Genomic DNA, 62658 nt, shown 5'->3' on the forward strand with positions numbered 1-62658 from the left:
TTCTCTAGTTGTTGCTATGTGTCCTAGTCTTAAGGAATAAAGATAATGTGTGAGTTGTTTCAGTAGTAGAGGTAGTGCCTAAAATGTTGGCATTCAATTATATTTTTTATGTATTTAAGTATGATCTAGAGATTAATAAATGTGATAGTATTCAGCTCAATATTTTCTGGTGCCTATAATCTGTTTATTAAAAGTTCACTCTATTTTTTACCTCTCTGTTTTTGTTATCACAGAGAGAAGCTTGTGAGAAACATATTCCCTTTGTTTTATCATTCTAGTACCATTCGAGACAAGTCTACTGCAAGTGCAAAGATCATGGGTTTTCAAGACCTCCTTAGCTGCCTCTGCAGAGGAGACGACAACTGAAGGTACAAAACCAAGTTTTATAAACATCACAGGGCCATGTTTCTTGGAGAGTTGGCATAGAGACTGATGAGGTAATGCCCTAAGTTGATGCAAGTTGCCTATGATTGGAAGCCCTGGAGGGCCTGGTGGAAGGTGCTTGCTCTGTCTCTTATCCTGAAATTTTCTCTTCAGGATAAAGAATAATGGGAAGAGCACAAGAAGAAGTGACCACATATCGACGGAAGGAAAAGCCATCGGGGTTTGCAAGTGTCGGCCAGTGGTGCTTGTAGCCAAGAGGCAATGGGCAAGCAGATGCCTAAATTTAAATATAGGTGCCTTCTCCCTTTACAGCTCCCTAAACTCAAAGGCATTGCCTCCAGTAGATGATATCCGTTGAATGCAATACTAATAAATCTTGGACGTTGATGTTAGAAAACGACAAATTTTTGGCGGTAAATTATACAATTCAATGGGAGAGAGGGAAAATTTTTACTTAAACTGATATCGTAAATTTAAGATATAAAATACGTTTATTCATATATTTATAATTAAATTATACTATTTTAAATTTATAATAAATCGAATTTGAGTAAGAAAAATTCAGGAGGAGGAGAGGAGCATATATTCTTTTATTCATATTATGAAAAGATTTATATTTTTGTAAATATAAACAACACTATTTTTTATATTATAAAAATTTCGGTTATTTCAGTTTGGTTCTATTTTGAAGAAAAAAATCAGTTAAACCGAATTGAATCGAACCAAATAGTAATTTTATATATTCAAATGGAACCAAATCGAATCGAATCGATTTTTGAATTGATTTGTTTTTATGGGGAATTTATGAATTATATTTAATTTTATATATAAATTGTTTAATTGCATTGATTAATGCTTATTAGGTTCAAACCAAAGTCAAAATTAGATCTAATAACTTAAAAATTAAGTCTAAATTAAAAAATAATCAAAAATCAAAACCGATCGGTTTGAACAGAACCGAACAGAAATAGAGGGGTTCGGTTCGATTGGATTTTTCATCCATTTCAGTTCAGTTCGATTTCTAAAATATGTAATTCGGTTTTTATAATTTAATTCAGTTCGATTCGGTTTGGTTCGGTTTGAACCGAATGCTCACCCCTACACTGAACCCAGTTATATATTTTAATTAATAATCAACATAAAAACATATATTTTTATGAATAATTTATATTTTAAAGTTAATTTTATAAAATATTTAAATTCTATTTATTTAAAATATAATATGCAAAATTTATAAATATAATTTAGGAGTGTATGGATGAGTAGATATGGTCACAGGATATAGAGATGTGAGGCTTTGGTTTCAGCTCAGGGTTTATCTAGGAACTAGAACTGAATTAAAATTTTGATATGGTTTTGATTTGATTCTTTATTATTTTAGTTCCAATTTGATTCAATACTGTTTTAGCTTAGTTTTCGATTCTTGAAACAATTTTATATAATTATTTTCATAAAAAATCATACTTGAATTAGTATTTAAACTTTAAAGTAGTTATCATATAATATATATATCTTTTAGTTATTTTTGAATTAAATAATTAATCTTTAAATGTAACATATATAATTTAGTATCAAGCATATTATATAATATAACTTTTATTAATTATGTAATCTTTAAGCATACGATGCAAGTATAATTATGAATTAAGCATATCTATAGCGTAATAGTATATTTATAATTAAGAATTATTTGGTGATTTAATATATTTATAGTTAAAATTATTAAGAAAAGGTAGAAAAATGAAAGATAATATTAAGTTGCATATAGTTCATATCTTAATTGCATGTAAAAAAACAATTCATGGATCAGTTTTGATACGATTTTTAATGAAAAATCGGAACCAAACAAAAGCATCAAAATAAATTTGATTCAATTCGATTTAATTTTTATCATTTCTGTATGGTTCTTGAGTTCTATTCGGGACCGTGAGAACTGTGCACAACCTAAAATCAGTAATCGAATTGATCAAAATTGGCATTTGATTTTGGGCCAAACACAATTTTTTTATAAAAAAATAAAAAATGAAAAAATTTCAACTATTGGATTTGATTAAAAAAAGAACCAAATCAAAATAAAACTAAAACTGAAATCAGTTTGAAATTGAAACCAAACCGGAATTGAGGGTAACTCTTAAGGGCCGATTTTGATCACAAGAACCTTGAACCGAAATTGCCAATTCAGACTTAGAATAAGACCAAAACTAGCTCCTGGCCAGATATGAGCTAGGTTGTATAATTCCATTATCTTTCAGATAAATAGTTAAAGCCTAAAATTCCCCATAACTTAAAATGATTTAATTGCATGATTAAAATATTTTTCCATTGAATGACAAAATTAAATAAAATTATTGAGAAATTCTTATTTATATTTGATAAAAGTGAATACCGGAATATTTCCAATAATGATATGAAAAAAAGAGATGTAATTCAAACAACCGTCAAAGGAAGAAACATGAGCATGACCCTATAACTCAGAAATAGGAAATTGTAATTTATGAATTTTATTGACACTAAAAGAACTACAAAGAGTAGGAACATAAATATTTACTAGAAACTAAAATTTTGTTACACTCATTTCATATTGGCATTTTATGATAGTTTTGCATCCATTTTGCCCTTATATTTAAGTATTTTTTTATGTTTTTAGCTTTGTTTTAGTTTATTTATTAATTTTAGTTACTTTACATTTGATTTTTGTATTTTGACATTTTTAATAGGTTTCGTGGTAAATTGAAGTCAATAAATGTATTTGGAGGTGATTTGAAGAAATTTGGAGCCCCTAAGTACGGAGAAGAGTTGAAGAAATCATCTTTGAAAAATTAAGTTCGCCAAAATTTGCATGAGAAGCAGCTTGAGATCCTGCTTAGGGTATGCAACAGTGCTTAAGGTATGGCTCGAGTCAAGCATAAGTGAAAAACTCATTGCTACACAAACCTGCTAAGATTTACTGAAGGTACTGCTTACCTTATGCATACAGGCCATGCAAAACCCGAAATTAGCTTAAGATGTTGCTTAGGGTAAGCAACATCACCAGCAAGTAACTCATAATGTGAAAAACTTTGCTGACCTGAAAATTTTGACACCTCATATCCTATCTATTCATTGGTTCTTATCCATTTTTAGACCTACTTTAGGGCAACTTTTGGGACCATACAAAAGTATCATTTTTCAATTTTTGCCCTAAGAAGAAGTAAGAAGGAAAGAAAATTACAAAAATAGAAAGGAGGAGAAACACCATTAATTCTGGACAGAGAAGCTGTTGTCACCATTTTTGCAAGCTCCAGGATTCAGAGATTATGGGTTCTTCTACCTCGGTTTTTCTGTTTTTAGTCCCTTATAATGTTTTTCTTTACTTTTTCATCATTTACTCTTGTAAATATCAACATGAGTAAGTAGAATCTTTAGATTTTAGAGTTGAAAAATATGTTTTAGATTAATTTGTGGATTTGGACTGGTTTATTTCATATTTTATATAACTATGACTTTTGATTCTTCTCATTGTGTGCCTATTTTACTTGCCCAATGTTGGTACCTATTAGGTATTGTCTTAATCTTTGATTGAAAGACCGAAAGGTGAAAATCTTTGATAGATAATCAATGATTAGAACTTAAAAACACTTAGATTTAGAAATAAACTAGGGATTTAAGAGAATTCATTGATTAGTTATAAAACTTAATGGGCTTTAAGTGAATCAAATACTGTATGAAAGTAGGTTTGGTTTTCTTAAAATACTCATTGGTTTGCTTGAAAAAAATATCAAAGGATTTTAGAATCAATCACCTTTAAACTCTATTTTCTCTTAAAATTGGATGAACTAAGATATATCCCAATTAATTTATGTATAAACCCAACTCTGGAATCATTTTTATCATTAATTAGCCTTTAATTTTAATTACCCATTATTAATTTAGTTTAATTGCATATAGATTAGGAATTTATTTATTTGCTCTTTACTTATTTTATTTACATTCACCAATTTCACCTAGTTTATTTACATTTGCACTTTACTTCCATTATCATTAGCCCAAATAGTCGCTTCATTCATAGTTTGGTAATCAAACGCAAATCATCATGAGAATGATACTTAACTTATCATTTTATTACTTGATACGGTCTGTATACTTGCAGATACCGCACATCAAGTTTCATCTATTGCTGATGCCTTCTTCATAGTCTTGATATGAGCATGCCATGTCATGTGATAAGTGATGCTAGATATATTTAAAGAAGATAAAAACATTGAGGAGTAAGAGACTATTTGTAACACCCTAGGCAAATCCCACATCGACAAAACACGGGAGAGATGCTGGGTTTATAAGTTGATGGTTCGTAACCCCTAGTGACGCGTTTTAAAACCGTGAGGGCTTCGGCCCAGAGCGGACAATATCACTAGTGGGCCGGGCCATTACATTTGTGGTATCGAGCCGCTCGCGTGCAACCTGAGCGATGGTGGAGCAAACCTCAGCGAGGACGCAGAGTCCCATAAGGGGGGTGGATTGTAACACCCTAGGCAAATCCCACATCGACAAAACACGGGAGAGATGCTGGGTTTATAAGTTGATGGTTCGTAACCCCTAGTGACGCGTTTTAAAATCGTGAGGGCTTCGGCCCAGAGCGGACAATATCACTAGTGGGCCGGGCCATTACATTTGTGGTATCAGAGCCGCTCCGCGTGCAACCTTGAGCGATGGTGGGGCAAACCTCAGCGAGGACGCTGAGTCCCATAAGGGGGGTGGATTGTAACACCCTAGGCAAATCCCACATCGACAAAACACGGGAGAGATGCTGGGTTTATAAGTTGATGGTTCGTAACCCCTAGTGACTCGTTTTAAAACCGTGAGGGCTTCGGCCCAGAGCGGACAATATCACTAGTGGGCCGGGCCATTACATCAATGTAATGTAATGTAATGTAAATGTACCATTACATCAATGTAATGTAATGTAATGTAAATGTAATGTAATGTGATGTAATGGCCCGGCCCACTAGTGATATTGTCCACTCTGGGCCGAAGCCCTCACGGTTTTAAAACGCGTCACTAGGGGTTACGAACCATCAACTTATAAACCCAGCATCTCTCCCGTGTTTTGTCGATGTGGGATTTGCCTAGGGTGTTACAATCCAGTCCCCTTATGGGACTCGGGCCCGCCGAGGTTTGCCCCACCATCGCCAAGGTTGCACGCGAGCGCCCGATACCACAAAATGTAATGGCCCGCCCACTAGTGATATTGTCCGCCTGGCCAAGCCCTCACGGCTTTAAATGCGTCATGGCCCGCCCACTAGTGATATTGTCCGCTCGGGCCAAGCCTCACGGTTTTAAAATGCGTCACTAGGGGTTACGAACCATCAACTTATAAACCCAAAGATCTCTCCCGTGTTTTGTCGATGTGGGATTTGCCTAGGTGTTACAATCCACCCCTTATGGGACTCGGCGTCGCCGAGGTTTGCCCCACCATCGCTCAAGGTTGCACGCGGAGCGGCTCTGATACCACAAATGTAATGGCCCGGCCCACTAGTGGTATTGTCCGCTCTGGGCCGAAGCCCTCATGGTTTTAAAACGCGTCACTAGGGGTTACAAACCATCAACTTATAAACCCAGCATCTCTCCCGTGTTTTGTCGATGTGGGATTTGCCTAGGGTGTTACACTATTGAATATCCTTAATTAAAAGAACAAAGAAGAAAAAAGAAAAAAAGAAAAAAAAAGAAAAGAAGTCAAGGAAAAAACTTGATAGAGACATTATTAGAACTTGTAAATGAACTTATAGACAAAAGGTTATTGGAATATAAAAAATATTTTGAAAATTGAATGTTATATGATTTGCAACAAAAAATATTAAGATTCTCCTACTCTAGAAATTGCTAATTTTGAATCATTACCTATGATGAGCTCTTCAGGCTTCTTGATATTAAAAGTGAAGATATTCAAGTTTTCCAAATCATTAGTTAAATGATGTGTTGTTCCCATTATTGATAGGCCTGTGCAGTTTTCAGTGTAAACCGAAAAATCAAACCGAACCGAGCTATTTCGGTTCAATCGGTTCGGTTTTTTAATTCAATCGATTCAGTTCGATTTGAAATTTTTAATATATTCAGTTTTTGGTTCGGTTCGATTTTTTATCGGTTAAAACTGATAAAACCGATTAAACCGAATAGTAAAATGGCCCAAATAATTTTTCAGCCCAAGATGCATAAGCCTCAAGGCCCAAGATGCATAAGCCTGACCCAAGATGCATAAGCCCAGCCCAAAGAATAAAAATTCTAATATTTTTGGTTTAATGCAACAGAACTGAACCGATATTTTTCGATTTGGTTCGGTTCGGTTATCCTTAGGTGATCGGTTCAGTTCGGTTTACATTTTTAAGCGATTCAGTTTTTTGGCTTTTTGGTATTCGGTTCGGTTCGGAACCAAACCGACCAAATGCTCTCCCCTAATTATTGATTACCCAAGGTTTAGTGGAGTTTGCATTGGTAAAGGCGATGTGGGAGCCTGGCTAAATGGCTGCTTGGTTATGGTATCCTTTTGTGAGTTTAGGTGAAGCACAAACTTTTGCGATATGGCTAATAACTTTGCAATTATGACAAAGTGGAAGTGATTCATATTTTCTTAGATTAATAATGGCCATTATTTAAAGGTTTTTTAGCTTTCAATTATTGTGACACATATTATTAAAGGCAAAAAAAATGCACTTATAATGACCATTACTGTAACGCCCTCACTTGAGGTAGTCCGTACATTCTACTGTTCTGATGACTAACGTCTGTTCGGACAGTCAGGATGTCTAGAACTAAAATTAAACTATAGTGAGGAGACATAAATTGATTGAATAAAGATCAAGTAAAATTAAGAAAAAAATAAAAGAAATAAAGTGCAAATAGGTTACAGGAGCCGAGCTTGTAACACCCTAGGCAAATCCCACATCGACAAAACACGGGAGAGATGCTGGGTTTATAAGTTGGTGGTTTGTAACCCCTAGTGACACGTGAGAGCTTGGCGAGCGGACAATATCACTAGGTCGGGCGTTACATTTGTGGTATCGAGCCGGTTGATACCACAAATGTAACGCCCTACCACTAGTGATATTGTCCGCTCTGGGCCGAAGCCCTCACGATTTTAAAACGCGTCACTAGGGATTACGAACCACCAACTTATAAACCCAGCATCTCTCCCGTGTTTTGTCGATGTGGGATTTGCCTAGGGTGTTACAGAGCTCCCGGTGATGGATAACCCTAACAGGAAGCGACTGTGAAGACAGTTGCTAACCCCAAACTCCTGGGGAACCCTGTGAAATAAATATTTGTGATTTAATTGAAGGATTTATGAGGATAAATGACAATAAAAATGTCAAAAAGATGCAAGAAAATTTAAGCCAATTGATAAAGGTAATTATAACTCGATGAACACAACGAAGGACATTTTGGTCATTTCACCCTCAGTGTTGAATCTTGACCTAAATGTCAATAAAAAAGAGTGAGAACAAAACATTTAAAATAAATTAAAATCATGAATTTATGTAATGGAAAAGGGAAAAGAAAAGAAAAGAAAGAAATAAAAATATAATGTTAATTATGACCAAAGCATGATGTTATGATGACATCATTAAAAATTTAAAACCCAATTAAATTAAGACATATATAGACATACATAAGACAAGTTACATAAATGCATTCTTATCAAATTTGGTCTTCTTCTCCCTTGTTCCTTCCATTTGGCTGAACCACCATGGGAGAAAACTTCTTCCATTTTCAAGCTTTTCAAGCTTGATTTCCTTTCCATTCTCACCCTAAAACCCCTAGTTCCCATCATTAAAATTAGTTATTTGACCTAAAGGAAGTGTTTGGCAGCCAAGAAATTGAAGGAAAAGTGAAGTTTAAAGCTTGGAAAAATCTCCTAGTAAGTCACAACTGTTTGTATAGGTGTCTGTTAATAAACAGACATATCTATTCTATATAAACAGTCACAACTATTTGTATAGATGTCTGTTAATAAATAGACATGTCTTTTACACAAACAGTTGTATCTATTATAGATAGATAGATGTGTCTATCTGGAAAAGGTGACATAACTTTTTATTCTTTATAAATATGGATGAGTTTTTCAATCCAGATATACATACTACTTCTACTTCTTCTTCTTTTCTTATAGTCTCTCTAAATTCAGTTCGTATAAAGAGTTATTAAAGGAAATCTTCAGGAGTTGCTGTCTGCAGATTTCAGGCTTTGTTGTATCCTAGAGGTATATTGCCATAACCTTGTAGCAATCTAGTGGGGGCAATTAATACCTTAAAGATAGTGATTCATCACGCCTCAAAGCCTATTCTACACCCAGTGCATCAACAATTTTAAGGTATTAATCGCAATAGAGTCTAAGGCTGTTTCAGTGATGAATCAAGAGTTCATGAAACTTGATCATTTTAAGGAACAAATTATGCTCATTGAGAAGGTGAAAGCAGATCAGAAAAAGAATATGAATTACCATACAGAGGTCATATTCTCAATAACTCATCAGATAGGCTATAAGATTTGTTTACCTAATCTGGAATTCATGAGAATTCGAATACAATGAAAAAAAAGGTATGGATAAATTTCTCATTATAAAATATTTTGAATTCTAAATACTTGATAATCTGCCTGTTATTGATAAGTCCATGAGTTGCGTATCTTTGTTTTAAAGTAAAAGAATTTGAAAGTGGTAGTTCCTAAATCACTGCAATTAGAGGAATAATAGCACATCATACTTCTAGTTTGAATGATTATAGGAAGAAATTACTGTATGCTACATACGACTTTTCTCTTAAACAGATTCAGAAATACTTACACATTAAAAAGTTTTTTATGTGATAATTTATCTTTATGTTGATGACATGCTTATAATTAAAAGAAATATAAGGTTATATTATGATGCTAAAACTCATGGTGAATGTGTTAAAGATGGTAATAAGATTTATGTGCATAAGTCAAAAAACACTTTTTGTATGTATAAATCCTAATTCATATTGATTGTGTCTATCACTAACTAGTTGGGGATATTGTTAAAAATATTAGTGATAGAAAAATTTGTCTCATTTTGAAAGAGTTATGTATGTTCATTAAAAGGCATCAAAATGAACTATTTATTACCGATAGTTGTATCTGTTCTAAAAGGTATAAGTGAACGGTTGTATATATTCTAATAGGTATAAGTGAACAAATATAATTGTTATAAGAGATACAAAGTGAACGGTTGTATCTATTGTAAAAAGTATAAGTGAACAAACATAATTATTCTAAGAGATACAAAGTGAATGATTATATATGTTCTAAGAGGTATAAGTGAATGGTTGTGTCTATTTTAAGAGGTATAAGTGAACGGTTGTATATGTTCTAAGAGGCATAAGTGAACATATGTAATTATTCTAAGAGATACAAAGTGAACGATTGTATCTGTTATAAAAGGTATAAGTGAACAGATGTAATTATTCTAAGAGATACAAAGTGAACGATTGTATTTATTCTAAAAGGTGTAAGTGAACAGATGTAATTATTCTAATAGATGCAAAGTGAACTATTGCATATGTTCGAAGAGATGCAAATACTTTATAAATAGCAGTTTGGAACAAAAATCTATTAACTTTTCTTTTTTGTCTCTTCTCTTCTTTTTTACCTACAATTAATATTACTATTCCTTAATTTATTCTTGGGAGAATTTTAAAATTGCTGTCTAGATTTATATTTTGGTTATTATCCTTGAGGGATCTGCCTAAAACTACCTAGCTGTAACATAGTGGAGGTTTTACTCTTTGTCAATTTCATTATATTGAGGGAAGCAAATACTCCATATAATATTTATTGCAAATTGACTAGAAATTTTGATAGAATAATTGCTCAAATTGTATATGCTAGTGCTATTGGTAGCTTAATGTATGCTATGCATTGCACTACTCTTGATATTGCTTTTTCAGTATGTAAATTGTCAGTATATACTAATAATCCTAGTGTGGAATATTGGAAAGAAATTTCAAGGGTTTTTGGATATTTAAAAAAAAAGAATTATAAACTATAGATTATTCTGTAATAAATTTTCAATTGTGCTAAAACCATATAAAGAGTTGTATCCATGCAAAGATTTGTGTCCTTTGGCCAAAAGATGTAACTAAATGAAAAGAAACAAATCTTCTTAATAGTTACATGTATGAAGAGATGAATTTATTGGCCAAAAGGTTGGTACATTTTGAGTAGTAAATATAAGAGCCTTACAAGTCATTTGTAAGGAGTGACAAGAGGACAAATGAGTGTGCATTTATGCGTGTGCAAGTTTGGTCTTGTTCTTTATTTTTGGAGGCTCTCATTTTAAACAAGGAGCCATTTATTTTTGCAAATAAGGTATATATCTAGACTGTAAATTATTTATGTAGTTTATATTATAAACATGTGATTATATGATAGACTAGTGAAACAAATATAGTGGAGATCCTAGGGTTATACAAATGTCAATTGGATAAGTAGTGCTAAGGATAATAAGTCAACCTTTGGTTGGGTGTCTACTTTAAGTGGAAGTTCTGTTTCTTGAGCATCAAAGAAACAAACTTGTATAACTCATTCTACGGTGGAATCTGAATTTATAACTTTGGCAAATGTTGGTAAAGAAGTTGAATGGCTAAAAAACTTGTTACCAGATATTAGGTTGTGACCACAACCTGTGCCATCTATTTCTTTATATTGTGATAGTCAATTCATGATGGCTAAAGCTTACAGTAAAATGTACAATTAAAAGTTTATACATATAAGCTTAAGACATGAAAATGTAAGACAATTAGTCTCTACTGGTGTTATTACCATGTTTATGTTAAATCCTATAAAAATCTAGCAAATCCTTTAACAAAAGGGCTCTCGAGAGTTATGATCATAAGTACATGTGCTGATTAGGATTTAGAATATTCCATTAAATTTACTACTGATGGGAACCCTACTTTATAGTATTATTACTAAATAAAGTTTAAAGGGTAACAACAAGTCATTAGTAAATGTTATAATTAAGTACTTAGTTTACTAAGTTAATGGAATGAGGATGAGTATTTATACTCTTAATGAAGTTTAATATTATTACAAAAGAAACTTTACCTAAATGAACATAGGAAGTGGTGCCGCTTCAACAAAAGTGAGAATAACTTTTGTAAATGTCCATGAAAACAGGAGGTAGCACAAGGCCATATTCGTGCTAAAATTTTGGTGAACTTTTTAAGTCAAACTAATTGATTCATGTGTGTAGTATTTCCAGTTCTATTTAATAGGAATCTAGGTTTAAGCTAAGGCCACAATAATTTCTTTAGAACTTTGAAATATTTACACTAAGGAAAAGTTTAAATCGAAAGATACTTTTTATTATTCATGAAACAATGGGATCTAACAATATAAACTAAGTGGAAGATTGTTATAAATAGATTGTATATTAGATAGTATAGAGAGAAAGAATTCCTATATTATTAATATATAAGAAAGTGAAGGAATGACAAGAGTGAAATGTGTATAAAATTATATATATAAATAAATATATATTATTCTATTATGGTACTTGACACGTATATGCGTAAAATAAAGTAATTATCTTATTGTAATTTTCGTAAATAAATTACGAACAAATGTGTTTATTAACAAATAGATATGTCTGTTAATAAACAGACATATCTATTCTATATAAACAGTCACAACTGTTTATATAGGTGTCTGTTAATAAACAAACATATCTATTCTATACAAATAGTCACAACTATTTGTATAGATGTCTGTTAATAAACAGACATGTCTTTTACACAAACAGTTGTATCTATTGCAGATAGATAGATGTGTCTATCTGGAAAAGGTGCCATAACTTTTCATTCTTTATAAATATGGATGAGTTTTTCAATCCAGATATACATACTACTTCTACTTCTTCTTCTTTTCTTATAGTCTCTCTAAATTCAGTTTGTATAAAGAGTTCTTAAAGGAAATCTTCAGGAGTTGTTTTCTGTAGATTTCAGGCTTTGTTGTATCCTAGAGGTATATTGCCATAACCTTACAGCAATCTAGTGGGGGCAATTAATACCTTAAAGATAGTAATTCATCACGCCTCAAAACCTATTCTACACCCACTGCATCAACAGTATCTTCCTCTGAATAGATTTAACACTGTGAAATTATTTTCACAAGAAAGCTCATATTCATGTTTTCCGCAATGGTTTGGATCAGTTTGTAATCGGAAAGGGTAACTAATGTTGTGGTTACTACCACATGAAGAAGGAGCGCACTGATTTGTTTTCGTAGCACTGCAAATCATTTAGGAGATAAACAGCAAAACAAAGATGAGCCTTTCTCCAATCATTGAATTCAAGTAGAGAGAGATCGATAGCGTTTCTCTGTGTTCATTCTTCATTTTCAATTCTTCTGGGCTCTGCCTATTGTATTATTGTTGCTTAATGGTTTTTTTTTTTTTTCAAAAGAGTGCAATTGAAAATTTTAAACACCAAATGAGGCTGAGTAGAGAAGTAATTACAGGATGGGGATGACTTCGTATAGGGTGGAGGAGAGGAAAAATTATACAATAAAATCGATGTATGTATAAAGATTTCATTGTAGTCATTGATTTTAGTGGGTTTTACATGAGTCTGATCATGATTATCGATTATAATCAAAACCGTTGCATGAATAATGGTTCCAATCTAAAAAGTTTTATATCATGTAAAACTTATCATAATTTTATTTGTTTATTTATTTATTTTGAGTTAGGGGATTGAGGAGTGGGAACTTAAATTTGAGACTGCTAAATGAATATATGTCTTCAGTTACTGGACTAAGCTAGACTAGACAAAACTTATAATAATTTTAGTAAATATTCTTGTTAGAAAACTAAATATTAAAAAAATATATAGAAATTATCATAATTTTAATTGATATAATATTTATAAATCGACTAGATGCGCACAACTAAAAAGTAAAAAAGCTCTTCTCCGCTCAACTTCAACAAGAATATCGCTTGAAACTTGCAGTCTCTCTGATCACTTGCAAGAAGTCATCAAACTCTTTACCATCACTGCTGTCTACATCCTAGCTACCTTCAAATTTATACGCAATCTCATTCCCATAGTCTGTGGGTTCTTTTTTTTTGTTTTTATGATGAGGATGCATTGTATGAAGTCTTGAAAGCTATGAGCCTATGAAGTCATTTTCAGTTTTTCCAAGAGGATAAGTTTCCCTAATAATTAATTCATTACTTGTTGCAATTATTTTTGTGATTCCCAAATTGACCCACAAGTTGAACCACCATGAATCATTAAGTTTTTCATGAGAAAAAGTGGGTTGATTCTGTTAAAAGTTAAAACAACTATATAACTAAAAGAATTTAATTGTATTTCTCAGATTTAATTGTAATATATGTCCACCACTGCTAATTGTGTTGATTTATTATTATTATTATTGTTGTTATTATTGTTATTATTATTCATAGAAACTTTGATGCATTAAATAATAATTAGTGGATTGTACAACAGCTAGTAGTCTTTTCCCTTGAACAACTCTCTTTATTAAAGTGATAAAATCACAAATTGGAAGGTAAATAAATTCGAACTCAAGGCCTCTTCATTTTTATAGCTTTTAAAGATAAATACACCTTTTAAAAATGAAAGATGACCAATCATCCTACCATTTATTAACAATTTGATAAACTTATTGATATATGAAAAAATTTTACAAATACATGAATAAACATTTAACAAAAACTGTGTTAGGGTTAATAGAGATGGCATCTTCGGCTCCTCCCCAGTGGAGTAACCCCACCTCTTTCCTCCACACACCCCCCCCCCCCCTCCTCCTCCTGCTGCACTGCTCCTCACCCTTAATGTGGAAACCTATATATATTTATTATTTATTATTATTTTATTTTAATTAGCTAACAATAATTTAATATATTTATAAAATATATATATATTTTATTAGATAGTCTGCTTATTTATTTTTAGATATATATATATATTATTTTTGAAATTAAATATATATCTGCAATCTGAACAACCCAGTTCAATAATAACTCTTATCCCATTCTACACCTAATAGAACTCTTGAAATATATATATATACCCTAATCATCTTTTCTGCTAAACTTTGCTCTCAAAACCTGTTTGTCACCTCCTCTTCCTACCAAATATTCTCAACAGGTATTTTCATAATCTTTTATTTATTGTTATACATATACATACATATATAAATTTACGATTTATAATCTGATGTGCGCAGATAATTCTTAAATTTTTATTTCTCAATTCATCACCTTTGATTATGTTTTCAAAGTAAAAATTCTCGTTCTTTGTTCAATAATAAGTGAATTTAATTTTATTTTCTCTCCTTAAATCGTTACAACTACTCTATAAATTTATTTTCCTTCTCTTTGACTATTGGTACTAAATTGGGTTGATCATAATTACTGTGAAACGATAACTTTGAATTTAGATTATATATATATATATATATATTTTGGAAGCAATTGGAAGCGTCCCTGTTGTCCACGTCCTTGAATCCCTTATTCGCCCACGTCCGTCCAAGGCTTATATATATATATATATATATAAACATTTGTTTCCCTGTTCGTATAAACCTTGTATCCGTCCACCCTTATATTAAAATTATTTTATTTTATTATTATTTAATTTTTTTTTTATATTTTGGGTATGTAGGAGATTCAAATATTCATTCTTTTAGCTGAAATTGTCTCTCTTTTATTGAATCTAGCTATTATTTTGGAGGTTCCAGGTGAGTGGTAATTATAGTACATGGCACCGTTTTAGTCCCTTTTAAAATTTCTTAGCATTAAGTTTATTATTAAATGAAATTTTAAATTAATATTTTAACAATTATTTTATATGTGATTTTCTAGAGTTTTATTTTATTATTGAATTTTAATTCAATTTTGATTAAATAATTGATTTTGTCAACTATCTCTGCATTAGACCTATTAAGATTCCGGGAACAGGCCTTTAATGTATTTATATTGATTGATATTTGACTATAAAATTTACCGATGTGTTACTGAATTTATTTGAGATTGATTTGATTTTATTGACTTTCTGAAACTATTGAAATACACTATTGAAATTGCACTATCAGTTATTATTTGCTATCTGAAATTTTTTATTGATTTTGATTGATTTGTACAAATTGATTTTCTATTTTGAATTGGTACCTGTGCCCAGTATCTGTTTCTGTTATCTGGCCCCGCCGTGTGGACTATCACGGTATTAGGTTGCATTGTCGAGTCATGCATCATTACAGTTTATGGTTTGCATTAGTATCATATGCATTGATATCTGTGAAGGAGGAGGAAGGTATCTAATATCTGATAGCGCGCTTACCATCTGGCCTTTGGTGATGTGGGGTATCATCACCACGATGCAATCGTACCATAAAATTTTTATTGAATGAATTTCTTTTATATATATGTTTTATGAAGTTATTTTATTAATGATTTTCGACAGCATGAGCATGATTTTATTGAATAGAAAATTTATTGTAAAATTAATTAAGCGTCTGCCTGTTCCTATTCCGTTGTGTGCTATAATTATCATTCACTGAGCATCTAGCTCAAACCACGTTTTCTCATGCATTATCTATTTCAGATCGAGTCTGCGGTGATCCAAATATTCAGTCTATTTTCTGGAGAGGGACAACCTTGATTTGTTCTCATGGTATGCCCGAATTCATATTTTCTCGGGCTAATAATTAGTTTAGTTTATTGAACAGTTTCAGTTTTTATTGAAATATGTAAAGACTCCGCAGTTTACCTATGGGATATTTATGATGTTTATTCAGCATTTTGTTTATTTGGATTTTGTCTATTTTTGGGATTAGTAAGTGACAATATATTCATTCAAGATACTCTGATAAGGCTTGCATGATTTAAGAATACTTAAATTATGCACTGATTCGTAATTTTGGGTCGTGACAAAGTTGGTATCAGAGCTCTGTTGAGGTCTAGTAAACTTGCGAAGCATAGGATCCTTAACGTCTTTTCAGTTTATCATTACTTTAGATATCTGCGTCCTTCGTACTTTTTCACCTGTCTTAATTTGGCTCACATTTTTAGATTTAATACTTGTTTATTAAAATGAATAGGTGCCTGAGTCTGTTAAATGTAAGAGGAGAGCTTGGGTTAAGGGTCTTAATGGTGCAAACCTTGATCCAACAAGGGAGGTACCACCTCAAACTATTAATTAGACATCTGAACAGATGCCTATGGCTAAGACTGGAGCACAACCATTCTTTTGTTTCTCCATAATTTTCCATGATATTTAGTACACCACCTACTTTGTTAGAGTATCCTTTATCTATATCAACACCTATGAGGAACGCAATAGACACTGATATGGTGTATAGGGGATGTATAGTTCACATTGGAGATAGGGAATTAGCTGCAGATCTTGTTTCTTTGGATATGTTTGAGTTTGATGTGATTTTAGGCATGGATTGGTTAGCCACTTATCACGTTTCATTGGATTGTCATAATAAAGTTGTACTCTTTAAAATTCCTGGGGAGGCAGAATTTCAATTTCAGGGAGATCGCAGCATAGCCTCTAGTAATCTTATCTCCGTAGTGAGTGCTAGACGATTATTGCGAAAGAGGTGTAAAGGGTATCTAGCTTATGTTAGAGATGTTCAGGTAGAAGTTGCAGGTTTGGAGAATGTTGTAGTGGTTAAGGAGTTTCCTGATGTGTTTCCAGAAGATTTATCAGGTTTACCCCCAGAGCGAGAGGTAGAGTTTGGTATAGACTTAGTTCCTAGAACTGAGCCCATATCTATGCCACCTTATCGTATGGCACCCGCAGAACTTAAGGAGTTGAAGGAGCAACTATAGGACCTACTAGATAAGGGGTTTATTCACCCTAGTGTTTCTCCATGGGGTGCTCCTGTGTTATTTGTGCGGAAGAAGGATGGGTCTTTGAGAATGTGCATTGATTATAGGCAATTGAATAAGGTAACTGTGCGTAATAAGTATCCTCTTCCACGCATTGATGACCTGTTTGACCAACTTCAAGGTGCAAAGTATTTTTTCCAAGATTGATCTTCGATCTGGGTATCATCAATTGAGCGTCAAGAAAGAAGACATACTCAAGACGGCCTTTAGGACTAGGTATGGACACTATGAATTTCTTGTAATGTCTTTTGGTCCTACCAATGCTCCGGCCGCTTTTATGGATCTCATGAATAGAGTTTTCAAGCCTTTCTTAGATCAATTTGTTATAGTAGTCATCAATGACATTCTAGTGCAATCAAAGAGTAAAGAGGAGCATGAACAGCATTTGAGAATTGTCCTTCAGACCTTACGAGAACACAAGCTATATGCCAAGTTCTCAAAATGTAAGTTTTGGTTAGATAGTGTGGCTTTCCTAGGCCATACAGTATCTAAGGATGGGGTGTCCGTTGATAAGAAGAAAGTTGAGGCAGTGCTTTATTGGCCTAGACCCACAACTGTGTCAGAGATTCGTAGTTTCTTGGGTTTAGCAGGGTATTATAGACGGTTTGTTCAAGACTTCTCTCATATTGCAGCACCTTTAACTAAGTTGACACAGAAGAATGTGAAATTTCAGTGGTCTGAGGCTTGTGAAAAAAGTTTTCAGGAGCTTAAGACTCGTTTAACTACAGCACCAGTGTTAGCCCTTCCATCTGGATCAGGGGCTTATGTAGTATATTGTGATGCTTCAAGGATTGGTTTAGGATGTGTTTTGATGCAGCATGGACGGGTTATTGCATATGCTTCTCGTCAGTTGAAAAGGCATGAGCAGAATTATCCAACTCATGATTTGGAAATGGCTGCAGTAATTTTTGCTTTGAAAATCTAGAGGCACTATCTGTATGGTGAGACTTGTGAAATCTTCACTGACCACAAAAGTCTCAAATACATATTTGACCAACGTGATCTTAATCTTAGGCAAAGGCGATGGGTAAAATTGCTGAAGGATTATGATTGCACCATACAGTATCATCCTGAAAAAGCTAATGTAGTGGCTGATGCTCTAAGCAGGAAGTCTTCTGGTAGTTTAGCCCATATATATACCAAGATGAGGCCTCTGATTGGTGAATTACATGGGTTGCTAGATCAGGGAGTAGAGTTTGAAATCATAGCTAGATCATTCTTAGCACATTTTCGAGTTAGGCCTATCTTGATTGATAGAATTAAGGCTGCTCAAAAGAGGGACTCCCAGCTATGTGTGATTATAAATAGTATTCATCAAGGCCAAGCTCAAGGGTTCATGTTAAATGATAATGGAGTTCTTCGTTATGGCACTAGACTTTGTGTCCCCAATGTTGATGAGTTGAGAAGAGAAATCATGGAGGAGGCACACCATTCTGCTTACACAGTACACCCAGGTTCAACTAAGATGTACCGTGATTTAAGGGAGCATTATTGGCGGGGTGGCATGAAGAGGGATGTTACAGACTTTGTTGCTAAATGTTTGACTTGTCAGCAGGTTAAGGCAGAACATTAGAGACCATCTGGGTTACTTCAGCCATTGCCTATTCTCGAGTGGAAGTGGAAGCATATTGCCATGGACTTTGTTGTGGGTTTAAATAGTACACGAGGTGGTTACAATGCAATCTGGGTGATAGTGGACAGATTGACAAAATCTGCTCATTTCCTTCCTGTGAAGACTACATATGACTTTGCTAAACTTGCACAGTTGTATATAAACAAGATTGTTAGTCTTCATGGAGTTCTAGTTTCCATTGTCTCTGATCGTGATACTCAGTTTACTTCTCGATTTTGGAAGAAATTCCAAGAAGCTTTAGGAACACGAGTATATTTTAGTACTGTTTTTCACCCTCAGACGGATGGACAGTCAGAAAGGACCATACAGACATTAGAAGACATTCTTCGTGCATGCGTTATGGATTTTGGTGGCTGTTGGGATCATCAATTGCCTTTAGTGGAGTTTGCTTATAATAACAGTTATCAGGCAAGTATAGAGATGGCTCCATATGTGGCATTATATGGTCGAAAGTGTAGGTCACCGGTTTGTTGGAATGAAGTTGGAGAAAGAAGGCTTACTAGACCAGAGTTGATACAATTAACTTTAGAGAAGGTTCGACTAATTCGTGATCGACTTTTGACTGCTCAAAGTTGATAGAGAAGTTATGCTGACCCTAAGCGTAAAGATGTAGAATTTATGATTGGTGATCATGTATTTCTGAAAGTTTCCCCTATGAAAGGAATCATGAGGTTTGGGAAGAAAGGGAAGCTTAGCCCTCGTTTTGTTGGTCCATTTGAAATTTTGGAGAGAATTGGAGCAGTTGCTTACCGTTTAGCCCTTCCACTTGGTTTTGCAAATGTACATCCAGTTTTCCATATTTCAATGCTTAGGAAGTATGTACCAGATCCATCTCATGTTTTACAACCTCAAACCATGCAATTTAGGGATGATATGTCATATGAGGAGCAACCAGTAAAGATTTTAGATCGACAAATTAGGAAACTCCGGTCTAAGGAAGTGGCTTTGATCAAAGTCTTGTGGCATAATCACTCAAGTAGTGAGGCCACATATGAGGCAGAATCTGAAATGCGAGCCAAATATCCTCACTTATTTGATTCTTCATGTTAGAATTTTGTCTATTCAAATTCGGGGACCCAATTTTTTTTAAGGGGGGAAGTATGTGGAAACCCATATATATTTATTATTTATTATTATTTTATTTTAATTAGCTAACAATAATTTAATATATTTATAAAAAATATATATATTTTATTAGATAGTCTGCTTATTTATTTTTAGATATATATATATTATTTTTGAAATTAAATATATATCTGCAATCTGAACAATCCAGTTCAATAATAACTCTTATCCCATTCTACACCTAATAGAACTCTTGAAATATATATATACCCTAATCATCTTTTCTGCTAAACTTTGCTCTCAAAACCTGTTTGTCACCTCCTCTTCCTACCAAATACTCTCAACAGGTATTTTCATAATCTTTTATTTATTGTTATACATATACATACATATATAAATTTACGATTTATAATCTGATGTGCGCAGATAATTCTTAAATTTTTATTTCTCAATTCATCACATTTGATTATGTTTTCAAAGTAAAAATTCTCGTTCTTTGTTCAATAATAGGTGAATTTGATTTTATTTTCTCTCCTTAAACCGTTACAACTACTCTATAAATTTATTTTTTCTTCTCTTTGACTATTGATACTGAATTGGATTGATCATAATTACTGTGAAACGATAACTTTGAATTTAGATTATATATATATATATATATATTGGAAGCAATTGGAAGCGTCCCTGTTGTCCACTTCCTCGAATCCCTTGTTCGCCCACGTCCGTCCAAGGCTTATATATATATATATATATATATAAACATTTGTTTCCCTGTTCGTATAAACCTTGTATCCGTCCACCCTTATATTAAAATTATTTTATTTTATTATTATTTAATATTTTTTTTTTTATATTTTGGGTATGTAGGAGATTCAAATATTCATTCTTTCAGCTGAAATTGTCTCTCTTTTATTGAATCTAGCTATTATTTTGGAGGTTCCAGGTGAGTGGTAATTATAGTACATGGCACCGTTTTAGTCCCTTTTAAAATTTCTTAGCATTAAGTTTGTTATTAAATGAAATTTTAAATTAATATTTTAACAATTATTTTATATGTGATTTTCTAGAGTTTTATTTTTTTATTGAATTTTAATTCGATTTTGATTAAATAATTGATTTTGTCAACTATCTCTGCATTAGACCTATTAGGATTTCGGGAACAGGCATTTAATGTATTTATATTGATTGATATTTGACTATAAAATTTACCGATGTGTTACTGAATTAATTTGAGATTGATTTGATTTTATTGACTCTCTGAAACTATTGAAATACACTATTGGAATTGCACTATCAGTTATTATTTGCTATCCGAAATTTTTTATTGATTTTGATTGATTTGTACAAATTGATTTTCAATTTGAATTGGTACCAGTGCCCAGTATCTGTTTCTGTTATCTGGTCCCGCCGTGTGGACTATCACGGTATTAGGTTGCATTGTCGAGTCATGCATCATTACAGTTTATGGTTTGCATTAGTTTCATATGCATTGATATCTGTGAAGGAGGAGGAAGGTATCTGATATCTGGTAGCGCGCTTACCATCTGGCCTTTGGTGATGTGAGGTATCATCACCCTGGTGCACTGTACCATAAAATTTTTATTGAATGAATTTCTTTTATATACATGTTTTATAAAATTATTTTATTAATGATTTTGACAGCATGAGCATGATTTTATTGAATAGAAAATTTATTGTGAAATTGATCAAGCGTCTACCTGTTCCTATTCCGTTGTATGCTATAATTATCATTCACTGAGCATCTAGCTCAAACCACGTTTTCTCATATCGCATTTGCATCAGTCACGATCCAAATATTCAGTCTATTTTCTGGAGAGGGACAACCTTGATTTGTTCTCATGGTATGCCCGAATTCATGTTTTCTCGGGCTAATAATTAGTTTAGTTTATTGAACAGTTTCAGTTTTTATTGAAATATGTAAAGACTCCGCAGTTTACCTATGGATATTTATGATGTTTATTCAGCATTTTGTTTATTTGGATTTTGTCTATTTTTGGGATTAGTAAGTGACAATATATTCATTCAAGATACTCTGATAAGGCTTGCATGATTTAAGAATACTTAAATTATGCGCCGGTCACGATTCAGAATTTTGGGTCGTGACACTTAACAACCATCCAAACTATCTAATCTTAATTCTAATCCCCAAAAAAGAACCTCCCCAACCATATACTTGGAAAGCTTTTCAAAGGAATTGTCGGGTCACGTGACGTGAGGTAAAAGATCATGTACTAGGATCGCATAAAATGCATCAGGTAATACCCAAAAAAAATGGTAGAGTCATATCGGTCTCACTTAAGTACCACTTCTTTAGACAATATTTTCTAGACATGTAATTTATATAATTTTAATAGAATCAAGTCCACTAGTAAGTATTGACTTCCCATAACACTGCCACGGTACTAAAGATTTATACCACAAAGGCATAGATAGACAAGAATCGCCACTCGGGTAATAACTGAGACATATTCATTATTTATTCCAAGGAACATTTGATTGAGATATCAATTTTTGAAGGACATATATTATAAAAACAATTAATTATTACTAATAACTACTACTACAGATAAATTACTAACAAAAAGTTCATTTGTGCAAAAATTTCTATTTTATGACTAACAAAAAAGTTAAATTAAAAAAAATAAGAAAGAAAAAGATAATGAAGAAGAAAAAAGACGTGAAAGAAAAAGATGATAAAAAAATAAATAAAAAAGAAAAAGATAATGAAGAAGAAAATAAAGGAGAAACAAAATTGATTAATGGAAAACAAGAAAAGATGAAAAAAAATAGATAAGGAAGAAATGATAGAAATAAGAAGAAAGAGAGAAATGAGAGAAAAAGAAATGAAAATAAGGCGATGAAAGAAAATAAGTAATAGTTTATATAAGCGAATTAGCAACTGATTTTAATAATCGATTCAGTCGATTGCTATTTTTTCAAAAACTGGCGGGAATTTTCCCTATCTTAATTAGTAACTGATTTTAGTAAGTTACAAAAATTAGTTACTAAATTGTGGAGTCAGTTAGAAAGGGCTCTACAATTCAGCAACCGTTTTAAAATCGATTACTAAATTTAATAACCAATTTAAAAATCGATTATTATTAGCGATTGATTTAACAAATTGGTTGCAAACATAGCAATTTGCCATCGGTTGCAAACATAGCAATTTGCCATCGGTTGCTAATAGTATATTCAAAGTTTGTTTATAGTGTCGATTTGCAGTCAATTTAGCAACCAATTATATTTTGGTTGCTAATAGTAATTGAATCTTGAATCTGTTGTTAAAATTTTGCTCCATACTATTTTATTAAAAAAAAAATCAAAATTGCAAATCGATTACAAAATCAATTGCTAATAGCAATTAATTCTAGTTGTTTGCAAAAATTGGTTGCAAATCTGCGTTTTCTTTTGTAGCGTCAATTAAAATTCACTCCCTGCTATCCAAACTCTCTCTCTCTCTCTCTCTCTCTCTCTCTCCTCTCAAACTCCATACCAAACTACTTGAATATCTTTTATTAGGATGGGATTGAGTGCCCAAAACAAAAAAAAATTATATTGCCATTCCAATCATCTATCACTAGTGGTGTTGACACAATTTACTGTTTCTATATAATTTAGTTTTATATTCAATAATAAACAGCAAAAAAATGAAGTTTTATCGTCCAAATATTTATATAGTATTATAAATGGAAAGAAAAATACTCTTTGCTCACTTTACTGGATATGCAAATAAGATTGTAGATAGCAATGGTGAGTAATTCAAAAGAAATGAAAATGTCTTTGATTTGGTTCATTATATTCCTTGTAGATCATGTATTATGTCTTATTGATTGCAATACATCAACGTGTGGAAGCTACGGCCCAGCCGTCCGATTTCCCTTCCGAATCAAAGGCAGGCAACCACTCCACTGTGGCTATCCTCAAACTGAGTTTCATCTTTCTTGCTCAGAGAAGAACGATACTGTTCTGGAGCTGACGACTTCATGGAAACTCTTAATCCAAAAAATTGACTACAAATCTCAAGTTATTTATGCTAATGATCCAGAAGGCTGCCTCCCAAGGAGGCTTTTGAACTTCAGTCTATCTGTTTCTCCATTCCATTTTATGGACTACGCGTATGAACTCACCTTATTCAATTGCTCTTCAAAGGGAGATTCTGACCCAATCCTCTGCCTTAGTAGTCCACAATATCAAGTCTATGCCGTTTATTCAGCGAGTTCTATCGGTGCCTTTGACCTGTTGTCTTGCACTAAGATACGTGATATTTCACCGGTTCCATATGATTATCTCCGTTACCAGCAAAGAATTCTTGGTTTGAGTTGGGACAATCCCAAGTGCAAAGATTGTGAAGTTAAAGGCAAGTACTGCAGATTGAAGAGCAACAACACTGCATCTGAAACTCAATGCTACGGCATGCTCGTTTTCAAGCCACATAAAGGTAATTACGTATTACTTTGTTTTTGCTTCATATAGATTAAATTACAAAAAATTTCACGGAATTTATTTTATAAATGAATTCTGAACTGGAAAAATCTAATGATGCCATATTTTTTATTATTTATTTTTTGCAGGGATAGCAGCCAAATTTATAGAAACAGGTTAGCTGTCTACTCTATCTCCACTTCTATACATAATTCATTAGTTATCTAGAAGATGGGTTTTCCTGACTAGGAATGTTTTATATATACACAGGTGTAATCCTAGGTTCTATCCTTCTTGTAGTAGCAGCCATTCTACTCCACCGCAGGTATAGGTTCAACAAAATAGAAAGACAATATCAATCCAAGATTGAAAAATTTTTTGGATGACTACAAATCTTTCAAGCCTACTAGATATTCCTATGATGATATTAAGAGGATGACTAACCAATTCAAAGACGAATTGGGCGAAGGAGCTTATGGAACTGTGTTCAGAGGAAAGCTATCTGATGAAATTTTGGTAGCTGTTAAAGTCCTCAATAACTTCAAAGGGAATGGAGAGGAGTTCGTCAATGAAGTTGGAACAATAGGCAAAATCCACCATGTCAACGTGGTTCGCTTGATTGGATTCTGTGCTGACGGGTTTAGAAGAGCTCTGGTTTATGAGTACTTGCCAAATGATTCTCTACAGAAATTCATCTCTTCAGCAGACACCAAGAACCATTTCCTTGGCTGGAAAAGGCTGCAAGATATTGCTCTTGGCGTCGCTAAAGGAATTGAATATCTTCATCAAGGGTGTGATCAGAGAATCCTCCACTTCGACATTAAGACGCATAACATCCTGCTTGATCAAGACTTCAATCCCAAAATCTCAGATTTTGGATTGGCTAAGTTCTGTGCTAAGGATCAGAGTGCGGTGTCCATGACAACGGCGAGAGGGACCATCGGCTATATCGCACCTGAAGTGTTCTCAAGGAACTTTGGGAATGTTTCCTACAAGTCAGATGTTTATAGCTTTGGGATGTTAGTGTTAGAAATGGTTGGAGGAAGGAAAATTGTTGATGTAACAGAAGAAAATGAAGAGCAAATATACTTCCCAGAATGGATTTAAGATCTTTTAGAAGAAGGAGACGACCTCAGGTTCGAGATCGAGGAAGAGGGAGACACTGAAATTGCAAAGAAACTTGCAATTGTGTTACTCTGGTGCATTCAGTGGAACCCAACAGATCGCCCCTCCATGATAGTTGCTGTTCATATGTTGGAGGGGAAAGGAGAGAATCTACCAATACCTCCCAATCCTTTTAGCTCTTCAGTTCCAACAAAAACAAAGGCAAGAATACCAGGGAAACTACTTCTCCAAGAGTTGGAAGTCATCTCAGAAGCAGAGTAAAATCATAAATTGAGATCATCTTTTGGCTTACTAGTTTGTCACTTTCTTAATCTACCTATGTACTGTAACATGATAAGAACTAGTAGTATCCAAAATCATAAATGCTTACAAATTACAATAACAATTTAACATATTTTACTTACTTTATTGCAATTACATCACATGCTTTGGGAAGTTGATAATGAATTTTTGGTAACCAGTCTACCAGCTGAGCTCATAGATTGAAATGAAGCTAATGCATACGTTTCAGTGGTAATGCGCTGCACCCAGATGTTACCTTATGGAATTGTTGAGTAATAGACTGATATGCCACGCTACGGCCGTTACTCAGATTTTGCTGAATGGATTTCAAGGCCTTTGTACTGTGTTTACTTTAAGAATTAATTATTCCATTAACCCCAGAAAATTAAATTCAATTTTTCATGATAAATCTCAGTGTTTTATCTGTGAAGGTACCTCAAAAGTTTGGTTACAATATAGATGCCAAGAAAGTGAGATGGATTATTATTATTATTATTATTATTATTATTATTATTATTATTATTTTAAGAAGGGAGATGGATACAATATTGCATTGCTCTTTGACATTTTATAGACGTTGCTTTATGTGTACATGCTCAGTGATCAATGATCAGCACACCATGATCAATTGAAAATTTTACTACTCTGAATTGATCGTAGACAATAGATAATGTAAGAAAAGCACTAGTTACACCCAGAAATAAGAATTATTGCAGACTTCAAGTCAGAATCAAACAATCGTAAGTTCAAACTCATAAACCTGGAGTTGGATTGTCAAATTAACACTTCATCACCCCTTATATCATAAAATTATGGGTTGTTAAAACAAACGAGCTGGACAATGTTGAACTTTATATTTATTTATGCCTACAATAAGAAATTCGACTTTCCAAGTAGCAAGAATGGTTGAGCTTCTTATTTCAGAATATTAATTTCTACCATATAACCTCCTAAATTAGTAAAAGTTGGCCATCCAAACGTAACTAATTAGATTCTCTTCCTCACTAGCTCCCACTATAAATCCTGCTCTTGAGCTTCACTCTCAACTCAATTCCTGAACACAGAACTCTCCAGTAAGAGTGAACTGCCAACAATCAGACATATAGCGATCCCATTCTCCCAACAATATTTCTAGCCTTCTTTTCTGCCATAAAATCTAGCAAATCCAAATGGCTTCAAAAGGGCTTGACATGTGTGTACTTCTGATCCTTTTGATGATGCTTTGTCATGGAGCCACTGCTCAATCAGGCTGCACCAGTGCGTTAGTGGGCTTAGCCCCATGCCTAAATTATGTCACAGGAAATTCCTCAACCCCATCATCTTCCTGCTGCTCCCAGCTTGCTTCTGTTGTTCAATCTCAGCCGCAGTGTCTCTGCGCAATGCTTAATGGCGGTGGCTCATCACTGGGCATTACCATTAACCAAACCCAAGCTCTGTCACTTCCTGGAGCTTGTAATGTGCAAACACCACCGGTTAGCCAGTGCAATGGTATGTCAACTTGGACATTTCATAGTTTAAAATTTATAACAATATTTGATATAGCAATATTGATTTGACTTGGTTATTTTTCAATCAGCGGCCAATAATAGTCCAGCAATTCCACTGATAGGTTCTCCAGTGCCATCAGATTCTTCGGATGATTCTCAAAAAACTCCAAATACACCATCACTGCCAAGCATTCCTGCAGGTTTGAAATAGCCCTTCAGGCACAAGCCAAATTTCAAGTTTGCAAATCGAATTTGAATATTTCCAAAACTCCAAGTGCCCTGTATGGCATTTTCCCCTCACAGAACACTAATTTAACTTGACAGGATACTTATTTTGAGTTTTGACATTAAAAAAAAAAATAGAAATTAGCTGTGTGACAAAGGAAAAAATTAATATCAATGCATTACTGTATACATAAATTTGTTTCTCCATTTTAACATTCTGATGATCATTTATTCCATCCAGGAAGCGGTTCTAAGACAGTCCCAACAGCAGGTGGCACTTCAGCTGCAAGCCTCACAAGAATGCAACTTCACTTCACCATATTTATCATTTTCATTGCTTCATGTATTTCAAATGGCATTAGATTCTAAGCTTTCCTCGTAGATTTGGAGCTTATTCTGCTGTTTGCAGCTCTATTATCACCTGAAACCATGTGCAAATAGTATTATTGGATTGTTTCTGATGGATTTGAAAGATTGTTACCAGCATAAGAAGCTACTTCTATTCCATTTTTTTTTTCTTAAAGCTGTGAAGTTATATATGCAATTTAGTGGCTTTTGGCCTAGTTAAACAAAAGCTCACAGAACCAGAGAGTCATAGAAGTCTGACTTTATTCAGTTAGATGATAAATTATATATATATGTGTGTGTGTGTGTGTGTGTGTGTGTGTGTAAACTCAATGTTGAGTTGGTTAAGTACGAATCTGTTATAAAGTAGGAAAAGTTGGTGAACAATAAAGCCCCTCTCATCTCCGTAGAAGCAGCAGAAAATGTTAAACATCAACGATACTCCTCATTAGCCAGAAAGTGCAATAGAAGGCAATGGAAGCTATTAGAAGGGAGATTATGCTTTCCTTCGCTGTAATAAGGACTTGGTGGGCAGAGGCTATGGCGCAATCAAGTGCACCAATGTGCTCATAGGCTTGTCTCCATGCCTAGAGTACATAACAACAAACCCATCAATCAAACACATCTTCACAATGTTGCACACAGCTAGCTAACAGGTCAGGTCACAGCCTCGGCGCCTGCGTGAGGTCCTTAATGTTGGTTCCTCTTCGGTATGGCTTACCCCAGAATGTTAGAAGGTAGCTTTGGTATAAAGGTGAAATTACTCTTATTTGTTACATGAAAGTCACGAATTTGAGTTACGAAAACAGCCTTTTTACAGTGCAGGATAAAGATGCATACATCAATTGTCTCCAAAACTCACTAGTGTGAAATATTTCGGAGTCACCTTTTTTGGACTAGAAAGTTCACTTGGCTCTATGGTTGCACGCGGTAGATCATAGCACATCCATTCAAGAAAAATTAATACAATTTTAATCACCTCAAAATAAAACAATGAATCTATTTATTAGTAAATCATTTATCATGACAAATTTGTATAACCTCTTTTTTTACGATATTATGTAAAATTGATTAACTAAACCAAATGACATTCATAATTAAAAATATTATTATAATGTAAATATACAAATGTCTCAAAAAATAAAAATATTAGCTAAAAACATATCATTGCATTTATTCAACTCTCAACTTTACTAATTTCCTGGTACATTACCACCAATCATGCGGATCAACAAGTCTTTGCGATATTCCCAAGGACATCCGAGCAATGCTCTCAACATTTCAGGTTTTTGAATAAGAAAAATATAAGTAGTGAACATGCAATTTTGTTCAACCCCTAATTCTATTAAAAGACTCCACACATCACTTTCTGGGATTGGAAGTTGGTTAGATTTTACTAACTCGGAAGCTGAATTCATAATTGCTTCAGACATTTTATCAAGTCCTTCCTTGATTAACAATGCTGCCTCATCAACATGTTTTTTCTTGGCCTTCTTATGCATATGGGAAGTTGCAGACTCAAAATGAGCTTGAGATCTCACAATTGCTCCAGGAGATGTCAAAATTCCAACATCATTATTACAATTTTCAAGATTTTCTAAATTTACCTGTTGTTGAGATACCATTAAATCAATGCTATCTATGGTATCCATCAATTGAAATGCATTAGATTGTTCTCTCCTTTTGTTTGTTTTTCTTCTCCTTATTTCTGATGCAGTTTCAGCATGTTCTCCAGTAGCCCTATCTTGACTATACAATTTCTCATAATTTCGAATAAACTTGTTCATCCATTTAGCAGCATCGGATTTAACCTTAAAATAAACAAGAAAATTAAAATTTCAATATGGAACTACATAAACAATTAAAAAAAGAAAAAAAAACTAATAATCATTAAGCAATTTGTTTGCTTTGTAGTTTTATAAAATTGTTTGATAAGGTAGTTGTTATTTATGCATGTGATGATATGAATAATAATAATAATGAATTTCCTACAATCATATAAGTAAAATAATATAGTTTCACTAATAAAATATTATGTTAACAGTTTCAATACTATAATAAAAATTCAAACTACATACCAAAACTTAAAAAAAAAAAGATGAATATGAATAGGTTTGAGTTGCACTTGAGACTACTTTCAAGTAGGAGACAACATAATTAAAGAGATGATCATTTGGAAACTTTGAAGATTGCATTAACTACTTGGGCTAATTGGACTGACAATAATATTGATTCTGCCAGCACTTCAGTTTTCTTCCAAGGAGTTGTAGCTGCACATCTAATTCTGTAATTAAATTATTTTTATTACCATCTTAATGATTATATAACACTAATTTCTTATACTAATAATAATAAGTATAGACTTAGATAGTGTTAAATAAAGGGATATATATATATATATATATATATATATATATATATATATATATATATATATATATATATTTTAAGTAGAGATTGGAGAGTGGGACTAGAACTTCAATCTGTTAGTGAGTTGCATGCTTTTATCCACTAAACTAAGTTAAACTCAAAGGCGGATTTATTCTTATAAAAGAGGAGTCATTTGACCCCTCTTTTTTTTATCTTTTTTAATTCACACTTATATATTTATATATTGATTTAAATTGACTACTCATAAATTTAAGCATTGAACCTATTTTTTTCAATGGAAAACCTATTTTAGTAATAAAAAATTAATTAGCCCCCATGTATTAAACTAATTATTGTATATTTGTAGTGTGTGTGTACCTGTATCTAAAAAAATATGAATCTCATCTTCCTAAATTTAAGATTTAACTGCTTTTATATGAATATATATCATATCATTCGTCTATATGTTAGTCGGAAATTTTTTTTACTAAATTTCGCCACTGGCCAGACTAAGAAAAAAAGATTAATTCTTGGAACACATTGAAGTTGGGGCTGAGTTGAATTTTTGACGTTATAAGGAATAGAATGATCCAAACCCAAAGGCAGGCAAAGGCATTAATGTTTAGATTCTAATGGCTAACAGAAGACCTGAAAGGATGTTTTCTGTAAAGTGTTTTTAATTAATATGATAGATTTTAATTTTTTTTACGCATGGAATATTCAATCTTGAAATTAAATTCAACAAAGCCATAGAATCGATAACTTTATGAGAGAAGATAAAAAAAGGAAAAGCAAAATAATAAAATGGAGAAAATGAAAAAAAAAAGAAAAAAGAAGAGAGTAAAAGAGAGAGATTTTGTACCAGGTGGAAGTTCTCTCTCATGGCGGAAGCTGATTAGTGAGACAGAGGGAAAATAAAGACGGCAGAGAGTGAGATAGATAGGCAGTAACAAAGAAAGATTTTAGGCTTAGGGTGTCCCCAAAATCACCCTGCCTAATTAATATTAAACTCTAAAATAATAATAATAATAATAATAATGAACTCTTTTAACCAAATTAAAATTTATTCTTTATTATGTGAACCCTTGTGATTTTAATTATTATTATTTAAAAATATTTAAATTTTTTAATTTTGTGTATTTTAATTAATAATTTACATAAAAAAATATTTTTTATTAATAATTTATATTTTAAAAATTTTATGATTTTATAAAATATTTAATTTTTATTTATTAAAAATTAATATATAAAAATTTATAAATATTATCATAAAAAAATATATTTTATAATTAATTAATTATTAGATTTGATTGAACGCCTCGTTTAAGAATACCTACTCGTTGCCTTAACTAATCTCAGGTTAAACAGTTTTCAAATTATGACAGGGGTAAAATAGGAAGTTAAAAAATAAAATTTAAAAGCCTCACAACAAGACGGCCTTTTCGCCATCAGCTCTGTAAATTCTCTTTCGCGGGCAATTCTAAGCTATACTCTACCTATCGACACAACCCCGCTAATCCTAGTTGCTTTGAGTTTCAGGTAAACCCTCTCTTCCTGTTCAAGGGCAAAGGTGATAGACTGCTGTCACAAATTCTGATGTCCAGTTGCTTCCAATTTTGATTAGATTTTCAAATTATCGAATACCCATTATTACTTGTGCCGAATTCGAATGGGCTTTGCGTTGGAAGTTAAAAAACTTGAGTTTGGTGGTTTTTGTTGTGGTGGTGTTTGTTCCTGGGGTTGAGCTTGTTTGTTCTGATTCCAATTTGGTGCCATTTCGTTTTGATTTTGTAATTAATTGAAAGGAATTTGCTTTTCCGTTGAATGTTTGGAAATGTATCTGGATTTTACCAGAAAGCTAGGTGTTTTGATGACGATTTGCATGTTTTAGACTTTGTACATTTTTTTAACTGTGGAGGTTTTGGGCTTTCTCCAGTCAATATTGATGAAGTTATTTTATAAGGACTTTAAGACATAATTCGCAATTGGATGTATGTCTGTGAATATGAGATTTGTGGTGTTGCATGCTGGATTTTCCCTTTATTGAAATTGTTAGCTCAAATGCTCAAGGTATCATTTGTGTCACAATTGTGCGTGGAATTTTTATCATCAATACACTTGTTGGATTCTGACCGTCTTGTATCAGGGAGATATACATTCAATTACTAGGGAAATTAAGAGGCCTTATATAATTCACGTGTCAGTTTCACACACAACATACAAACATTTCTGTGGCTACATATTTAGGCTGTTGCTTTCTGCTTTTAGATCACTTGTGCATGGTTAGGAAAGTTGTTAACAACATTACTGTGTTGAGTTTGAACTTCAATCTTTCTCTGTTGGATGAAACCATTGTTGGGGGCTGACACTTGAAAGTTAGGTTACAATGGGATTTATAAAATTTGTGAAGTGGAATTAAGGGTTTAAACACTAGTTTGGAAATTTCAAAGCCAATTTTGTTTGGATTAAAGCTCTGTTGTATATTTTTATTTTGATTTAGAAGACTGAGTTCTGCGTAGTATTCATCTTTCTCTGAATTAACATTGGATTTGAATCGTGCATAATGTTAATAGTTCTTGGATTAGGTATGATTTTACTGCTTTTTCTTCCATTCTTTCATTTGTGTAGTCCAGTTTATCTTCTCTCCCAACCCCACCCTTAGAAAAGATGCTTCCTTTTCTCTTGTCTTGCTTTGAGAATCTAAATGTTCTGGATGTGGTGCCTATTGTCATTTGTAGTAAGAGAACTTTTGGTACTTCAGAATATATTGAGAAAAACTAAGGATTTTTATCTGGAAATTCTAGAGTGGTGACAGAGTTAGAGAAGCAAGCTTCTTAGAAATTTTGGATAACTGAACATTGTCAAGAATGGATGATGAGGTCTGTATCTTATTAATATTGTTTATGCGCATTTATTTCTGTATTTTCTAATTTTATTAATTATGAATAAAAATTCATAATTTGGGATGTTTGTTGAGCCATTCCCCATTCCCCATCCATTAACTTTTTGATAAAGCTGTTCTAAAACATTGATTGCGGTGCCTTGTAGTCAGTCAGTGCTGTCAAGTATATTTTTTTTGTTCTATGGATGTCATTGCCTATTAGCATACATATAAGATTTATCAATTTCAATATCGCTATTATAGCATTGTGTGACCTATTTATGTAATTGTTGTTTGAATGTTTTTCTCTTGACAAGATTTTAATGATTAGTTCATTTGGTGAGTTGTCAAATTGAGAATCAAAACGTCCTTTACACTTTGTTTGGATGAGGGTGAAAAGGGGTAAATAAAAGCAAAGAGGGGTAAGTAACTTGTGTACCCCTATTTGGAAAGAGGTGAGTGAGTGGAGGGTAAGCGTAAATAAAGGTAAGTGTTACCTTCCTTGACCCTTCAAATTTCAATTGTCTTACACCACAATTTGGTAGGTGTAAGGAGAGGGAGGTGAGAGTTATAAACTATTTTATTTCTTAGAGCCCTCAAATCTATCATTTATTCACCTCTTCGAAAATATAAAAAATATACATTACTTCTTTTTACTTTTTCATTAGTTCACCTCTTTCCAAACATATCATCCCCCCTACATATCCTTTCTTACCTTTTCATTAATTACCTTTCCCTCACTCCATCCAAATAGAGCCTTAGTAAATTGGAAATCAAGAATCAAATTGTAAGACTTGTTATGGATTCTAGAAATTGATGAAAAATGATGTATAGCCATGTAAAAGAAACAAAATAAAATTTGATATATTTTAACAAACACATCAACCTTAGAAGTGAAAATATAATAGTGATGCAAATTATTTGTAACACATTGATATTAAATTTGGATGTCTTGTGGGTTTTGCTGATATTTCAGGGGTTTTAGTGAAATTGCTGATCAGTGTTATCCTTCCAGATACTTCTGTGAAGGTTCTGTGATCTCGTTGTCAGTGGAAAATGGGTTGGAAACTGCTGAAAAACTAATTAGGCACTGGAAAGTACTAAGAGGTGATAATGTAAGACTCATATCATAAAATCGCTTCCTTTCCTTGCTTTTCACTTTTGCTGATGAATAATTTTTCATTTTGTAATTTATCTTTAATAATTTAAATTCCTGGATAATGATAAAAAGGGACAAGGGTAAGGGTGAGACTGGTGTTATTAAGCATATCATTCATTCTCAGAATCGTGTTATTGTTGAGGGAAAAAATCTGGTGAGGAACTAATTTTCTATCTTGTGCTTCAAGCAACTAATTTGAGTAGGTGTTATATCTGTTTAGGATTATTTTAAGCTGTAATGGTTTATTTTCGGGATGCTTAGGATATGTGAATTATAATAATTTTTTCCACGGAGCTTCTATAAGGTGATAATTTTGGTGTGTTTGTTCCCAAGGAATGTTGTAAAGGAGCTCATTATCATATATTGTGGCACAGGTGTGTTTGTGTATCAAGTGGAAGTGATACGTGTTTATACTTGGGGGATTAAATTTTGTGTTGATTGTAATGGTTGGCATCAAGTCGTTTTCTTTGATTGTCAACTTGTTGCTCATCCATCACCTACATATTTTTTCAGCAAATGCGCTAGTAAATCTGATTGCTTATACTTAAGATCACTATATAATATTCGAATGAAATCCCATTAATTAGACGTGTTTGAGATTTTAAATTTTCTTCAAAGGCATGCTTCATCATAATTCTATCTAAAGATTCATTTAAATAAATCAAATGTCCGATCTGAAGAATTTCTCTTTGCTTTATTATTTTTCTTGTATATAATGTTCCTTTCCTACTTTTAGCATGTTTACACCACGTTAACTTATTTGATGAAGAGAAAAATCAAGGCAAGTGCAGGATTTTATTCATTGAACTAAATGTTATGGTAGATATCTTCCATCACTTTCTCCTTTCCTGTTGCAGGTTAAAAAACACATCAAGGCAGGTGAAGGTCATGAATTTGGGATCTTTACAGTTGAAACCCCATTTCATGCCTCAAATGTTCAAGTTCTTGATCCAGTCACTGGGTATGGTCGGAATTAAAGTTTTAATCACCGACATTTAGCAATTTATCTTTCTTTCGTTTTATGTTTGAAGTCAGATTTCAAAACTATGGAGGAAACCTTGCGAAGTGGGAATTAGATATCTAGAAGATGGTCCAAAGTGAGAGTTTGTAGAGGCTAAGGGGCATCTCGGTCTGTAATTTCTCGTCCTGAGATTTTGAAGATTAGGACAACTCCAAGACCTACGGTAGGCATGTTGGGAGGCATGATAGACTTTAGCCTTTAGATGTTTGGCGTAAGCATAGTAGATCTAGTTTATAACCTTGCACGGGTAATGATGAAGGGATATACAACTATCTATTAATAAATATAAAGCCTAAAATTATTAGTATATTATAAGTATTTGCCTCAAACTGCTTTATTAATTTTTTTTTTCCCTCTCTTTTGGCAGCTGGTCCTAGGCATAGAGAGAATTATGATCCCAAAAACTTGAAGTGCATGGCTCTACTTTGTAGAGAAAATGGACTTGGCTCTACCCAACAACTAGCCCCAGAGGAATAAGTTTACTCAAGTTTTATATTTAGCTTAAATATTTCATCCTAAATGAATGTGGAATAACATATCTCCTCATGTTCAGATATGAATATTTAGAACGTGAAGTTTACACATGCAAATATATCTGCAGGTGGTCTAATATGAAAACGGTATAAACTCTAATGTAATGTAAAGAAAATAGATTGGATTTAACTCTAAACGAAAGCCACCCAAAAACTAATTCAAGGAGAGTAGGTTTATTCAAACTTTATATTTAGCTTAAGTACCTTACCAATGTGTGACAACAGCTTTGTTCAAGTAAATGGTAACTTGTGAGATGATTGGCACATATATATATTTTTTAAAATATTGCTGAAATTTTTAAAAGAGATCAAACCTGCTAAAATTTAAACTTTATTTAATATATTGAGAAACAGGTATGTTGGAGTATTAGTCCAATTTTGACTAATAATTTTTTCAAATGTCATTAACTAGTTCTACTAGCAAATATCACATCACCTGTTTAAGATAATGCATTTTAGAATGCGATTGGATATAGAACTAACTGATTAAGCTAAATTACTATGAGCCTCATGAGGAGGTTTGTGATTATTTAAATCTTAATTAAATTTAAAAAATTAAAATAGTTGTCGAAACCAAGAGATTAAATAATTTATTTTTAAAAAATATAAGAATTCACTTATAAATAATGTCAAATTTTAAGGACGTCATAATAATTTTGCATAGATTAAAGAGGAAGTACATTTCTGCGTCCATCATTTAGTATGATTAGACTAATTCTTTCAGTGACTGGGTAGATATGTCAAGTCTTCCCTGCACTAAGCAGGATATTTCCCATGGTGATTCCGCAAGGTTTTGTGAGCCAAACAAATTATCCCTTGAATTATTTGGGAAAATGTCAGTGCACTCATGAATATTTTTTTTTATTCATTGTATCCATAATTTTTTTTTAAAAAAATTTGATTTATTATACCCTTTAATTTTTATTTTATAATCAATAAACATAATTTTTTAAGTTTATCAATAAAAAAATGATTAATATATCATTTGACATATATTTTTTATTTTATGATGGACTAAATTTGATTATTTATTCAATTATTAATTGTTGAGATGAGGAAAAGTGCTTAGTATATTATAAAATTAAAAAATTAAAGGTAAAATAGGTCAAAATAAAAAAAAAATTGAATTATAATAGGTCAACAAAAAAAATCATGAGTGTACTAAACTTTTTCCAAATAATTTAGAGGCTAATTATGTATTATGCCATTTTGTAAAATCAGCTGATATTGATATTATTCATTTGCTATTTAGTCCAAATTTGGGAAGGAAAATATCAAATTTTAAGGAGGATAAACTTAAAATTTTTCATGTTTTAAGGAAAATATCAAAACACATAGCTCGTTGATTTTTCATGTTTGGGTCGGAAGTAATATTCAGATAAAGTCCTCCTGAATCAAAAGTAATATTCAGATAAAGTCTTTCTAATAATTTTATAATTCGAACCCTAAATTTACAGGTAAAATTCATTTGAATATCAATTTTACGTTACTGATTTAACTACTTATTAATAAATTGACCTATTATTTTTGACATATTTTAAAGATTAATTTATAATTTATTTAAATATTAAGACGATTGAGTTACATAAATTATGTAATACCCTAAATTTCTAAAATTTTTGAAAGCTTTTAATTTTTTTTCACGATTTGAAAGTGTTCAAGATTTATTATTATTTTGAGAAAAATAATTTAATAATTATCTAATTATTATGAGAGAAAGTATAAAAATAAAATGAAATTGATTTAGACTACTTAAAATTATTTGAGAAATAATTCTTTGCAAGAGCTTTTAATTTGTAAAATTATATATTTTAGTCATAAAATATTTTAAACAGGTAGCGGGAGATTCTTGGCTTGCATTTACCCACCACACATGAAAGTATTCTATGACGCAATGGAAAAGAATTTTTATGGACGAGCCATGAAGTATCATAATCAAGGATGCAATGGCATGAATAAGGCATATGCAAGTTGGATATATATATATAAGCAAAGATTATTATTAAAATGCAAGTTGGGTATATTGTTGGCAAAGAGAAACAGAACCTCAATATTAAGGAGAAAACCTCATATATGTTTCAAATGGACACAGATCTAAGAGTTTATTAGGAAAAAAAAAAAAAGTAAGAGAGAGGAGAGAGGAGGAGAGGAGGAGAGAGATTACTTTGTTGTTATTGTATATTAATTTTATATAGGTAAAAAAATTAATGTTACTATAAAATTTTTACTACTAATATTAATAAATTTAAAATTGGCAAAATACCTGCCTAGACTAAAAAATCTTTTACCTGCCCAGACTAAAAAAATCCCTCTTAAAGATTTTCGGTGTTTTGGATGTAATGGTAAAGTCTATTTATGGATTTGAAAACTCCAAATTCTGATTTTATGTTTAATATATATTAATTTTCTATGATGTTTTAAATAGGCTAGTTTTGAAATTATTTTGTCAATGGAAGAAAAATTATGCAAATTAAATATAAAAGGCACATTAATTGAATTAAATATGTTACGATTAGACTGTATTCTTAGGATCCGCAAGTAAAAATATTTTCTAGGAAAAATATTTTCTAGTAAAAATATTTTCTAGGAAAATGATTGATGGATTTGAAATAAATAATGCTAGAAATAGCAGTAGGTCAAGGATGGATTTAGCGATAAATTCATTTCACATATTTGTACTTTTAGTCTATAATGAAACGAATTTATATAAAAGTTTTTCATTCAACATATAATCCACTTAATCCAAATGATCAAAGACAAGATGAGTTCATTTCTTTTGTCCGATCACTGCCTGTGGTCTGCATATGTGATTGGTCATCTTCTTTCGTATCATGTAATTTGCTGATTGATTACTGGGACATTGTTGTTCTGAATTTTAATTTGGTTATTTTGTGTAGGAATCTTGACCGTTCACATGTCTTTCTTATTAGGAGTTTTCATCACTTAGTCCGCCATATCTTAGTTAGGTGTATGGAGAAGGTATACCAACTTGAATTTAGTCAAATATGCTCATACTAAATTTTTGTTATTTTTAAAAAATTTTAATAAAATTGATTTTGCTTATAAAAAGAAAATTAAATCTAGAATTAATATTTTATATTTTATGCTTGCCCATTGGAGGACAACGTGGCTTCTTTATGTAGCCATGTGGCCAAATCAGCAATAATAGTTCACTTAAATTGGTGATTTTAAAATAATTTATATATTTTTTTTTAAATTTAAATGATTTAAAAATTAAACATTTAATTAAGAGTATTTAATCGGTTGAATGATTTGACCGACGTGAATTTTATATGAAAGTTAGAATTTTCAATAAATTTAAAATTTTAATCCAAAATATCACAATTTCTAAATTGATTTTAGTAACTCTAATCAATCAATCTGTAACTTAAAATAATGCAATTTGAATCCATTTGCCAATTGCCACCTTTATCTGGCACTCAATCCATTAAGTCTAAATCCACTTTGACCTAGTTTAATAATTTAATATAAATAAGATGTAAGACTATATATTAAATATATTAATTTCACATATTCATATTTTAAATTTATAATAAATTAAATTTAAATAAAAATTTCTCATAAATACTTTTTTTTTTTCCAGTTTTCTAAGCCTCTAAACAATGCCAAAAAGATATTAAAACCAATGTTAAAAGGTTTTTAGGCTATGTTTGTTGGGACGTAATGTAATACAATGTAATTAATTATACACTGCAATCAAAGTTATAATGTAACATAATATAATTGTCATTATATTTTTATGTTTGTTGCAAAATAAAAATATAAATAGTATAATGCAATGATAATTTTGATTTTAATATTTAATTTATTTATAATGTTAATAATAAGTAGTAATGATTATAGTAATTGATAGTCAAATTGTAGTGGTGGCTAAATGGTGATGATGGTAGTTAGGTGATGGCGATCATAGTATCAAGGTGAGGTAATGGTAGTGGCAGTGATAAAGGTAAGCTATTGGTGGTGGTAGTGGCTAAATGATGGTAGAGGTCATAGTGACAAAACGGAGATAACAGTGGTCAAATGGTGGTGATAGTAGTGGTAGTAGCAGTGATGGCTGGATAGTAGTGGTGATTGTAATGTTGACAATAAATGAAAAAAAAATCAAAACAATATATATTTTTATATGTAATGATTATTACGTTACTTTAAACATAATTAATTATACATTATGTAATTGTCATTTCATTACATCAATTTTTTTTATCAAATAATGTAATCAAATATGTAATATAATCATAATTATATTAGAAATTTGATTACGTCATGCCAAACATGGCCTTATTTCTTTTGATACAAATGGCTACAATACTCAAATTCTACACCTCGGCAGTCTCTTACACTTCTGAGCTAAAGCTCATTATTATGGTAAATAGTTTTTATCAAGGTACAGACAGACATGGCATTTTTCTATTATACAAGTGGATATTTAACTGGTAAAAGTAATAAAGGTGTTTTCTTGCAAGTTACAAGACCAGGTGCCTCTTCCATGCTAATATCTTCCTCCTTCATGTTATAAGGCAACTTCCAATCAAAATGAAACAGAAGGTTTGCAAGTGCAAGATCCACCGTAGCCAGTCCCATAGCCATGCCAGGACAACCTCTCCTGCCAGCACCAAATGGTAACAACTCGAAATTCTGCCCAGTGAAGTCAATGTGACTGTCCATAAACCTTTCAGGATAAAACTCTTCTGGGTTTTTCCAAATCGTAGGATCTCTTCCAATTGCAAACACGTTGATTTGGATGAGGGTTTTGGGATGAATCACATAACCATTGATGTTGATTTCGGACATAGCTTCTCTTATTAATAGTCCTGTTGGATGCAGTCTATAAGTTTCTTTCAATACCATTCTTAGGTATTGAAGCTTCTCAATGTCACTTTCAGAGACTTTTCCTTTCTCTCCAATACAAGTTCTGATTTCTTCTTGTACTTTTCTCATAACTCTAGGGTGTCTAGCCAGCTCTGTCATGACCCAAATCATAGTTGTTGTTCCAGTGTCAACTCCTCCTATAAATATGTTCTAATATTACAAAAAAAAAATTATATACAGGATCAGCTAAATCAAGGTTAAAGAAATTTATTTGCAAAAATGAAATGAATATTGTTTAAATACTTAATTTCATTATGCACTTGTTGGGATATTCAATCTAACTCATTTTCAACTCTTTTATTCAAATTAACTAAAAATTTTCAATTTAAATTCAATTTAGCTAAAAAGTTAAAATTTTTCAACCAAATTTCTTTATTTCTTAATTTAGATGAAAAATCAAAAAGTTCCATTACTTTCGTTTTTGCTAAATTTCTTGATTTAGCCCTAAAATTAAGAAGTTCAATTCTTTGATTTTTCTCGATTTTTAAGCTAAATTGAGTTTAAATTAAAAATTTTGAACTAATTTAAATAAAAAATTGATAATGGGTTAAATTGAAGATCCTCATGAAATGAGCATTAAGCATTGTCTACTTATTTTTTTTTCCTTTTTAAAGATTATATATTAGTGACTAGATAATTATATATGTTTCGCCCTCCTTATAATGATGATGTTACATTTATTAATCTCTCCTTTATAATGTTTTGTCGGAAAGGTTATATAAAAATCACAGAATATATATTCCGCTAATCATAATAAAATTATCAAAATTTTCAAAGCTTACCATGAGAATTGCTTTAATGTGATCCTTGGTGAATTGAAAATCATCAGCTTCGGTTTGAGATCTCTCAACCTCTAGCAGTAAAACATCAATAAAATCTTCAGGTCCGGCCTCTTCCTTTCCCTTTTTAATATGATCATCTATAACCTTTTCATAGAAAGCATCAAATTCTTCAAAGTTTCTTTCAAGCCTTCCATGGAGACCTGCGAGTCTATCAATAATCCAGCCAACGTAAGGAAAGAAGTCAGCTGCAGAGAAGGTCCCAAGCCTGTCTACGCAATCATGGATCACTTCTTGGAATCTTTCATGCCTGAATCCTCTCTCTTTAAAACTCCTCCCAAAAGCTGCTCTGCAAATTATGTTTGCAGTCAAGGCCATAAACTTCTCACTTAGATCAACAGGAGTGGCAGAGGAAGCAGATTTGGAGACAAAGTCAACGAGTGCAGTAACCTCTTCTTCTCTAACATATTTAAATGACTGCACTCTCTTGGCACTGAAGAGCTCAAGAACGCAAATCTTTTGCATCTTCCTCCAGTAATCTCCATACGGGGGGAAGCCTACATCAATATAGTTGTAGGATAGTATTCTAGTTGAAGGAGCGGAAGAGTGAAAAACACAAGTTTATACCATTGAATTCAAAAATTTTCACTTAGGGTCACATGCATCATGAAAGATTTATTTTTATCTATTTGATTTCAATGATAAACAACATATTAAATGTGACACCCCTTACACGTCTACAGTATATCCGAGTAAGATATGTCACACGGTGTACCGGAACACTCTATTTTATCTTAATTAATTTTTATCATAGTTTTGAATATAACTTGTGAAATATAATTCATTTAAGTCATTTATTGACATTATAATTTATTTGAGGTTCCGAAAATTTTATAGAAAATCCGGCAGAGTACCGGCTAAAAATGGAGAAAAAAGTTCTTCGGAACCTGTGAAAAACACTTCCAAAATCATTTCCATTACTCAAACATTCATTTCTCATGATGCTCATATACAAGCAATAAATAAATACTCAAATTTTACATTCATAACCACAATTTTCATTATTTACATGAACATCAAAATACATTACACAAGTTCAACTACATATGAGAAAATAAAAATTAGTTACAAAATACCAAAATGAAACCTAGTGTCCTACCAATGCACTGTAGGTGGTGAGGTGACACGGACACTATGCAGAGCTGCAGGATGGTCTCACCCAGTCTGCGGTCTACTGGGCTCTCGATCAGTATCTCCAGAACCTACGCGCTAAGCAATAATGCTTAGTGGTGCAATAATAAAATAAAAGGAAATAGCAGAAAATAAATATGTATTGAATGTATCGATGTTTTACTTGTTTTGTACTTGTTATAATCATTTATTTCGTTAACTTTATCCACTTTCATTCTTTTGGTTGCCCAAGTAACTTATACTGAACGACTGGACTGGATAAACGGGTAAACTGGCACTGGGTATCAAGTACCTCGGGCCGTCACACCATCGGTCACATATGTATCTCCCGGTGTGCAACAGCTAACAAGTCAGAATAATATTAGGCACGAGGCCAAGTCTCAACATAATGTCAGAATGGCTAAAAGCCATAAAATCACAGAATGGCATAATGCCATGTGCAGTACTGCTAACTGAACCCTATTGGCATGCCAAACTATCCAAACCAATCTTGTTAGGTATACTAGAGCATTTGATACTTTTGAATTCTTCAATTTTTGAATTTCAAGTTTTGGTGTCACTATTCACTTCATTGGTCAACAAAAATGTTGACTTTTGGATAGAAAATAGGTACATTGGTTTTAACACTCCCAATGTACCACATTTTGCATTTAAAACTTGTTGGAATTGATCACCAATACCATTTCTAAGCTTAAAACTAAGGGAGCAGAATTTTCAGTTTTTGTACCCTAATTTTACTGTTCCATTAGTGACTGTTACAGTGGAATTTGAGGAAATGGTAAACATAAAAGTTGTTCCTTATTTTGTCTAGTTGAATTTATTTTTTTGAATCACTCCATTTGGAGTTTTGTAGCTCCAGTTATGGTCCAAAAACCACAGCTGGCCGGATTGAAAAATTACAGAATTGACCATATCTACAGTGTAGTGAACAGTAACTTCAACTGCCTTGTTGGATAGGTTCTGCTCATAATTTGGGGTAGGTTTCTTCATGAAAGTTGTTTGTCTATATCTTAACTTATTGCAGTAAAAATTTCAGGTCAATTGGCCCATTCTACAATGAGTTATGGCCAAATGAACAATTACTATTCATTTGGTCATTCTGCAGAATCTGGTTGCAGGGTATCCGGATTGGGGCCAGTTTTTGGTCAACTTGCTTTGGTCTTTTGGGCATGGTTTCTTCAGCAAAATTGTGCCATTATGTGTCTAGTTTCATGTCCAATTGGCTAAATACCAATTGAACCTACACAGCCAAAGTTATGGCTGTCCAAGTGGGCTGGAATCACAGCCACCCTGCTGCTCTCACTAGGCAGCCTACCAAATCAGTTTGTAACACTATACTTCACTCCAAATTGTGGTCAACTTACCTCAAATGGTCACTAATTGACCATTAGAATGTTCACTCACCATTTCATAAGCAAAGTCCAAGTTTCACTCCCAAAACCCTAATTCCCATTATGAATTTACACAAGATACCTTAATTAACTCTCTAATTCATTATCCACATATATATATTCTTTAATCATGATCTCTAGTCCACTCTAGGTCCATCAAAACAATCAATCTTATCCCTTCCTTAGGGCTGCCGAAATTCATGGTGTACATACACATAAATTTTATTCATTTAATTCACAAATCCTTACTCATTTTAAGTCTCTAACATGGAATAAGAAAGATTTATGTATAAATAGGCACTAACCTCTTGTAGGGCAGAATTTTCCCAAGCTTAAACTTCACTTTCTTTCTTTTTCTAGGCTGCCAAACACTTCCCAAGAGGTATAGACAAGTTTTTAGTGAAGAGAGGATAAGGTTTTGAGGTGAAATAAGGTGAGGTTTGGGAGCTTTAGTGAGCTTTCATGGTGGAAGGGTTATGGAATTTGAGAGCTACGGGTGAGTTTTTGTGGAGGTGATGGCTGCTGGAATTTTAGGAGCTTTTGCTGTATTCTTATCCATATTTTATTAGTTAATTTAAGTGTTGATTAAATGTGATTGGTGGGTAAGTGTTTAATGACATCATATGATGTCATAATTGGTATTTTCTTCCATTTTCTTTTCTTCTTTTCTCTACTCATTTCCAATTTAATTTTTAGCAATATTTATTCATATTTTATGTTATAATAATTATTTACTTAACTGGACAAGGCGGCCAAAAATCGTCTCTGAAGGCGAAATGACCAAAATGCCCTCCGTTTGGCTTAACGGGTCAAAATTGTCTGTACCGATTGAAAAATTTTTTTAAATATTTTCTTGGCATTCTAATGCCATAGGAACCTCAATGACCCTTCTCTGGAGTCCCAAAAATTATTTTATGAATTTTTCCCTGGGTCTAGGGCCCCTAGTTGCGAGAACCGCAACTTCCCTCTGGGTTACCCATCGCTTGGGCACCGGCTCATTTGACTTAGTTGTATTTTATTTCTAAAATTTTTACTAAATTTTTCTTATTAATATTTGAGTTAATTATGGTCCCTCACTTTAGTTTAAATATTTTTCCGGACGTTCTAGCTGTCCGGACCGACACCGGTCACCAGAACAGTAGAATGTACGGAGTTGCTACCGGGAGGGTGTTACAACTCTTCCCCTTTAATTTAAATTTCGTCCTCGAAATTTACCTGATGCAAACAGATGAGGGACGAGTTGCCTCAACATCTCTTCACTTTCCCAAGTTGCCTCTTCGTGTTGTGGTGCCTCCAAAGCACTTTCACGATGGAATCGCTTGTTCCTCAATTCTTTTACTTCCCGAGCCAGATCCGTAGAGGTTCTTCTTCATATGTCAAATCCGGCTGTATTTCAATTTCTTCCCTGGAGATGACATGTGAAGGATCTGAGCGGTATCTTCTGAGCATGGACACGTGGATCACTTTGTGGATCTTGTCGAGCTCTGGTGGTAAAGGTATCCTGTAGACTACTGTTACCACACATTCAATGACTTCAGATGGGCCAATAAACCTAGGGCTCAACTTTCCTTTTCTTCCAAACCTCAATACCTTTTCCACGGTGACACCTTGAGGAACACTTTGTCGCCAACCACATATTCTATTTCTTTTCTCTTGGTCGGCATAAGATTTACATGCATCGAGGCAACCTTCGATTGGCTTTGATTAGTTTCACTTTCTCCTCGATCTGTTTCACCAGTGCAGCCCCACCGCTTGTCTTCGCCCAATTAGTCCAACACCTGGAGTTCTATATTTTCTCCCATACGATTACTTCATACGGGGCCATTTGGATACTAGCTTGGTAGCTATTGTTGTATGCAAATTCGCGCTGGGAGGTATCTATCCCAACTTCCTCAAACTCAATGACACAACCCCTCGGATATCCTCAAGGACCTGGATTACTCTTTCGATTGCCCATCCGTCGAGGATGGAAAGGCATCTTTGAAGTGGAGTTGTGTACCCAAGGATTCATGCAACTTCTTCCAAAATCTCGATGAAAACCTTGGGTCTCGATCGATATGATGGAAAGTGGAATTCCATGCGATCTAACTATCTCACCGATATACAATTACGCTAACTTCTCCGGTGAGTAGTCGGTCTAATCGCGAGAAAGAGTCCGACTTCATCAATCTATCCACTATCACCCATACTGCATCATGTTTCTTCTGGGTGAGAGGTAGACCACTTACAAAATCCATGGTGACCCGATCCCATTTCCATTCAGGTATGCGTATAGGCTGTAGCAAACCTGATGGAACTTGATGTTCTGCCTTGACTTGCTGACATGTCAAGCATTTAGTCACATAGTCAGCTATGTCCTTCTTCATACCAGGCCACCAATACTGAAGCTTTAGATCATGATACATCTTTGTACTTCCTGGGTGCATAGCATATACACTGGTGTGTGCCTCTTTTAGAATACTGGCCTTCAATTCCCCATCATCTGGTACACACAATCTTCCTTTGTAATACAGACACCCATCTGCTTTCACCTCATAGTCAGTTGCTTTTCCCTCTGAGATTTTGCTCATAATAGCCATTAGCTTCTCATCTACCTTCTGCCCATCTAAAATCTGCTGTAACAGGTTTGGCCTCACTTGCAACTCAGCCAAAATAGCTCCATCTCGAACCAAAGATAGACGGGCATTCAATGATCTCAAAGTCACCATGGATTTTCTGCTCAAAGCATCAAGAACTACATTTGCCTTCCTGTGATGGTAGTCAATTACACAATCGTAGTCCTTCAGAACTCAATCCATCGCCTCGCTCTAAGGTTGAGCTCCTTCAGGTTGGCAAATATTTGGACTCTTGTGGTCCGTGTAAATGTAGCACTTTTCACCATACAAGTAATGCCTCCATATCTTTCAAGGCGAAGATAATTGCTGCAAGCTCTAGATCATGGGTAGGGTAATTCTGTTCATGTGGCCTTAGCTGCCTGGAAGCATAAGCGACCACTTTCCCCTCTTGCATCAATACACACCCTAACCCATTATGAGAGGTATCACTGTAGACCACAAAGTCCTTTCCTGACACTGGCTGTGTTAACATTGGTGCCTCTATCAGCATAGCCTTCAACTTCTCAAAACTGGTCTGACACTTATCATTCCAGTCAAATCTGACATTCTTGTGTAACAACTTGGTCATTGGAGCAGCTATTAAGGAAAATCCCTTCACAAATCTCCGTAATACCCAGCTAGCCCCAAGAAACTTCTGACCTCAGTTGTATTCCTAGGAGGCTTCCATTCCATCACTGCTTCTATTTTCTTGGGATCCACCCTAATCCCATCAGCTGACACTATGTGTCCAAGGAATGCAATCTCATTCAACCAAAAGTCACACTTGGACAACTTAGCATACAGCTTCTTTTCTCTCAGGGTTTGTAGAACAATCCTCAAATGCTCATCATGTTCTTCCCTGGTCTTGGAATACACCAAAATATCATCAATAAAGACCACTACGAACCGATCTAAGTGTGGATGGAAGATACGGTTCATAAGGTCCATGAATGCCGCTGGTGCATTTGTTAGGCCAAAGGGCATCACTAGGAACTCATAATGCCCATATCGGGTCCTGAATGCAGTCTTTGGCACATCTGCATCCTTCACCCTCAACTGATGATACCCTGATCTGAGATCAATCTTAGAAAATACTCCTGCTCCCTTCAACTGATCAAACAGATCATCAATTCTAGGCAACGGATATTTGTTCTTTACAGTCACTTTATTCAATCACAGAATCAATGCAAAGCCTCAAAGTCCCATCCTTCTTTTTCACAAACAAGACCGAGCTCCCCATGGTGACACACTTGGGCGTATGAACCCCTTATCAAGCAACTCTTGCAACCGAAGTTTTCAACTCCCTCAATTCGATGGGTGCAATCCTATAAGGAGCAATGGAAATGGGTGCTGTACCCGGCAGTGTCTCTATAGCAAATTCAACTTCCCTTTCTGGTGGCAAACTAGGTAATTCTTCAGGAAATACATTTGGGAAGTCTTTTACTGTGGGTATATTACTCAGGTTTGGCTTAGCCTGCCTAGTATCCACCACATGTGCTAGGTAGGCTTCACAGCCTTTTCTCATCATTCTTCTTGCAACTGTGGCTGAGATAACATTGGACAGGAAATCTGTCCTTTCACCACAACAGTTGATCTCATTACCCTCAAGTTTTGGAGAAATTCTCTTCAATTTGCAATCAACTAGTGCCTGATGACGTGACAACTAGTCCATTCCCAAAATCACGTCAAACTCGTAGAAGGGCAACTCAATTAGATCTGCCGAGAATTCATACCCCTGAATCCTCAACGGGCAACCCTTGTACACTTTGTTCACCACTACACTGTGACCCAATGGATTAGTGACCAGAATGTCTTGGTCACTCTCCCCTACTAGTATCCCCCTTTCTACGGGTAGGTTGATGCAGATGTATGAATGAGTGGATCCTGGATCCACCAATGCATGCACAGATGTATTGTAGAGGAGAACGCATTCGATGACGCCCGGGCATCTTGCTCCTCCCCGGCTCGAATGGCATAGGCTCGCAGTGGTCTTATCGTGCCTCTACTGGCTCAGATGCAGGCCTCTGTGATGGACCCACTGCCTCAGATTTGCCAGATTTCCTACCCCTTTGTGGTGCAGGAGCAGGTCTGTCTGCTTGTGTTGGAGCAGCTGTAGTGGTTCTACGTGGACAGTTCTTCAACTGATGCTCTGTTGACCCACACCTTAAGCAGGCACCAGTCACTCTCCAACACTCCCCCTTATGCCATTTCAGGCAGTGTGGACATGCAGAAGATGCTGGGGCTGGTCCCCTGAACCCCATCCCTGGAGAGCTGCCCACTGATGGTGTGGACTGACCTCTCCTAGGGGTAAACTGTGGCCTGGGCCCCTGAGACTGACCCTGACCTTGTGGTTAACCTGAACTCTGTGCAGGTGGACCCTTGAACTTCTTCCCAAATGCAGGAGATGAACTAGACTGACCTGGGCCCCTCTTCTGCTATCTTTCCCTTCTAGTCTGCTCACTGATTCTTACTTTTTCAACTTTTATTGTCGCTTCCACTAACTTGGTGAAGTCTGTGATTCCCAAGGCAGTGATCATGATCTTTATGTTGTCATTTAATCCTTCTTCAAATCTCTTACACCTTTCGGCCTCATTAGGGACTATCTCCCTTCCATAGTGGCTCAATCTGACGAATTCCTTCTCATACTCGGCCACTGACAGCTGTCTCTGCCTCAGATTAATGAACTCTCTTCTTCTCTCTTCCAGGTATACACTACCCACATATTTCTTCTTAAATTCGGAGAGGAAGAAGTCCCAAGTTACTATTTCTGGCTGTACTTCACTGGACACAGTATCCCACCATTCATATGCATTGTCTTGCAGCAGATACAAAGACTTCTAGATTTTGCTCGGAGTGCAAAGTGGAGTTGTTTTAAAACTCTGCTGTTTCAACCAATTTTCTACGCAATGTAATCATCTTCTCTCTTGCCAAAGAAGTCCACTGCTCCAAACTTTCTCAATTTTTCCAGATGTGATTTTGGTTGTGGAGGTGGTGGTGGTGGTGCTGCTGGCATTACCCCGGCCATTTGTCTGAAGAATTCGGCCATTTGCTGGAACATGGCCTGTGGAGGCTGAGCAGGCTCTGCTTGAGCTGGCGGAGCAGGTTCTCCCATACCCCCAGTCTCAGCTGCTGCAGGTGGAGCATGACTCTCCACTTCCTCCTCAACTGCCCTCTGAGATGTAGGGTCCATATCCTATTCAAAATAACAAAGACAAACAGATCTGCATTAGTGTCACCTCGACTCTTACAAATGCAATGCATGATATGGACTCAATCTAGGCCCAGAAACGCCTAAACCGTGCTCTAATACCACTAAATGTGACACCCCTTACACGTCTACAGTATATCCGAGTAAGATATGTCACACGGTGTACCGGAACACTCTATTTTATCTTAATTAATTTTTATCATAGTTTTGAATATAACTTGTGAAATATAATTCATTTAAGTCATTTATTGACATTATAATTTATTTGAGGTTCCGAAAATTTTATAGAAAATCCGGCAGAGTACCGGCTAAAAATGGAGAAAACAGTTCTTCGGAACCTGTGAAAAACACTTCCAAAATCATTTCCATTACTCAAACATTCATTTCTCTTGATGCTCATATACAAGCAATAAATAAATACTCAAATTTTACATTCATAACCACAATTTTCATTATTTACATGAACATCAAAATACATTACACAAGTTCAACTACATATGAGAATAAAAATTAGTTACAAAATACCAAAATGAAACCTAGTGTCCTACCAATGCACTGTAGGTGGTGAGGTGACACGGACACTATGCAGAGCTGCAGGATGGTCTCACTCAGTCTGCGGTCTACTGGGCTCTCGATCAGTATCTCCAGAACCTACGCGAGGCAAAAGCAACGCGCTAAGCAATAATACTTAGTGGTGCAATAATAAAATAAAAGGAAATAGCAGAAAATAAATATGTATTGAATGTATCGATGTTTTACTGGTTTTGTACTTGTTATAATTATTTATTTCGTTAACTTTATCCACTTTCATTCTTTTGGTTGCCCAAGTAACCTATACTGAACGATCGATGGATAAACGGGTAAACCGCACTGGTATCAAGTACCTCGGGCCGTCACACCATCGGTCACATATGTATCTCCCGGTGTGCAACAGAACAGCTAACAAGCTGTAAATAATATTAGGCACGAGGCTAAGTCTCAACATAATGTCAGAATGGTTAAAAGCCATAAAATCACAGAATGGCATAATGCCATGTGCAGTACTGCTAATTGAACCCTATTGGCATGCCAAACTATCCAAACCAATCTTGTTAGGTATACTAGGGCATTTGATACTTTTGAATTCTTCAATTTTTGAATTTCAAGTTTTGGTGTCACTATTCACTTCATTGGTCAACAAAAATGTTGACTTTTGGATAGAAAATAGGTACATTGGTTTTAACACTCCCAATGTACCACATTTTGCATTTAAAACTTGTTGGAATTGATCACCAATACCATTTCTAAGCTTAAAACTAAGGGAGCAGAATTTTCAGTTTTTGTACCCTAACTTTACTGTTCCATTAGTGACTGTTACAGTGGGAATTTGAGGAAATGGTAAACATAAAAGTTGTTCTTTATTTTGTCTAGTTGAATTTATTTTTTTGAATCACTCCATTTGGAGTTTTGTAGCTCCAGTTATGGTCCAAAAATCACAGCTGGCCGGATTGAAAAATTGCAGAATTGACCATATCTACAGTGCAGTGAACAGTAACTACAACTGCCTTGTTGGATAGGTTCTGGTCATAATTTGGGGTAGGTTTCTTCATTAAAGTTGTTTGTCTATATCTTAACTTGTTGCAGTAAAAATTTCAGGTCAATTGGCCCATTCTACAATGAGTTATGGCCAAATGAACAATTACTGTTCATTTGGTCATTCTGCAGAATCTGGTTGCAGGGTATCCGGATTGGGGCCAATTTTTGGTCCACTTGCTTTGGTCTTTTGGGCATGGTTTCTTCAGCAAAATTGTGCCATTATGTGTCTAGTTTCATGTTCAATTGGCTAAATACCAATTGAACCTACACAGCCAAAGTTATGGCTGTCCAAGTGGGCTGGAATCACAGCCACCCTGCTGCTCTCACTAGGCAGCCTACCAAATCAGTTTGTAACACTATACTTCACTCCAAATTGTGGTCAACTTACCTCAAATGGTCACTAATTGACCATTAGAATGTTCACTCACCATTTCATAAGCAAAGTCCAAGTTTCACTCCCAAAACCCTAATTCCCATTATGAATTTACACAAGATACCTTAATTAACTCTCTAATTCATTATCCACATATATATATTCTTTAATCATGATCTCTAGTCCACTCTAAGTCCATCAAAACAATCAATCTTATCCCTTCCTTAGGGCTATCGAAATTCATGGTGTACATACACATAAATTTTATTCATTTAATTCATAAATCCTTACTCATTTTAAGTCTCTAACATGGAATAAGAAAGATTTATGTATAAATAGGCACTAACCTCTTGTAGGGCAGAATTTTTCCAAGCTTAAACTTCACTTTCTTTCTTTTTCTAGGCTGCCAAACACTTCCCAAGAGGTATAGACAAGTTTTTAGTGAAGAGAGGATAAGGTTTTGAGGTGAAATAAGGTGAGGTTTAGGAGCTTTAGTGAGCTTTCATGGTGGAAGGGTTATGGAATTTGAGAGCTACGGGTGAGTTTTTGTGGAGGTGATGGCTGCTGGAATTTTAGGAGCTTTTGCTGCATTCTTATCCATATTTTATTAGTTAATTTAAGTGTTGATTAAATGTGATTGGTAGGTAAGTGTTTAATGACATCATATGATGTCATAATTGGTATTTTCTTCCATTTTCTTTTCTTCTTTTCTCTACTCATTTTCAATTTAATTTTTAGCAATATTTATTCATATTTTATGTCATAATAATTATTTACTTAACTGGACAAGTCGGCCAAAAATCGTCTCTGAAGACGAAATGACCAAAATGCCCTCCGTTTGGCTTAACGGGTCAAAATTGTCTGTACCGATTGAAAAATTTTTCTAAATATTTTCTTGGCATTCTAATGCCATAGGAACCTCAATGACCCTTCTCTGGAGTCTCAAAAATTATTTTATGAATTTTTTCCCGGGTCTAGGGCCCCTAGTTGCGAGAACCGCAACTTCCCTCTGGGTTACCCATCGCTTGGGCACCGGCTCATTTGACTTAGTTGTATTTTATTTCTAAAATTTTTACTAAATTTTTCTTATTAATATTTGAGTTAATTATAGTCCCTCACTTTAGTTTAAATATTTTTCCGGACGTTCTAGCTGTCCGGACCGACACCGGTCACCGAAACAGTAGAATGTACGGAGTTGCTACCGGGAGGGTGTTACATTAAAACTCTTTTAATATATATATATATATTTTTTTTTTATCTGTATTTACAATTTAAAATTTTTAAATTAATCAGATTAATTTTAGAACCCTAGATTAAATCAAGAACAAACACACTAACCTCTTGATGCACTACAGTGTATTTGCGCATTTAAGATTCGTCTTTAGGACACCAGATGTTGTCCCTCTAGCTTGTCCACACCAAGAACACCTATGGCAGCCCTTGAACAGCTTCTAAAGCTTTTTCTATTATTTTGAAAATCAAGTTCTGCCTTTTAAGATATTAAAGATGTAAACAGGACACTAGAAATGATTTTTAGTATTTTTAATTCAAGAAATTGCTTGCTAATCTCTTAGAATAGATGAGAGATGAAGAGGAAGAGAAGGGAGACTCTTGGGTGGCGGCACCAAGGATGAGGAGCTGCTGGTTGTGTGTTTTATTTTCATAACAACACTTATATAGTTAGGTCAACACATTAAACCCTTGCCACATGTCACCCTCTGATTGGTTCTAGGTTTAATTGACCCAATCACATTGTGCCAAGTGTCAAACCTATATTTAATCTTAATTTTAATCATCTTACATGATTAAAAAACATTTGGAAAGCTTATGTGTAGTGCCATGTGTCACCATCTCATGGTGCCGCATGTCACCCTGCGAAATGACCAAAATGCCCCTGTGTCTTAATTTTGAGTTCTCAACTCAAAATAATTATTTCTCTTCTTCTAATCAATTTATATCAAATATAAATCAATTAATTAATCTTTATTAATTAATTTCTCATTATTAAATTCATATTTGAACACTTTAAATATAAATTTAACTTATACTATACATCCAATAACCTAGATTTGGTTTCAAGTCATGCTAGGGACTTTGCAATCTAATTGCAAACCAAACCTATTTAATTAATCAATTAAACTCTTTAATTTATTAATTAAATCATATTTAATTAGGTGATAACTTGTGTATGTGTGTGACTTACTAGGCTCATCACTAATTGGAAATGAGACATGATATCAACTCTTAATATCATCAGAACTCTTTCTTACCATAAATGATTTCTCTAAATTATTTTATGCACCTCATATACCATGGTTAACACCTAGCATAGCATGCCATGGCCACCCAATTAGTAATAAGGTTTACCTTAAATGAACCTATAATTATATGTTACCATGCACTAGAATCTCTCTGTTACAAAATCCCAACTCAAGCTGGAGTCATGGTTTATGTCAAACTCCATTTGCTATGAATATTATGTTCTTTTTTAATTCAGTTCTTGATTAAAAAGATTTTCTCATTAGAAACTCTTTTCTAATTAAATCTATCTGTCCTGGCCAGGAACTTGAAACATCAAGAACAATTAAATGTACATAGGATTTTATCCCTATTTACTTAGAGGAATAGATTCCTTCTTGATCAACACCTACCTCCATATATAACTAGTAGGAGCCAACACATGCTCATATACCCATACATAGTACAAGTATGAAAGCAGTATCAAACTCAAATCACCTATATACAAGATAACTGTGCTATCTCAGGTCTAAAGATTATATGCACTGATATGATTTATGACAACGCATTGACAAGAGTAAACTCCATGTGCTTGTCATAAGTGTCACTGGTTCGGCCTACTTATCATGTATAAGTGCCTATCATGTTTGTTATATGACATGAGACTCACCATTCCATCTTATTTATATCTCATATAAATAACTTGGGAACAAACATGAATACAATCTTTCTGGATAAGTCATGTCCTTACTGTGAAGTATCCTCGATTGTGAACCTATTTATGATACTTTGTGCTAGAAATATTGTCGCTCATATTCTTAACAACTTAAGAATAATATTTCTAACAAAATATCAATGGACCTTTTCTATTACACATAAATATATTATGTAAACGAAAAAGTGAAAATGCCTTTTATTAATAAAAGATGTACAAGATACATACTAAATGATATGTTCTAGGGCATACTACTAATAATCTCCCACTAGCACTAGAGCCTTTCATTACAATATCTTAGACCCATCTTCTCAAGATGTCGGTCTAGCTGAATCTGTGACATAGGCTTAGTGAATGGATCAGCTAGATTTTCAGCTGATGCTATTTTCTGCATGGCTACATCGCCTCGCCCAACTATTTCTCTAATAATGTGGTAGTGTCTTTCTATGTGTTTGGATTTTTGGTGAGACCTTGGTTCCTTAGCCTGTATGACTGCTCCATTGTTGTCACAGTGTAGTGGAACTGCTGACTCAATGGAAGGAACTACTGTAAGTTCTGTCACAAACTTCTTTATCCAAACAGCTTCCTTTGCAGCATCTGATGCAGCAATATACTCAGCCTCGGTAGTGGAATCTGCAGTCGTGCTCTGTTTGGAACTCTTCCAACTGACTGCACCTCCATTACAAATGAACAAATATCCAGAGGTAGACTTTCTATCATCGATATCTGATTGGAAATCAGAATCAGTATAACCATCCAATTGCAAGTCTCCACCTCCATAAATCAAGAATAAATCCTTAGTTCTTCTCAAGTACTTAAGGATATTCTTGACAGCTATCCAGTGTTCCAAATTTGGATTGGATTGATACCTGCTAGTCAAACTAACAGCATATGCGATATCCGACCTAGTACACAACATTGCATACATTAAACTTCCAATAGCCAAAGCATATGGAATCCTGGCCATTTTATCTCTTTCTTCAGGTGTCTTTGGAGACATCTCTTTAGAAAGATGGATACCATGTCTCACTAGTAACAATCCTCTCTTAGAATTAAGCATGTTAAACTTCTTTAACACCCTTTCCAAGTATAGACTTTGGGATAAACCAATTATTCTTTTCGCTGTATCTCTATATATGCGAATCCTAAGAATATAGGTTGCCTCCTCAAAGTCTTTCATGGAGAATGTATTTGATAACCATACCTTTACAGTTGTCAACATACCTGTGTCATTACCCATCAACAGTATATCATCCACATATAAGACAAGGAAAGTGATAGCACTGTCACTAACCTTCTTCTATACACATGGCTCATCCTCATTTTTTATAAAACTAAATGATTTAATGACTTCATCAAAACGGATGTTCCAACTCCTCGAAGCTTGCTTCAACCCATAAATGGATCGCTTTAGCTTGCATACCTTGGAACTATCTTGGGATTCAAAACCCCTAGGTTGTTCTATGAAAATGTTTTCTTCAATGTATCTATTGAGAAAAGCTGTTTTGACTTCCATCTGCCAAATCTCATAATCATAGTATGCAGCTATTGCTAATAGAATCCTAATGGATTTAAGCATGGCAACAGGCGAGAAAGTCTCCTCATAGTCGATTCCTTGCCTTTGGCGAAACCCTTTCGCTACTAGCCTTACCTTATAGGTCTCTACCTTTCCATCAGAACCAATTTTCTTCTTGAAAACCCATTTGTTCCCTATAGGTACAATACCTTTAGGTGAGTCAACAAGATCCCAAGCTTGATTCTTATACATGGAATCAATTTTGGATTTCATAGCATCAATCCATTTTGAAGAGTCTATATCTGATATAGCTTCTTCATAGGTAAGTGGATCATCTCCATGATCTACTTCTTCATGAGTAGATAACTCTTATTCTTCTTCATGAAGGAAACCATATCTCACTGGTGGGTGATATACCCTGGTTGTTCTACGAGGAACAGCTGTAGATGTTTCATCAACGGTTGTAGGTTGACTAGATGGATCTATATACATCTGATCTGTTGGTTGGTCAGAATTCTCCAATTCTAACTCTATTTGCCTTCCTTTGCCTCCTTCTTGAACAAACTGTTGTTCAAGAAATGTAGCATCTCTAGTCACCACAACCTTTTGTGATGTAGGCAAATAAAAATAATATCCAAAACTATCTTTTGGATATCCAACAAATTGACCTTTTTTCTTATCTGCTTTCTAATTTATCAGTGTTCAGCTTTTTGATATAAGCTGGACAACCCCAAATTTTAACATGCTTATGACTTGGTTTTCTTCCATATCATATCTCATAAGGTGTGGAAGAAACTGATTTTGATGGAATCCTATTCAGAATATACAAAGCTGATTCTAATGCAAATCCCCAAAAGGAGATTGGCATATCAGTATAGCTCATCATACTTCGTACCATATCCAATAGTGTACGATTTCTTCTTTCAGATACACCATTCAGCTGTGGCGTTCCTGGAGGAGTCAGCTGGGAAACAATGCCGTGCTCTCTCAAGTATTCATCAAATTCAGTACTCAAATATTCACCTCCACGATCTGATCGAAGAGCTTTAATACTCTTTCCTGTTTGATTTTCTACTTCAGATTTAAATTCTTTGAACTTTTCAAAGGATTCATGTTTGTATTTCATCAAATACAAATACCCAAATCTTGATTTATCATCAGTAAAGGTAATAAAGTAATGAAAACAGCCTCTAGCTATTTCCTTAAATGGACCACATACATCACTATGTATTAGCTCCAAAATATTTTTAGCCCTTAGCCCTTGTCCAATAAAGGGTGATTTAGTCATTTTGCCCTGAAGGCAAGATTCATAAGTTGGAGTAGGCTCAGAGCCCAATGAGGATAGAATCCCCATTTTCTCCAATTTTGCAATCCTATCTTCTGCAACATGACATAACCTTAAGTGCCAAATATATTTTGAACTTGAGTTGGTTTTTACCATGGCATTGCATTCTTTTAGATTGCTATACTCTGGCCAGTGGAAACACTTTCTTACTGGCAATGGAAACACTTTCCTGTTGGCAGTGGAAACACTTTCCTTTGCCTTTGTCAGCTTTGGTCTTCCTTTTCTGTTTAGTTATTTTCTTGGAAGGACCAAGAATCTGAGGTTTCTTTTTCTTATTGCCCTTCTTCTTGTTGGACTTTCCAGTAGAGAAGATGCAATCAAAGCTACCTCTTTTCCTTTATTGCCCAGCATATTCTTTTGGGTAATAACCAGCATGTTGAGTAAACCAGCTAAGGTGCATTCCTGTTTAGTCATATGGAAATTTGTCATAAAATTTCCAAAAGACATAGGAAGGGACTGAAGGATCAAATCCGTCTGTAGTTGGAAATCCATGTTGAAGTCAAGATGTTCCAATTGCTCAATCAGCCGAATCATCTTGTGGACATGATCCCCAACATTCTGTCCCTCAGACATCCTCATGCGGAACAGCTGCCTAGATATCTCATACCTAGCATTCCTGCTGTGCTCACCATACAACTCTTATAGGTGAAGGAGGATCTCACTCGCACTCTGCATATTCTCATGCTGCTTCTATAACTCATTAATTATGGAAGAAAGCATGTAACACTTAGCTCTCATATCATGCTCCTTCCACTTGTCCAAAGTTTCATGTTCCTCTTGAGTGGCCTCTGGAGGTAAGGGACCAGGAACATTTGAGTCTAGAACATATCCTATATGTTCAAGGTTTAGGACAAGTTTTAAATTTCTTAGCCAATCAGAGAGATTAGGTCCTGTCAACCTATTGCGATCAAGTATGCTTGTAAGGATATTGGATAGTGGTGGTTGTTCTGTGCTCATTATTATCAGAAAATTAACTACAGAAAATAACCAGATTAATTAGTGAATGTATTATGTAATGAACCAAAATGATTATGGTCTTTTAATCAAATTGGTCCTCCCACTAACTTAGCGAATCCTACACTTCCAAAGTAGAAAACAGAAATCCTAGTTGGATGGATTTCTGGTGGGTGATTGAATTCTTATAATTTTATTGATCATCCTCAGGTACATCCATTATTGGAATTACAATAAACTATAAGTGAGCAACTCCTTGCCCATCACATCTCATGTGAGGTTCAATCCCTGAACTAGCCCCTAATGCTCAAAATCTCAAGTACATCCATTATTTACTTATCTTGCATTATTTAAGTTGATCCCATTAAGCCAGTAATTATGCAAATAATTTTAATGTCCTCAGGTACATCTAATATTGGCCACCAAATCATTTACATATTTACAACATCTCATGCTTAACAATTATTCTTAAGAAAATCTCTTAAATTAATTGCATCTTATGCAACTATTTAAATTTCTTAAAATAATTGCCCCAATGGAGGGCCCATGTTATAATTACTTTAATTACAACATTTCTAACTTAATCATTTGTTTGGAAGATTTTGTGGTCATCCTAATTACTATTAAGGTCTCACTTTGCACATTATCCATTTAGCATGCATATATCATATAATTGCATACATTTCCATACATCTCATGCATTCATGGATAAGCAGTAAATATGGTATGATCATGGACTTTCTAAGGGATTCAATTCTGAGCCACTAAGAATTGAATCAGGGCATTTCTAGGTGCATTTCATTCATTCATTTTACAAGAGTTGCTGAAGGAGTACATAATGAACACTTGATATTGAATTCCTCCCACTGGTCCCACCAATGCTCTTGACCTCCTTGATCTTCTTGCAATCCAATATTACATAGTAATCCTTGGCATACCAAGGCGAATTTACAAGAATTAAATAAATGAAATTGCAACCCAAAAATTATTAGAACCTTAATAATACATGCCCAAAATAAATTAAAATAAATAAATTAATTTACAATCACAAAGAAACATAAAAGAAATAATCCAATCACATTGGTCTTTTATAGTCCATGATCATCCATCATGCATATCACTATTTAACAATTAAATAAAACATACATACTTAAATTAAATTGAATATCTCATATTCAACTTAAAAATCCAGATTTGAATATGATTCAAATAAATTTAAAAATTCAGATTTGAATCTCATTCAAACAAATTTAAAAATTCAGATTTGAATCACATTCAAACAATTTTTAAAAAATCAGATTTGAATCACATTCAAACAATTTTTAAAAATTCAGATATGAATATTATTCAAACAACTTTAAAAAATCAGATTTAAATATGATTCAAACAACTTTAAAAATTCAGATTTGAATCACATTCAAATAACTTTTAAAATTCATATTTGAATCACATTCAAACAATTTTTAAAATTCTGATTTGAATCAAAATTTAATTGTGTGATTAAAATTCTAATTAAACAATTTAATTAGACATATGATGAGCTTTTAGATCATACAACAATTGCAAATTAAAAAGCCAAACCTTGAGCCACCCATGGAAGCTGAAATTGGGGCACCAAAGATGGTGTTCTTCAAGCATGCCGCCCACATATCCATTGCAACCAGCAATGAATAAATCATCTCATGATCAAAACACACAATTAAATCATATAATCAACAATCTAAATGGCAAATATAGTGGCTCTGATACCAATTGAAGGAGCGTAAGCGTGAAAAACACAAGTTTATACCATTGAATTTAAAAATTTTCACCTAGGGTCACATGTATCATGTAAGATTTATTTTTATCTATTTGATTTCAGTGATAAACAACATATTAAAACTCTTTTAATATATTTTTTTTATCTATATTTTCCATTTAAGATTTTAAAATTAATCAGATTAATTTTAGAACCCTAGATTAAATCAAGAACAAACACACTAACCTCCACACTAACCTCTTGATGCACTGCAGTGTATTTGCGCCTTTGAGATTCGTCTTTAGGACACCAGATGTTGTCCCTCTAGCTTGTCTATACCAAGAACACCTATGGCAGCCTTTGAACAGCTTCTAAAGCTTTTTCTATTATTTAGAAAATCAAATTCTGCCTTTTAAGAGATTAAAGATGTAAACAGGACACTAGAAACGATTTCTAGTATTTTTAATTCAAGAGATTACTTGCTAATCTCTTAGAATAGATGAGAGATGAAGAGGAAGAGAAGGGAGACTCTTGGGTGGCAGCACCAAGGATGAGGAGCTGCTGGTTGTGTGTTTTATTCTCATAACAACACTTATATAGCTAGGTCAACACATTAAACCCTTGCCACATGTCACCCTCTGATTGGTTCTAGGTTTAATTGACCCAATCACATTGTGCCAAGTGTCAAACCTATATTTAATCTTAATTTTAATCATCTTACATGATTAAAAAATATTTGGCAAGCTTATGTGCAGTGCCATGTGTCACCATCTTATGGTGCCACATGTCACCATGCGAAATGACCAAAATGCCCCTGTGTCTTAATTTTGAGTTATCAACCCAAAATAATTATTTCTCTTCTTCTAATCAATTTATATCAAATATAAATTAATTAATTAATCTTTATTAATTAATTTCTCATTAATTAAATTCATATTTAAACACTTTAAATATAAATTTAACTTATACTATATATCCAATAACCTAGATTTGGTTTCAAGTCATGCTAGGGACTTTGCAATCTAATTGCAAACCAAACCTATTTAATTAATCAATTAAACTCTTTAATTTATTAATTAAATCATATTTAATTAGGTGATAACTTGTGTATGTGTGTGACTTACTAGGCTCATCACTAATTGGCAATGAGACATGATATCAACTCTTAATATCATCAGAACTCTTTCTTACCATAAATGATTTCTCTAAATTATTTTATGCACCTCATAGACCATGGTTAACACCTAGCATAGCATACCATAGCCACTCAATTAGTAATAAGGTTTACCTTAAATGAACCTATAATCATATGTTACCATGCACTAGAATCTCTCTGTTACAAAATCCCAACTCAAGCTGGAGTCATGGTTTATGTCAAACTCCATTTACTATGAATATTATATTCTCTTTTAATTTCAGTTCTTGATTAAAAAGATTTTCTCATGAGAAACTCTTTTCTGATTAAATCTATCTATCCTGGCCAGGAACTTGAAACATCAAGAACAATTAAATGAACATAGGATTTTATCCCTATTTACTTAGAGGAACAGATTCCATCTTGATCAACACCTACCTCCATATATAACTAGTAGGAGCCAACACATGCCCATATACCCATACATAGTATAAGTATGAAAGCAGTATCAAACTCAAACCACCTATATACAAGATAACTGTGCTATCTCAGGTTTAAAGATTGTATGCATTGATATGATTTATGACAACGCATTGACAAGAGTAAACTCCATGTGCTTATCATAAGTGTCACTGGTTCGGCCTACTTATCATGTAGAAGTGCCTATCATATTTGTTATATGGCATGAGACTCACTATTCCATCTTATTTATATCTCATATAAATAACTTGGGAACAAACATGAATACAATCTTTCTGGATAAGTCTTATCCTTATTGTAAAGTATCCTCGATTGTGAACCTATTTATGATACTTTGTGCTAGAAATATTGTCACTCATATTCTTAACAACTTAAGAATAATATTTCTAACAAATTATCAATGAACCTTTTCTATTACACATAAATATATTATGTAAATGGAAAAGTGAAAATACCTTTTATTAATAAAAGATGTACAAGATACATACTAAATGATATGCTCTAGGGCATACTACTAATACTAGTACCATCCGAGACAGGTCTATTGCAAGTGCAAAGATCATGGGTTTTCAAGACCTCCTTAGCTGCCTCTGCAGAGGAGACGACAACTGAAGGTACAAAACCAAGTTTTATAAACATCACAGGGCCATGTTTCTTGGAGATTTGGC

The 62658-nt window shown here is 33.8% G+C and overlaps 4 protein-coding genes and 1 pseudogene across 4 annotated transcripts; 3 read left to right on the plus strand and 2 right to left on the minus strand.

The window, feature by feature from the left end:
* Positions 1-207: 207 nt before the first annotated feature.
* LOC131183112 (cytochrome P450 71B4-like) lies at positions 208-600 on the minus strand. The gene has a single exon (XM_058153052.1). It carries the CDS (start codon positions 598-600, stop codon positions 208-210), a length of 393 nt encoding a protein of 130 aa, XP_058009035.1.
* A 23146-nt stretch (positions 601-23746) lies between these two features.
* On the plus strand, positions 23747-25826 carry LOC110655074 (rust resistance kinase Lr10-like; annotated as a pseudogene).
* Positions 25827-26908: 1082 nt separating this feature from the next.
* LOC110655064 (non-specific lipid transfer protein GPI-anchored 5-like) lies at positions 26909-27928 on the plus strand. The gene is made up of 3 exons (XM_021811241.2): positions 26909-27335; positions 27424-27534; positions 27801-27928. The coding sequence occupies exons 1-3, from the start codon at positions 27017-27019 to the stop codon at positions 27926-27928; spliced, it is 558 nt and encodes a 185-aa protein (XP_021666933.2). The 5' UTR covers positions 26909-27016.
* A 2978-nt stretch (positions 27929-30906) lies between these two features.
* LOC110652704 (uncharacterized) lies at positions 30907-35629 on the plus strand. Its single transcript, XM_058153066.1, has 4 exons — positions 30907-30946; positions 31696-31813; positions 35172-35275; positions 35346-35629. The coding sequence occupies exons 1-4, from the start codon at positions 30907-30909 to the stop codon at positions 35396-35398; spliced, it is 315 nt and encodes a 104-aa protein (XP_058009049.1). The 3' UTR covers positions 35399-35629.
* A 4485-nt stretch (positions 35630-40114) lies between these two features.
* Positions 40115-62644, minus strand: LOC131179147 (cytochrome P450 71B36-like). Its single transcript, XM_058145149.1, has 4 exons — positions 62518-62644; positions 48749-48755; positions 41541-42123; positions 40115-40908 (listed from the first exon to the last, which is right to left on the minus strand). The coding sequence occupies exons 1-4, from the start codon at positions 62627-62629 to the stop codon at positions 40300-40302; spliced, it is 1311 nt and encodes a 436-aa protein (XP_058001132.1). The 5' UTR covers positions 62630-62644; the 3' UTR covers positions 40115-40299.
* Between the last annotated feature and the right edge of the window lie 14 nt (positions 62645-62658).

Source organism: Hevea brasiliensis, chromosome 1 (assembly GCF_030052815.1).
Source record: "Hevea brasiliensis isolate MT/VB/25A 57/8 chromosome 1, ASM3005281v1, whole genome shotgun sequence".
NCBI lineage: Eukaryota > Viridiplantae > Streptophyta > Magnoliopsida > Malpighiales > Euphorbiaceae > Hevea > Hevea brasiliensis.

Excerpts from the sequence above, each read along its gene's own strand:
- LOC131183112 (XM_058153052.1), bottom strand. The coding sequence starts at position 600 with ATGGCTTTTCCTTCCGTCGATATGTGGTCACTTCTTCTTGTGCTCTTC.
- LOC110655064 (XM_021811241.2), top strand. The coding sequence starts at position 27,017 with ATGGCTTCAAAAGGGCTTGACATGTGTGTACTTCTGATCCTTTTGATG. Across the intron at positions 27,336-27,423 it reads ACCGGTTAGCCAGTGCAATG|CGGCCAATAATAGTCCAGCA; the intron begins GTATGTCAACTT and ends TTTTTCAATCAG. Across the intron at positions 27,535-27,800 it reads ACTGCCAAGCATTCCTGCAG|GAAGCGGTTCTAAGACAGTC; the intron begins GTTTGAAATAGC and ends TATTCCATCCAG.
- LOC110652704 (XM_058153066.1), top strand. The coding sequence starts at position 30,907 with ATGGCTAACAGAAGACCTGAAAGGATGTTTTCTGTAAAGT. Across the intron at positions 31,814-35,171 it reads CTAGTTGCTTTGAGTTTCAG|GTTAAAAAACACATCAAGGC; the intron begins GTAAACCCTCTC and ends TTCCTGTTGCAG. Across the intron at positions 35,276-35,345 it reads GTTCTTGATCCAGTCACTGG|TCAGATTTCAAAACTATGGA; the intron begins GTATGGTCGGAA and ends TTATGTTTGAAG.
- LOC131179147 (XM_058145149.1), bottom strand. The coding sequence starts at position 62,629 with ATGTTTATAAAACTTGGTTTTGTACCTTCAGTTGTCGTCTCCTCTGCA. Across the intron at positions 40,909-41,540 it reads ACATTAAAGCAATTCTCATG|AACATATTTATAGGAGGAGT; the intron begins GTAAGCTTTGAA and ends TTGTAATATTAG.